Raw genomic sequence first — 72,089 nt, 5'->3', positions numbered from 1 at the left:
TTCATTTCTCTCTATTGACTTTGTATGTAAATATTCCTCCACTGTGTTAACTTACAATGCTTAAACTATTTGCCAACAGAGAGACTAGTCAATTAATGTCTTTTTTGTCTGACAGGAAACATGTTTCTCCACCTTGTTGTGATACAGAATCGAAGAACATATTTTCAATGTACATACATAGTATCTGTACATACATTTCACAACAATGTTGATGACCAGTGTAACCCTGGTTTTCATTTAAGACCTCATATGACATTGTTTGGTGAACCAGAATGTACATAACAAAATCAGGATATCCTTGTAATTCACTTGCCAGTTGGTACTGAGGGGTTTTTGGGTTATGTTCTCTCACTTAATATGGAGCAGCTGACAAAGACAACGAAAAGCAGAAATGTCAATCCACCACTTTTCAGCCTTCCCCTGTGCTCACGTTTCACTGCCATATAATAAAGGTGGTAAAACCATGATTCTATGGATCTGCAACTTTTGTAGCAAGCTTGATGTATCTGTGGCACCAATATTCTATGGTGCCTGGAAAACCTTTTCTCTCTCCTACTGAGGCTACCCAAGGAGCCAAAAATAAAGGACAACCCAACTCTCTCTCCTGCTTTCTTCCATGATGGGATGGGGCATTTGCTTACCTTCTCCATCTGTTGAGCCAACTCCTTTTAAAGCTGACACTCAGCTGCTCAGAGCCTCATAGAGGACATGCAACAGTATAAGAATGGTGCTGGCATCCAGTAGGGTTAGTCCCATAAGGGCCTAATATTGCCCCACCCCATAGGGACAGGTGGAACAGCACGGCATCCTTCCTGACCATCTCCCTCCCATCAGGGGAGCACTCTGTCTCAACCATCCCTGTCTTCTTTGACACAACTCTGTGGGTGTTAGTTTCTGCAGCTCTAGTGCTAGACTATCACCGGCCCTGCTCATGGAAGAGACCAGGGCAGAGTCCGTAATGGAATGATTGAGAGAAGACAGGGACCTCAATGTTAGGAGCAACTTCTTCCTTTAGCAGCTGCTTGGGTCCAGCCTGTGGAGCTGCCCCATGCTCCCTTCCACACCAGGATCAGTCAGGTGGATATAGAGCCAACAGGTTTGTTATTCCTGTGTATCAGAAGGTCACGCTATGGTCCATGATATGGTCTCAACTCTCTCTTTGTCTCATGGAAGGAGAACTAATAAAAATTAAGTTCTGTTTTTTAAAGTACTGTAAAATCAGTGATCAATCAAAACATGAATAAAAAGGATGAGGTCTCGGTAATAGCACTGCTGATTACAAACTTGTCTCATTTAATTTCAAATTTTACTCTGTGCTGTCTAAAAAAAATTTCATCTGAGCTAAAATTCTATTCGATGGTGACAGTAAATCAACATGCATTCAACCCCCAATCAGTAAAAGTGTCAGAAGCTCTTTTGTGTCTCACAACATTATATCAGAGTGACAGAAGACTTTTTGGTGAAGTTAGTATATATTAATAATAATAATGTCTTACATTGCACTATATCCTTTCATCACAAAGGATCTCAATGTGCTTAGTGAACAGAAATCCCCAGTGTTAGAAGCAACAATTCAAAATATTCTCAACACTTATTAAACTGGTTAGTTTTTATTTAGCAATGGGTGAAACTCAATGTTGGAGTTGGCTTCCAGTCATGGGACTTAAGCAAATGCTATCCTGAATTGGGCCTAAACTTGCTGAATAAATTAATCATTGGAAATTATTCCTTCAGCTCTAATGTAGTGCCTGGATCACAGATAAGACTGAACTTCCACACACAGTTCTTATTCTTAGTTTATAAAATGTTCCACATCTCCCTACCCAGCCAGTGGAATGATTTACAGAAAAAGCTGAACAGTAGCTGTGTTATGTGACTGAAATCTGTAATCCATGGCTCACTCTGATACAAATGCATTACAACCCACCCATCAGCGTAAAAGTCTGTAAACTATTATGCAGTTGATTGCATTGAAATTAATGTATTCATTTATTTGACATGTCTTCAGAAATGCCACATAAAGGACACGAATAGAACAACAATAGTCCTGATGCTTATTTATCATTGGTCTAAATGTAGCTTTGTTGTGATCACTGCCAAGTGCTTCATGCTGGTTATTAAAAATGTAATGGAAATAGTCCTGGAGGGAGACCTAAAATGTTTTGTTAAACTCTTACAAAGCACATCTGAGCTCTTTAATTTAACTTGCTTAGACTGTTTTGAATGTCAGCTGGTATCTGAGCAAGCCAGCTGATTTGACCACAAGCTGTATGTCACACTGAGTGAATTACCCATCCTTTCAATTCCTGCAAGGAAATTACTGCTGCTTAGAATTCTGCTTTCAACTCTCATGTTCACTTCCAGTTTGACTTCAGTGGGAGTTGAAGGTACTCATCACCATGTGGGATATGGCCCCCAAAGCTCAATCAGATTAGCCTTCCATGGCATGCAATTAAAAGAGCATCATGGCTGAACAGCCAGCAGCACCCTGTGTTGCTTGTCCTGGCAGCCTAGAGTTCTATCCTTGTTTGTCTTCAACTGGCCAACCTGGTTTGTTTAAATGTGTTATTTTATCAGGGTTGTTGCTGCTCACCTCTAGTCATCTATCTGCACCACTTTATTTCCCCTAAAGGACCTTGTGTCCTATTGTGTCTTTCTGCATAAATGTGCATCAAACCTCCACCTAGATGGGGGCACAGAAATTGTGCCATATGCTTCAGCTGTCTGAGATAGTAGCAGCAGGAGGCGCAATGCAAGAGGGATGTCCTCTTGACAGTGCAGATCCAAGGATCAACAGGGAATCCCAGTCCCAAATCCATGGATTTTGGCACAGTCACACAGAGGGCCTGCACTCCTGCAACCACCCTGTTTGCCTCTCCCAGAACTAAGCTGGCCATGGTAGCTGTGGAGCTGTTAGCTTCTACAGACAATGGGTGTAAATTACTGCCCACTCCAGAAGCAGGGAATGAAGAGAATAGAAGCCAGTCAAAACACAGCACCAACTTTATAGCAATTTGCCTTATAAGGTAATGACTGTTGCTGAAGCATTATGCCTTGCTGATTGCTGATCTCCATCTGCCTTGTTTCTGGCCAAGTCGTCCCACACAAATCCACATAATGTCACGTAGACAATAATGCTGTGGATGGGATGATGCTGGCTCTGCCGAGCTTGCTCGCTAGGAACATTGGAATTGCTATGGTCTATCTAGACCAGTATCCTTTGTCCAATAGTGCCAGGTTTGGAGGAAGGTATGAGAAACCCAACATGGACAATTATGGAATAACTAGCCTTCTGATGACGGATCACTGATTCAGAGAGATCTGGAGTTCTTGGTAAACTGAGCTCAAGCAAACAATATGCATTTTAATATGACCACACGGAAATGTATACATCTGAGAACAAAGAATGTAGGCCCTACTTACACAATGGGGGTTCTATCTTGGGAAGCCGTGACTGTGAAAAAGATTTGGTGGTCATGGTGGATAATCAGCAGAACATGAGCTACCAGTGTAACCCTGTGACCAAAAGAGCCAATGCAATCGTGGGATGCATAAACAGTGGAATCTTAAATAAGAGTAAAAAGATTATTTCACCTCTATATTTGCCACTGTTACAACCGTTACTGGAATACTGTGTCCGGTTCTGGTGCCCACAATGCAAGAAGGATGCTGATTCTCTGAGGGTTCAGAGAAGAGCCATGGAAATGATTAAAAGAATAGAAAACGTACCTTACGGTGACAGACTCAAAGAGTTCAGTCTATTTAGCTTAACAGAGAGGAGGTGAAGGAGTGACTTGATCATAGTCTATACGTATCTACACGGGGAACAAATATTTGATAATGGGCTCTTCAATCTAGCAGAGAAAGGTATAACACGTTCCAAAGGACTGAAGTTGAAGTTAGACAAATTCAGACTGGCACTAAGGTATAATTTTTTTAACAGTGAGAATAATTAACCATTGGAACAATTTACCAAAGGTTGTGGTGGATTCTGACCATTTTAAAACCAAGACTGGATGTTTTTCTAAAGGATCTGTCTTAGGCAAGTTCTAGGGCCTGTGTTACACAAGAGGTCAGACTAGATGATCACAGGCATTGGAATCTAGGAATGGAGTTGTGCCTTGAAGTTGAAGGTGAGGATGAAGAATTTGAACTAGACATGGAGGATGAGGAGCAGCCATCAAAGAGATTGGTAAAAGGAAATTACATGGTCAGAGTCTCATGGGAGAAAGGTATGTACAGGGCCTTCAAATCCTTAGTCATATACATAGCTCTTACTCATGGAATTAACTGAGGTGAATGAGTCTATTCATGTGAGTGGGAATGAGAGGTTGGTGCCAAGAGATTACTGAGACCTATCAACTGTTAGCAAACTATGTATCCTCAGACCGAAAACGAATAAGGGACAATGCATGGAAGCAGGGGCGGCTCTATGTTTTTTGCCACCCCAAGCACGGCAGTCAGGCAGCCTTTGGCAGCATGCCTGTGGGCGGTCTGCAGTCACGCGGATTCAGTGGCGTTTCTGTGGGTGATCTGCCGGCCCCGCGGCTTTGGCGTACCCACTGCCGAAACCGTGGGACCGGCGGACCTCCTGCAGGCATGCCGCCGAAGGCCACCTGACTGCCGCCCTCACAGCGACCGGTAGGCCGCCCCCCGTGGCTTGCTGCCCCAAGCATGCACTTGCTGCACTGGTGCCTGGAGCTGCCCCTGCATGAAAGTCTCCAATATACTGTTTAAAACAATAAGACTCCTGACTCCTTTTGTTTTAGTCTGTTTTGCTCATCTTTGTGTGGTATTATGTAGAGAGAAGATTTTTTTTATATGCACACACAGAGAGACTGTGGTCTCATCTGCATGTGCACTATCATTATTCTTATATTTGTATTACCATAGTGCCCATTTATTATTATTATTATTTATTTATTTATTTATTTATTTGTTTACGCATAATTCACCACAAAATGGACTGAAAAAAACAGCAACAGTGACAGCTGCAATGGAATCTGAAAAGTAAATAAATGAACATATGGGCAACATAATGTTCTTGTCTTCTCCAGAAAGCAAAACAAATCTAATGAGGAGTGGATCTGCATCAACACTGGATGTTCATTTAGAGGAAAACAATTATATAAGACTGAAAGAGGATCCCACATGTGGAGGTTAGAAAAAAACGTAGCTGCAGCCAGAACTAGCAAAATATTTTTTTTCTTTACACTTTGTCTGCCCCTCATCAAACATTATCTGTGAAGGCACCTGTAGTATTGTACTTTGATTTTAATTATCAAAAATTCCAACTCAGTGTTATATTTTAGAATACCTCTCTGCCATCCATATAAAGTGTTAAAGCTTTCCTAGTTAATAGGGCCTCCTTGTGGAAGCCATTCCTGCAAACTCTTTTTAAGCAGAACATCAAGAGGAGTTCCATGCCTGGAGCTTAATAAAGTAGGCCTCAGATCTCGAATTTATAGGAAGAAGTTCAAATAAGGTTTGGACTCAGGATGATCCTAAATAAAATAGGGCCAAATGCTGAGATGGAAACAGCTTTCAGTGTAACCTAAAATAGCCTTAATTGCTTTGGGACCCAATTACCTGAGTGACATTTCTCTCTGCGCTGTTACTGCAGTTGAGATTATGTGAGTTGCAAGAGTTTGTTATAAATGGAAGGGAACAGCTGGCAGGGCATTCTCTCTGTAGGCGTCTTGGCTTTGAAATTCTCTGCCTGCGAATTGGCCTACCAGAGCCTGGATTTGTAAACCTCTGAAGTTGAAGCTCTGCCTCCACAGGCATGTGGGGAATGGATGGATTAAAGAATTGGTATATATACTGAGAAAGGGGATTATTACCTGACGACTGATTGACAAGCTTGTAGTAAAGCAGCAATCGCAGTTCACTAATTATTGTCCTGAATATTGTCACTTTAATGTATCAGTGTATATATGTGAATGATGTGGACCCAGTTCCCCTGAGTTTCTTTATAATATATAGTTGAATGTCCAGCTTCAAAATCTATTATGATGGTGCACTGCTGTCCCTGGCAACTAATTGTGATTTCATAAGTACAGCTTCTGTAATGGTACAAGATGTAATGGAACTGAATATAGAAGCAGGTGATAAGGTGGTGAAGAATGATGGAAATGAAAAAAAACAGCCCAAACCTCTCTCTTAGTCATCTTTCTTCTAATACCATTTGCTGAGATTCTATATGTTGGATTCATTGGGAATTTATTTGGTGGGATTTTAAAGGAAAAAAAACCCTCTTCTCTCTGAGTTGCTTTCCCTTTCCCCCTACTTCTGTTCCAAATACTGTTTATCTGAGGTGTAGGGTAGGAAATGGCTAAGCACTAATGGCTGCTGTAATTATACTTGTTGGACCTGTTGGTTAATGTAGTATAAACAAAGCTGGCTTAATAACTGGGGAGAAATGTTCATTATTTTTCCCTATATTTGGTTGAAATATTTTACAATCACCTGGTCAGAAAATGAGAGGGGGAGATTTTGCACAAGTTTTCCAATTTTTCATTGAAAAATATGTTGTTGAATTTTTTTTACTATCTCTGATTATAAATGTCAAAATGATTTATTCTGACTCTGAGAGACATTCTTCTCTCATTTCACACATACAAATGATTAAAGAGGCAACTAGATGATCTGGTGGTCCCTTCTGGTCTTAAACTCTATGACTATGACTCTATGAAAGTCATTGGAGTTTTGTGCAAAAATCAGGGGTAGAGTATGACCCATTTGTTTGGAAGTATTTTCTCTCTCTTACAACCAGGCATTCAGTAATGGAAATTGCATGAACTCAGTTATGTGGCTGGCACGTATCTGTACAGTTCCCAGTAATTTTATTTGAAAATTCCTTCCATCCAACAAAGTAATAGTTACAGCACTTGTTCAATACAATGCACAAAATGCTTGAAATAAGTCTAATAAAAAGATTGTGGGTGGGTGGGTCACTATGCAAGAGGTAATAAGAGTACTTACGTCATGTTTAAAATAAATTGTTATCACAAAACTGACCCTTCAACTCTTTGTATGATGTTACACATTATCTGCTAACCATAAAATTGAACTTTCCAAAAACTAAATGCATGTCTGAGCTATCTGGGACTAATCAAAATGAGCAGTGAGCATCAATGACAAAATGCTAAGGAGCATTTTGATTCAAAACTTAGAAGCAACATTAAAGCAAAGAGGAGAATTACCTAATTTCCCAAATGGAGGAATTTTATTTCACTTTTCATCTGTTCCATCTCTAGTTTGCTCAAGGTTCATTTAATCTCATTGCACATTTGGTAGAAGAGGGGGCTTTCTTAGAATATTTCAAAATTTCTGTAGCAAAGGTAACATGGTGTTTGTGTATTCTCAGATTAGAAAGAAACATGAAATGCATCCGCTCTACACTTGACACCTGTTTCTAAAAAGAGCATTGTCGGGGATGTAACATGGGTCACAGTCATGGGCTAGGCCACAAAATAAACACAGACACATGACAGACCACATCTTTTATTAAATAGCCAGTTGAACTGGATCAACCAGATGTAAAGTAGGCAGGAAGCCCCTGCAGTGTGTGAATGAGTTCAGTGTATGTTGTAGTAGACAGTCAGCAAACAATGCAAAAATCAAATTAAAAAATCCACCCTGGAGTTTCTGAGCTCTGACACTAGGGCTATCATTTCATGTCATGTTAATTCCATTTTACTGTGATCCCACAGGAAGCAGAGGAAAAGTAAACACTGTGTTGCCCGTCTGCTGATCCAGAGCTCCTGCAAGCAGAGGGAGGCTTCTTTTCTAAAACCAGATGGTTTTTAAAAATTACCCATACAGAGTTCCTGCTCACCACTCCAGCCCTGCTTTAGTCCTCTGCAGGAGGGTGGGCTAGGTAGAGAAAATACCTGGGAAGCACCTCTAACCCCCTCTGCGCTGTGGGGGGTCCAGTGTTGACCCAATGAGAGCAGCTGTGGAGAGGTGTTTGAGGTATCCCAGGGAAGGGCCTATTTGATCTGCACTTAAAGCATCTAGTGGTCACACAACTCATTGCTGAGGATGTAGAGATTATTCCAGCCACAGGCTGAGATAACTGTTAGGGCTGGTCTACACTGGGGGTGGGGGGGGGGTGGGGGAATCGATCCAAGATACGCAACTTCAGCTCTGTGAATAGCGTAGCTGAAGTCGAAGTATCTTGGATCGAATTACCTGGGGTCCAGACAGCGCGGGATCGATGACCGCGGCTCCCCATCGACTGCGCTACCGCTGCTCGCTCTGGTGGCATTCCGGAGTCGACGGTGAGCGTGTTCAGGGATCGATATATCGCGTCTTAACGAGACACAATATTGATCCCGGATAAATCGATTGCTACCCGCCGATACGGCGGGTAGTGAAGGCGTACCCTTATAGAAGGGCCTTCAGGTTAGGAGTATGACTTTCATCTCTACTCCTACAAAATTCCCCATACAAAGCCTAATTTCTCAGTTGAATTTCAACCTATATCAGATCATTTAAGGTTAGATTGTGCAAGTTTTATGTAACAATACCCCTGATAGGGTGGTGAGTGGGGCCTGAACCCAGGACCTCTGGAACTAAAAGCATCAGCTTCTACTACTGGAATGAAAATAATCAGGCCTGGTAGCTTGAAGGCAGTAAAACTCTTTACACGGTTCAGCTAGTAGATGGAGACAAAGTCCCACTTGGGTAGTGTGTTTCATGCTGTCACACAGATGAGTGCCCAGTCCAAGCAGCCCCACTGTTTGCGCACATGAGTAAGTGCTTACCAACGTAAGGGTTGTGCAGTTGGACTCTTGATACTCAGAAATATCTGGCATTACTCTTAGTGTAACAGTCGTCCCGTCTGAGGTCTCTGAGCAGAATTTCTGAACAGCACCATCTGACAAAATACCCGAGTTTGCCTGATCCTGGCATGAGAATGAAACACAACAATGCTTCTTAAACGTGCTGACAATAGAAACTGGCTTTTCAAGTGTTGTTCTGGAAAGCTATGTTGTGCAATATGAATCTGCATCAATTTATTTAAATTAATAAGCCAATAATACTAAAGATAATATATTAGAGTTGGCAGAAATCAGTATTGTATAACCATTTTTAATTGTGTATTGTCATACATATAATCTTCTTTTCAGTTGACAGATCAAAACCAACCAGAGATCTTAAGTAGTATTCCATGTGCCTTCTATAATTTCATTTGTTATTTCTAATCATTCTTGGTGCCTAAAAATCTAAGTTTCTGCCTGTAGCTTCAGGGGGTTTCATGTATATCAGGTGGGAATTTCAAACGTGTTCAGTATTGGCTTAACTTTTCCCCCAGTGAAATCAATGGGACTTTTTTCTATTAGCCTTGGTAGGAACAGAGTTAGGCCACTGCTAAATGTCTTTGAAAATTATAATAGCCATGTACAACATATATAAACAAATCTGTGTCCTGAAACAATTTCTTATTATAGTGCTTTTGGCCAATTCTTGCAAAGAAACTAAAAGTACAATGGTACACCAGAGTAACTAACAAGACTAGAGGAAGCATTTAAACCACTTGCTTGCTCAGATAAATCAGGTTTAAATAGCATCCCCCAAATTAATACCTGCTTATCTTGTACTCCCTATTTACCTTCACAGGGGATTGCAGCTTCTCTTTATTTAAAAGTGATATGAAGTACATGGGCAAGATTCTCAGCTGGTGAATATCAGTGTAGTTCCGTCAACCCCTCCAGCCTACCCCTCTCAAACTGATTATTTTATTGATGTACATTTTTAAATGATTTCCTGTGCTCTAGGCACAAGTACAAATATTATAAAATTAAAACAAATCAGCCCACGATTTAAAATAAAAAAAAAACCCTTTGCCAAACCCTACTGGATCTCCCACAAAGCTCTCCCACTACCTTCTCAGAACCATACGGCCACTAAGTCTCCTCCCCTTCTGCCTAGAAAAAGCCTCTGGTATTTGATAAACCTTGCAACATGACTTCAAGAGGAAGCCAAGATAAACCAAGGTGGGAACAAATTTCACAGCTAAGATTAGAATTCCCCCTCACGATCAAACAAGTAGTGATGTTCACTGGAATGCCTTAGTGATCTAAGCTGCCATGGTATCGCACAGGGAGAGATGAGGACCCTGCTAGAAATTGTATTGTCTGTCTATACTACTCGGAGAGATGACCTTGAAAAATCGGGGAGGGGAAACTAGATTCATCACTAAAACATGGAGGACAGGAAGTAACCCACCTTCACTAAATTAGAACAGGAGCGAAGGACAGTATGCCTGTATTTCATACATTCATTTATATTGATGGAGTTTGTATGACCAGATGGCCTATTGACCCAAAAGAATGTATGTTTATTATTGCCCAGGTTTGTTATGAGGTACGATCAGAATGAATTCATTTTATTCATAGTAAATAATTAATAATGGTCCAAAATCCTGCTCACCTATCAGATCTTAATGGTGTAATTTTGCTCAGAGTCCTATATCTGTTCTAGGCTGCTCAAAACTGGGCAGTGGGAGACAGGGAGCATAGGTGCTGGAACTCCTGCAAACCCTGGCTTGAAGTGGTTTACACTTTGGTTCAATGGCTCTCAGCACCCCACTATACAAATTGTTCCAGCATTCCTGAGATACAGGCCCAATCCTGCAGGTCTTGCTCAAGTAAAACTATCATCTAAGTCTCTCCCTTGGCCTCGAAAAGGAGTTTTACTTGAGTAAGGAATGCGGGCTGAGGACAGAGGAGGAATAATTAAATGCAATACAAATTAAATTCAGTAAAATGTGTTTGCTTTTTGGAAAGTGCAGGATTTACACAAGTAACTTAGGGCCTGATCCAAAGTCAGTAGGTGTTAGATAAGTCCCTTAGTTCCTTCAGAGCCATTCTAGTGTCTTGGGTAAATATGTACTTAGGCTTACATGAATATGTTTTCACACTAGGTTAAAATATGTATTTAAGCATATGTAATGTCAAATTGCCAAGTTAAATATGTATTTTGATGCATGTATTATTTACCCCCAGACAATCAAGGCCTTTTTATGTATTTAGGCACTTAAAAATGTGAATTTGTGACATAAGATGCTTTAATGATGGCTATAAAGCTGTTATAATTTATGACAAATATTGTACTTTAGGGCCTGTTAGTCTGTACATGCAACTCATTTAAATCAATAGTAATTTTGAGTGTGGATCAATGGCAAAATTGGGTTTGTGGGTTTATTGACTTAAGTAACCATAATGGCATTTTTAGTTGTAACATGTCAATCGCGCTACCATGCATCCACTCCACACTGAGGTGTCTTCATGCTAAAAGTGATATTTTTGTACAAAGTAATGAATGACGATTTACAAGCAAACCATGCATCTAGAATAAACAGAAGGTTGTTTTTAATGCTCTTTCCCTTGATACCCAAAGGCACTCATCAACACTGTGGACTCATCGCCTACAAATTTGTGTGATTAGTACAAATTTTTAGTATTACAATATCTTTTCAACAACTTCAGATGGCACATTACATGAAATACTTCCTCACTGTAACAGTTTGGTTTCTGGATACTAATCTATTAGTAGAAAAACACACTGACCAAACAAGAAATCATCTGTAGAAATTCTGGTCGCATTGAACTGCCTAAACTGTTTTTGCTGTTCTTTTCCCAGGAATATTTCTAAATACAAATGTGCCTGATTCACCAATGTGTTACTCCAGTTATGTGTTGGTGTAACTCCATTCAGTGGGAGCAGAAGCTTCCTATAAATGGATGGTGTGTGTGTGGAGAACTAGGTGGGGGAGTGTGGGGAGGTACTGAGAATGGTGGGGGAGGGAAGCTTGGACCAGGCTGTGAATGATAATTCCATTCCAACCCCTCTGGGTCCCATTCCCTGCTCCCCAGCACAATCGCAGGCACAGTGGCAGCTGCTCCAGTCCCTCTGGGGTGCTGCTGTCACCTCTGCTCACCACCTCCCTGGGTAGGTATAAGTTTATGTGGGAGCTAGTCCCCTTTCCCCCTGGTTCTGCCACCCCGTCTGCATTGATGTCAGTAGAATTACACAGGTGTGAACTTGGAATAATTCAGTGGCAAATCAGGCCTATTAGTTTTACTTTTTACACATTTGTAGGATCAGTGTAACACAACAGACAACATAACATCATAACAGAGAACAATTTCACACCTTTTTATCCATCACAAAAAACCTTGTAATGTGTTGAGTATAAAGCTCACAAATTACAATTTAAACAAAATACCAGAACAGATATGCTTCAAAAGGACCTTTTACAATTTAACACAAAATTCAAATGACACCTTTTTTAAGAAAGCACTTAAAACCTTTACACTTATGTGCTGACATTAGGTTACTTTAAGCTGTAAACTTTGAGAAGTTTTTAGTATGTTTAAATAAAATCAGCATTACAATTTCCAGTCATTATTATAATTATTAAACAGATTGCAACATTGTAACAAGAAATGTAAACATGTAGCTCAGGATACTGGTACTGAAAAAAGTCTCCTAGAATTAACTCTGTAGAGATTTTTATGTGCACATTGTAAAATAGATAAGAACTGGAGAAGAGGTTACAGAATAGTATCTTTCAGGTTGATGTCAATGTTTTGCAAGCAGCAGTCTAAAAATATCACATCCCTGCTTTAATATTAATTTACAGAATCAGTACTACTTTTACAAAAATCTCCAGGTTCATACTGCTGCTAAATATCAATGTAATTTATTCAACGAAATGTTTAAAAAGTTACATTTCGTAATTGTGTGCATGTGTGTATATCAAATTATTACCCTCCAATAACCTCCAAAATTGAAAGACTACCTCTAGGTAAGAAATACAAGACCTTTTCAATAAATTAAAAGGGTTTAATTATACCTGAGACATTTTTGCATATTGGTGTCTTTGTACATTTACCTGTATGTACTATAGTATGTCCTTTATGTTCTCTTGGAGTCTGAAACAAAGCCCATTGAAGTAAATTGAACTAATTCCATTAACTTCAATAGGCTTTGGTTCAGGAACTCACCGTATAATCTGGATGAATTTATAAACAGAAATGTGTCAGAATTAAAAAAAAAATCAATCTGAGCCGTTGTTATATGATTGCTTTATCCATACCCTCAGCTATTTCATTATAGGCTGTACTTTTCACAGAGATCTTCACTACTCAAATAAGTATCATAATCCTACTAGACATAGACATCACATTTAAGATGTGTCTGCTTGTTAGTAAAAACTGCTAATATTCTGAAATGTCTCTCCAGTTAATGGTGGTTGGGTATGCACGGGCTGTAAGAAACCTCTCCTTCTTGGCAGACCTGTTTTCTGGTTCTTCAGAAGGTCACAACATTTCTCCACAAAATTCTAGGAATAGCCAAGGAGGTTTGGGGGTTTCTTGGTAAGTTAATGTAACATTAGCATGTTAAGACCCCCAGTCCTGCAAACACCTACACATGTGGACCGATATTTTCAGAAGAACCCAAGGAAAGGGGTCCAACTCCCATTGAAACTCCATGGCTAACTTCTTTAGACTTCTTTGAAAATCCCAGCTGTGCCTAACTTTACCCTTGTGAGTAGTCACATTGAAGTCAATGACACTATACATGTGCTGAAAGTTAAAGCATGAGCATAAGTATTATCAAGGTCATGTCTAAATGACTTTCCATGGGATTATATGGTGCTTTTTATTTTCGTGAAAAGTAAAATAAAATTACAGATTCAATTTTTTATCTAGAGGACTCAATAAAAATTTACTACACCAGGTATGTGGATTATCTGGTGTTTTACTAGGGGAAATTTTCTGGAAGAGCTTAAGTGCCATATAGCCTTACCAAATACAATAAGATATAAATGTAAGGTGCCAGTTTTATTAAGTACAATTTACACAAGTGACAGGGTAAGAAATCCATGAGCATGGTGGGGGAAGTGGAATGAAATGCGCCCTGAGACAAGCAATTGGGCATATTTGATAAATCAAGAAAAGAAACAGATAATAAATAATGTATTCATGATGGACATCACATGATTCATTTGCCGCTAAGTGTATTATTGCACCCTTCTTCCTTTGCACAATCATTTCACATGCATCATTTCATATTATTGAGTAGTTTTTATATTGCTCTACATTATACAGAAAAGGGATAGCCCAAGTGCTGAGATTCAACATAATCTTCTTTAAAACACAGCTGTTTATGTTCTACTCGACAGACACTTTAGTGTCGGTAAGCAGAGTTACATTTCATTGGCAAGCAAATGATCATAGATCTTCGAAAATATAAACTTGGAAATGTTTGAGTTAACATACCAATACGCAGCATATTTCTAAGTAAAATAAATCAAACATTTTGCAAACAGGAGATATTTTTCTAAGAGCTGGGAGTTGTCTGTATGCTGGTAAAATATAGTCAACACTTTATAATATAATGGTCAGCCAACGTGGCATGATGTGAAATGATGCTACATCCTGTAACATCATGAGCTCTTTATACGGCAGAGTGACATATGAAGCATCAGAAATAAGAGAACCTGATGTTGACTAACAGCTTTAACTTTGTAACAGTATCCACTCTAAATGTTTTTGTCATTAGTGATTTTTTTTTTTCAGTCCCTGCTCCTGCTTCCACTTGAGTCATTGGCAAAACTCAGTTGGTTTCACTGGGAACAGGATCAGGTTAATTGGCCCCAATCCTGCGCACAATGAAGTGAATGGCAAAACTCCCATTTACCTCACTGGTGCAGGATCAGACCCTTGAAAGTACAGGATACATTAGAGTTCCAACAGCATATGTTTCAGCTTTCCATATATCCAGCATGACCAATTCTAGAATGCATTACAGCTTTCATGGAACAATTGGCACTAGGAGGCACTTAAGTGACATGTTTAAAAACTTATCTTTGGTAAACACACACAAAAAAACTTGCAACTAATGTTTTATTTCCTGATCATGAGCAAGATTTTAATTTGCTATTAGTATATGTGCACACACATCTAAATGTATACAGGACATTTCTAGTATAAAATGTCATATCAAATGCAACTAAGAACATTTTTTTAAAATCACTTCAAAATGACACAGTACTGTTCTGGTGGGGTTTTGTTTGTTTGTTTGTTTTCATTATTACCATATGCTCTACCTTTTAGCTTACTTTTTCCCCCCTGGTCAGTATCAAATATGTATAGAAAGAAAGTTTTCACATGCTGAATGTTCACTTTCTCCCTCATACTTTTAATATACTTTTCATAAATAATTGTGCAGAATAATTAAATCACCTGCTTATACAATCTTCAGTATCAGTAGTTCAGACTCAGGGCCCAATGCTGCATTCCATGCACACTCAAATTTCCTACTGAAATCAATGGGTGCACAAGAAATACAGGATAGGGCCCCAATATGGATTGATCCTGCAAGATGATGAGCACTCTGGTGAATGACCTCAACTGCTAATGTCCTTAATGAATGGTGACAAGTGTTTGACATTTTGCAGGATGGAGTCCATAGTGAAACGCTTAACCTATGAGGGTATTTCATAATTTCAGTCAATCAATGCACATTCCAAAAATGATTTTACAGTCTGCATTGCAAAATGGACTTTTTAGCAGAGTTATATGAGTGAAACTGAGGAACAAATTTGGCCCCGTAGGTTCAGTGTATCCATAATATCAATGTTTTCTAAATCTATCATCTTTAAATCAGGTGTTTCTACTGAACAACTTCAAGTATCTTAGTGGCATATTTTTTCCAGCTGCACTATTATAATGAATGGTTTAGAACCTAGAACAACTGTGTATGGCCCTTTGTACAATTAGAATTGTTCATATCTTTCTCTTTTTGGCCAAAAAGGATGGAAAGCTCAGTCACAGAGTATGTCTGCTTTAAGAACATATGACGGTCATCATGGACTTGTTGAATAATGGCCAGTGATTTTACATAAACATAAAATATTTCATGATGTGCTTACTGATGTTTTCAGCCCTGACTGATCAAAGACCATTGGCAATCTGCACAAAAAATGAAATTGAGTGATGTAACACTTGCTGTAATGAGGCCTTTATTTTGGACAACTGGGGTAGCGGGTGGGCAGTGAGGAGGCTAACTTTTACTAAACCATTCCACTTTGCATTTGTATATGAAATGGATATGGCTGGTAGATGACAGGTGGCTGTCCATGAGCAACATAGTAATTGTTGAAGTTCCTGTCACTGATATATGGAGCGGGCTGATAGTAGCATGTTACGTTGGCTGCATTTGGGATGATGTTTTGTTCTCCAAGTACTTTTAAAGCGAGAATTGTAATCATGTTCAGAGTTTGTCGTCGTTCATGTCCCATGAGACAGACTGTGCTCTCATTTACAACTCCGCGCAGAGTCATCAGGTAGTCATACTTGCTCTTTTCTTCCCCAATGAAATGGTTGCGCAAATATGACTCAATTTTCCTTTGCTGCTCAGCGACATCAGGAAAATCAATGAAGAATCTGGAACACATATAACGTTCTAAAGATTTAATTTCAGCCTCATCTGCTGGCTTAAAGTCACGAACCAGAAGGTTGCTGTATTTCAGAAGGCCTCCACCTCTGATTTCTTCAGGGTTCCTTGTGGAAATAAGTTTGTATTTTAAATGGTCCATTGCCTCATTGAAGTCTCCATACATGCTCTCTGCAATAATGGTGGGATGTAAGTCTTCTGTCAATTCACATTCTGTATCACTGTAAACATTTAACATGGAGTCCAGTATTATTTGAAAGGAGTCAACGCTAAATTCAAACTGTCGTCTGAGTGAGTTTACAAATTTTAGTTCTACATTCTTTCCACTGTTGTTTGACAATGAGATGAGGCTCCAGCGGTCGTGATCAGTGGAGACTTTGACCATCTTTTGCACATATGCATCTTTCATAGTCTGAGCAGTGATCTTTTCTTTATTGACACATTTTGGTAAAAAGTCCAGTAGGCAATTCAGCACTGCCTCCTTAACAACCTGAAATTCTTGTTCACTTGGTAATTCAACACCAAAAATGATGTCCAGGTCTTTGTAGCTAGTTCCATTCTGTTTCACAAGGATGTGACTAGCTGTTGAACCATTCAGGCGGATGTCTCTAACAGTGATTTGCTTCTCAATAAGCTGCTCCTTTACAACATGAATGATATCCTTTGGCTTTACTTCCAGTGTTGGAAAATTTCCTCTTCCATGAATGGGTATTACCTCAGTTAATACTTGATCCAGTATTTTTATCTGATCCCAAGTGAGACTACTGAATCTGTGATCTAAATCCTCAGTCATTGTGAAGTTAGTTGGTTAACTAGGAAAAAACAACACAAATATTAAGAGGGAAACATTAGGTTCCACTCAAACATACAAAAGCCTGAAATATGCCATGACAAACACACATCCTACCTGTAGAAGGCACTGTTAGGCACAGTGAGAAAGTAATACATTTTACATTGAGCTATATCATGAGTTGGATGTCTGACTAAACCATTGCATTTTCATTGGCCATAGTTGAATTTGGATTTTCTCAAGGTTTAACCCTATCAAATAACATTACATTAGCGTTTAGTCCAGTGACTAAAATACTCTGAAGTAAATTTAGGAAACAGTATATGATTCAGTGCAAAACCACTCACAGATTAACGATCTGAGCTTCCTGGTTGTTACAATTAAATTCAGTATAGTTTTCAACCTCCAGAATTAAATGGGCAAGTTCAGTTCTGTAGTCCTGAATGAAAAGCATCTATTTGTTTTCAATGGTTGTTACACACATGGAACTACTGAAATGAATTATTTAACAAAAACAGAAATAATGCAAAATATTGACCTTCATGTATCTACCTCAGTATTTCTAATGCATTTGTCGCTGGAGGCTTCTAAATGCAGGGGTGCACAGCATCTCATATTTTTTCATTTCTTTCATTATGGTTTAAGAGCTAGATGCTGAGGACCCTGTAAAATTGTTCTCATAGAATCTCTGGGCAAGTCGATCTGACCTATCTAATTAACTGTCTGGCAGTACTGTGCAGACCTTGCAAGTTCTGGTTCGCAGATAATGAACCCACCTCTGGTTTGCATTGAGGTTTGGGTTCCATTAAGTAGAACCTTTCTGGAAGCCTCTCACCTCACTCTACAATATTTGTGACTGGAAATCAGTATAAAAGGCACTGGGTGAAATCATGGCTTTAGCAAACTTAATTTTATTTTTTGCTTTTATATCATTATATTAAGATAAGCAGGCAGTTAGACCAGTGTGTGGATTAATTGGTTTAGGATTATAATTAGAAAAAGTTGAAAAAAAAAACAAAACAAAATATTATGCTTAAGATATTGCTAACTGAACATGTCCACAACATTATTTTCATGAAGTTTCATAATGAGTTTTATGTAATTAAATACTCTCATTTTGAGATTATAAGTATGTACACTACAAACGTAATTAAACACAGTTATACAATTAGATAATTAGATGTAATTATAGTAATTACATAAGTAGTGAAGAACTGCATTCAAGAAACTACAAAGTGAAGAAAATTCACAGTTGAGTGTTAGACCTCCAATATGTAAGGAGAGAGGCACTATCTTAACATTACCAATTACTAACCTAAATATTATTATTATTATTGAGTGGAAAATACTCTCCACATTTCTAACCTTTCCCCCCAGAATCTATTACTCCATTACTAAATAAATAACGAATGCCATTTTGTGATGATTCCCCCGTTGCCTGCCTAACCCTCCTCAACTCCTCTGCAGCAGTTAACCACCAAATACGTACTTAGTGAAGGAGTTTTATTGCTGAAATGCTATCAAGCTTCTCCCTTAAAGGTCATACCATTTTTCATCACTCTTCCATAAGTCCCATCATAACTCATGGATTGATACTGTGATTTGTTGATAACTTTTCAATTAAACTCAATGTTTGGTTGCCCTGACTCAGAGTGTTGAGTTTGACGCTGCATTGTGAGGCTGTGTTTGCTCTGACTCACTGGGTGATGGAAAGAGTGATTATGAAAATGGTTGGACCCTCCTGCACAGCCCAAGAGAGGATGCAATCTTTAGTTAATATGCTCACTCCTGAGACTATCCAAATATTCAGGAGTGAGCACCCACCATGTGAGAGCTTGTTGCTCGGACATTTTATGGACATAGGTTTAGATAAGTGCTAAAAATTGGCTTTAGTTAATGGAAGCTATTGTATTTTCCTGTACATGCTATATAATTTTTACTCCTATATTGCACAAGTAGTTGAAGTGTTGTTTTTAGAATACACTGCCCTTGGTTTTGTGAATGATTAGCTTGTAGAGGTTTATGTTGAACTGAAGATATTCATATTTTGAAATTTGTTCCTTAAATTATGTCTGCTGTTTATAATTATAAACAGTAATAAATGAGTTTAATGTGACTACTTTCAAAACACATTACTATAACACAATAGAAGGATAAGGAAGACAACCCTTACAACATACCTGAGCACTGTATGTAAACAAAATTGGTGTTTCTTGGCGGCAGTGTAATTAATCGAATTTCTTCTAAAAGTAAAATATCGAATTCCTTCATTACAATGACTTTTGGATTAGTAGGAGTTCATTGTAACATGGATATTTTATTAAGTTGATACATTAAATTGTTGGAGACTTAGAACCAAAAGGTCACTATTAAATAACAGACAGGAAGACTTTAAAGCATAACTATAAAGATTTTGTAAAAGAAAAAGAATGTTTTACCATTATACTGGTAAGAACAACATATTAATTTTTTTTAACATACAGTATTCCAGCTCATCCAGGTATAACGGCTGCCCAGGAGTGGTGCCAGGATTTTTGCCGCCCTGGGTAGCAGCGCTCCTCCTCTGAGCATTCGGCGGCGGGGATCCTTCCGCTCCGCATCTTCGGGGCACTTCGGTGGCGGGTCCCAGAGTGAGTGAAGGACCCACCGCCGAATTTCCGCCGAAGACCCGGAGGGGAAGGACCCCCCCCCGCCACCGAATTTCTACTGAGGACGGCAAAATGCTGCCCCCCCAAATCCTGCCGTCCTAGGCAATCGCCTAGGGTCGCCTAGTGGAAGCGCCGGCCCTGCAACTGCCAATGTTCTGTGGGTAACAATTAACCTCCAAACCTTCCCCCAAAGAGGAAAACTTAACTTACATGTAAGCAGTGAGTAATCCCATTGACTTCAGTGGGGCTACGCACATATTTAAAGTTAAGCATGTGTGTAAATGTTTGCCTGATTAGGTCCTTATAGAAGAAAGCACATAGCACTTTTGCTTAGAGAACTTTGTTTCTTAAATTCCATTTAAGGTGAGGAAAAGGACTTGACTGACTTTAAAAAATGGACTGGTTATTTGAAGCTCATCATGTGGGTGCATATTAAATATGAGCTGTTTGACTAGCTGGGAAGCAGTACCTTTATTGAGGATGTCTGATAATTGAATAAGCACATCACTGATGGGTCAAGAGATAAGCTCCTCAAGTGATAAGGAAAATCCTCCCATTTTCTTTTGGCAAAACAAAGTATCAGCAAATTGTAATGATGTTATTGTAACATTTCCGGGCTTCATTTTATTTTCTAATCCACAGTGACAGCACTTGTATACTGATGTATATTTTCTTCCCTTCGCTCTTCAGTTATATACACTCTATATATTTGAAAAAAATCCAGGTAACTTGTGAACTTATGGACAGTTTTGGGTGGTTGCTAAACCATTTTATATTTATTTTTAATATTGCTTGTAAGGGGCCCCAATTCAGCAAGCTATTTAAGCACATACATAACTTTAAATATGTGATCAGTCCTACTTAAATCAATGGAACTAGTCATATGTTTGATGTTTTAAGCATTTGCTTAAATACCTTGCTGAATCAGGGCCTAAATAGGTTAGTATTTTGTTTGTTTTTCTTAAACTGCTGCTGAAAAGACTTTTTCATGTGTTAGACTCAATCCCATAGTCCTCACACAGCCCGAACTTCCCCTTATTTTAGTGTGACATATATAGATTCGTAGATGCCAAGGCCAGAAGGGATCATTCTGATCATCTTGTCTTACCTCCTATGTAGATAAACATTGTACACCTGTATGAGTTTAGGGTAGACAGTATTCAACATGAAAACTAAAGAAATTGCCTATTCATTCCCTATGTGGCTATCATTGCACATTTATAAGATTTACTAAAATCTGTTATAATGAAAACTCTGATCCTCCCTCCACAATCCTTCTCAAATCCCAGTACCCTGGGCTGGATTTAAATTGGATGACACCATAATTTCTTACATTCCCATGGGAAATATTTTAGATAGAAAATCTTATTTCAGTGGAGGAATATAAAAGGTCTTGTGAAATACTGTCATGGATGAAAATTTCCAATTCTAATAATATTTTTTACCCAGTTTGTAACTTTGAGGGAAGAGAGATACTTAGCCATCAGATTTCCACAGTCCTACATCTCTAGCTATGCCTTCCTGCACCATGACAAAGAATGTAACTTTGCAAAAATTTTCTGAATGTGAAAGTATCTCATATGTTTTACATTCAATATATTCCCCTTTTAAAAACTCTAGGTGAACAATGGAGGGCTACATGCTGACTAGAAGCATTACAGTGAAAGAATAGAGTAGTCTTTGAATATTTGTTTTTGAGAGGTTTAATTTTTCTCCCAAGTAACTGATACTACAACTCGTTAAAAATAATTTCCTAGTGAGATTTCTTAGAGTTCATTTGTGCCTCTTCTTGTAACTCCTGCATTTTTATGGGATTTATGATGTTATAATATCATAGAAATGTAGGGCTGGAAGGGACCTAGAGAGGATATCATATCCAGCCTTATCTGCTGAAGCAGAATTCCCTCATCCTGCAGCAGGTTATTAGACACTGCAGTGGACACAGATTCCTGAACTTCTCATTATCAGATAAATGAGAGAAGAACTGGTTTTCAGGGTTTTCTTTTAAATGTACTTGCTAGAGCAGCAAAGCATAGGTGGACAGGATATGTTAAAGTTATACCACATATTGAACTTCTTACAATGTAACAAATTACCTCCCTGATTATTCATGTTCTGGGCTATCTTTGAGTAGACAGCATAAATCATGCCAAGTGGTAAATGGTTTGTGCTGTGGAAAAAATATTTACAGGGGTGAGTATGAGACCTTCAAACACATTTCCACTAAGTGTATATGAAAGGCCTGATCTAAAGTCCATTGACGTGAATGGATAAACTTCCATTGATTTCAATGAGCTTTGAATCAGGCTCCTGTTACAGAATTTAAATATAGTTCTACAGTGGCAAATGGTTAGTTCACCAACTCTGTGCACTATGTAGTCTTCAGGTACAGGCAAGTTCCACCAAAAAAATAGGTATGGGATTTTATATCTGGAAAAAGAAAACCTTGCTGACAAGCGGTGTCTACTTCATAAACTTCCAAAGAAATCTAGATAGTTAAGATCTGGAGGACATTCTCTTCCGATTTCGGTCATGTTTTGACTATAAACTTTTTAACATCCTCTTTTTATATGCTCTATCTTACTGTTTCAAAGTATTTTCAGGCAGAGCCGGCTTTAGGAAGTGCGGGGCCCAATTCGAACAGTTTTGAAGGGGCCCCGGCAGGGATGACTTAAAAAAAAAAATGTAAAAAAACATGTGGGGCTTGTTCTCACTGGGCAGCACTCGTAGTCTTCGGCGGTTTGTCCTTCACTCGCTCCGGGTCTTTGGTGGCAGTGAAGGACCTGCTGCCGAAGTGCTGCCGAAGACCCAGAGCGAGTGAAGGACCCGCCGCTGAAGTGCCGCCGAAGACCCGGAGCACTGCCAGGTGAGTAAAAATTAAAAAGGAGCCTCTAGCCAGGGAAGGGATTCTCGGCCACTTGCCCCCACCCCGGCAGCCCTGCCACTGGGCGCGGGGCCCTCTTAGGCGCGGGGCCCGATTCGGGGGAATTGGTGGAATTGGCCTAAAGCCGGCCCTGTTTTCAGGAGGTTTATAATATGCTAACATTTTCAAACAGAACAAATTTTTATAAAGATATACTTGCTCTATTCTGATCTGATAGCTTTTATCAACACTAAGTATACAAACAAGCACATTGAATATTTTGATGCTCCATTTATCTTTACTTTTTGTCTGTACTTGACACAAGTCACAGTGAGACCTGTCAGAGATTACATTAAAATGTCTCATCAGCTTCATTAATTAGCCTTGCTCTATTCTATAATATTGTGGTTTTGTTCTAGTTCTGTGTTTTGGTTCACTATACACTGGTTATCTGTATAGCTAATTAAAAGACACGTTTCTCCATTAGGTAGGACCCTTTCTTGAAGTAAACTGCGTTGACTTCAGGAACTACAGCCAGCATTGGCAAGTATGCATTTCTATTCACAGCACAAGTGTGCATGAGCAAAGTTTAAGCAGTAGTGGAGATGAGGTACTCCAAGTAGGGAAATCTTCTGATCGGCCCCAATTTAATCTTAGTTTTCAAGATCTTTTCCAGTAAACTAATGTTAGTGGATGCAGTGAGGAGATTATTTGCCCTGTTGTTCTGAGATTATGCACGAGTTGCAATAAATCAGTACAGTTACCATCTAGTTACTCTGAAATAACCAATAGTAACTCAAGGCCACCTGCTCTTTCCCTGTGAGAAAAGGTTGCATGGCACTGCAAGTAAACCTGAACAGGAACCAAGCACTTCAGGCTGTACTGCAGCATATCACCTTCAAGGATAGAACAAGTGAGTATTCAAAAGAGAAGCAGGAGCATAACCAAATAAAATGTGCCTCATCTTTCTCCCAACCAGATCAAAGCTATTGGAAAAGCAGCACTGTCATGCACACATGCACGTGCCCAAGTACATCAGTTTGCAGAACTGTGAATCATAGGAGCAGTGATAATATACCCTGGCACAAAGCTGTGGATTTGGGAAAGGGAATCCCACAGCATAAGGTGAACAAAATCGTACAAAATGCAGTCCAAAGGGCTGAACTGGTGGTTGGCAGGAGGGGTTAACAAATGAGTAATGAGGAGCTTGCTTTGTGCATGCAGCACTAACTTGCAATTCATGTTGCTGGTTTCACACAGATTATTTCTTTTCCCCCCTGAATCTTTCTATCATGTCTCAGAGCAGCCTTTTTAGCTGCATGTGGATCCACTTTCAGGTTAGATATTGTATGCCATTATACCTAAGTAATCCCTTTCATGTAGTATAGTCGTTTTTTCATTTATCTTCTTCCCTACATAGCATGCAAGGTACACCAAAATCTATGACTCCTGATAAATAATGTGGCTTATAGCACAACTTTCTCTTGCAATGTAACATCTACTACTAAGTTAAAAACTAAGGTAGAATGCACAACATTACATCTACTTTTGTCTATGATCGTTTCTATTAACTTATAATGACACTTACTACATTATGTAAAGAAAAATACTTTTACTCTTCAATGCATACTACAGTCTCACTAAATTATGGAACCATGTTTCCAGGAGAATGGAAACAAATAGAGACTTACACTGTGGTAGGAATGTTGCCAATCATGTACTTCAGTAGAGTTAATAAGATGACTCACTGGGTCCTTTGGTAAAAATATGAATCGTCATCTTGTCACCAATAAAAACATGAACCACCCAGGGAAAGCTGCAGGAAAAAACAAACAATAACAGTCTTTTTGAGATTAAATGTTAACTACTAGTCACCTGCTGTACATAATAAATCATGCATTATAGCTTGACAGTGCTGCAATCATGACAATAGCCTTTTAAGTCATAAATGATAAGGTAAGAGCTATGAATGGGAAAACAGAGCAGTACTTAGAAAGAATTTGAGCTTCAGGTCATTCTTAAGCCTCTGCCAGTGTATTTACTCAGGCAGTAACTTGCAAGGCATTAATATTTTACTATTTCTCCAAGGGATTAAAGAATTATTACTTATAAGCAAATTAACAGAGACACTGTGGAATTATACAAGCGAAGAATTAGAACCAATAACAACCCCAGCAAAATTAAATATTTTCCTTTCACAAATGCAGAGCAAGTCTTGCACATTTTCCAAAGATGTCTGTAAATCACAGAGGGCTCTCATTCCCTTGGCAAGCCAGGCAGCAACCAATTCATTTAAGACAAGCATAAATGGCAGAAGTGGGAACTCCATGCAACTGAGTGTGTTGCATGGACTTATGACCAGCTCTACATAAATTATAAGGAATTTTTATTAACACTAGATAAGTGTGATCACAAAAATCCCTTTTATATGCATTAGTCATTTATTATTATGTAACATTTGTATTACTGCAGCACTTAGGAGCACTAGTCACAGACCAAGACCTTAGTGTCCTAGGTGGTGTGAGTACACAGAACAAAACGATGGTCCATGCCCCCAAAGAGCTTATTTCAAGAAACAGACAATCTGCTCATTTTTAATCTTTCCTCCAACATTCAGTTATTCCAGCTATATATGCCCCAATGTGTATAAACTCTAAGAAACAGCAAGGACCCACAATCCATCACAAGAAAGGCTCTAGGGATTCTGTGATCCTTCAACCACAAAATGTATTTCTTGCCACCAAAGTATGCGCCACAATCTCCGCTTTTATTTAAAAAATATTTGTTTCTAATCTTTATGATTGCAGAGAGAACCTTGGAAACATGAACTGAGTGTAAACTGAGGCAGCGATGTCTACCTGAGTTTGCACAGAGCCCAAAATAATCGCTCTGTGAGGTGTGAGCTGCCTTATTAATTTCAATTAGATGCCAAATTTCAAAAAGATGCCACAGAACTCAGATTTTGGCTGCAGAGTATGCCAGTTAGCTGCAGTCAGGAGCCTGACATTTTGTTTTCTGCCTCCTTACCCTGGATCTGTCTGCAGCTACCTTTTGCTCTCCAGCTCTTGACAATGGTCAGCTAATTAAAGTGCACGCTCTCTGCATTATTCCACGGAGCCTGGCAGCACAGAAAAGGAGCCAGAGCAGGAATCCAGTTTGCAGGCAGAGAGTGAAAGGAGGCAGAAGTGTACGCTGGCAGCTGCAGAACAACACAGCAGCTGAGGCCCAGGGAGCCTAGGAGATGAACTGCTGGTTACAAGCTCTCGCTATCCTTGGGAAACATTGTCCAGGAGTCCTGCTCAGAACCTCCTTTCCCTGCCAACTTTGAGAGAGCAGATTCGGTCAGGCCAACTGGAGAGCATAGCAAAATACCCATCCTCAAAAATAATCACTGTAAAAAATAAATGGAGAAATTTCACATCAATGAGTATTTTCAACAGTGAGGTATGGATGTGTGTTTGTGCGGGGATGAGAGATGATGGATATTTCATGATGATAGAACTGATATTGCACTAGAACTTAGGGGTTGCTATTGTGGCATTTAGGGAATATTCACAAGGAAGGACAGAGTTTTGCTATGAAACATACAAAATTTCTTATTCTGTAGTATGCTCATAAAAGCAACATCTGCAGCTAAATGCATAAACTGTTCTTTGGATATTAATCTCAGTAGTGGCCTATTGCTGATTCATATGCTGCAGAGAAAGATAGTGTATCCCTTCATTATTCTACACTCAGATTGTTCCCAATATTTTTCAAAATGAATAAATATTCAAAAGCTGCCATAGGCAAAGTTCGGTTTTGTTATCTCAAAAAGAACACTTTTGATTCTTGAATACAAAATGTGGGCTGTGATTATGATGAAGTAGAGACAGATGCATTTTAGACCTAATTCCAAACTCATGTATACATAATGATGGATAGAACATAGTGACAATGAGAATGGCCCAGAACGTAAAACATGGGATTGGATTTCTAGTGTTCTGTTCCCTGATCTACAACTGACTCACTGCGGGGCAGGTCACATGCAGTCAGTTTGTTAAACTGCTTATTCTCTATGCCTGGATATCCACTTTGAGACACTGAGGCACTGATTTTTAGAACTGTTAAGCACCTGCAGCTCCTATTAACTTCAGCTGGAGTCATAGCTGTTCATTCCTTCTGTCTCAAACTGAGTACCTAGAAATTGAGGCATTCAAAATCAGTGGCCTGTTTCAAAAATTCTGGCCTTTATCTTTCTGTATCCCAGTTTCTACGTGCAACAATTGTATTTATTTCTTTAGATTAATACAAAATAAAACCTATCCTTTCTCTCTAGCACCATGACTCAACTTAAAATTCACGTACCAAAAATGCCCATCAATATGACTAACCTCCAGCAAAAGCAGGCAAGTTACAGACTGAAACAATCCTCCTTTTCCATCTATTAACCATCCTCATAATTATCTCTCCTTTTCAAGTGATTGAGGGGCGGGGGGAAACGTGAGCTTTGCAGAGTGCCCTAAATGTTATCAAATTTGGACTACTGAAGACAAAGGAGGGAGGAGGGTACAAAGCCAAGGGGCTTTGTAGGAGATGTAAAACTAAGGACACAGCCACTTGGGGTCCATAAGGATCTCCTAGTTGTGTTAAATATGTTGTTCTGTCTAAATTCTAATTTAGGCAGGTGCATTCTGCCTATCTAATTTCTCTTCACTTCCTATTCTAAAATCCACCCCAGAATTAGCTGCATTTCATGACAGAAGAAATAATCCCTGTGTATACTGTATGTATAGTCTGTGTATCAGTTTATTAAGCATTCTGCGATCCTTTGTGATGAAAGACGTAGTTTTTTCAAAAGTTAGTTCATTATCATTATTGCAACAACAAAACCACTGCTGTACAAAAGCATAACAACAACTGTTGTGTCTGATAAGCAGAAACTTATTTTATTCACTTTTAAAATATCTGTTCACATTGTGATGATTTCTCCTAGTGATAAAAATTATTTTACAAACTGTTGATGCTATTTAACTATATAAGAAAAGCATCTGAATGCTAAAGTAAGACCACTTCAGACCACAGTGGGACATCAACATATCTTTATTAAACAGAGCTTTTTTAATGTGGCCATTACTGCTGTAACAAGCTTTTAATTTAAGTATTTTTGAAGATAATTTCAGAGCCCTAGAATAATGTAGTCCTGGTACCTACAACAGGGTACATCTTGCATAACTGATTACACATAAAATTAGTTTCCTGTTCGTGGGTGAATTTGCCTTCAATTGTTTTGGATTTTTTATATAATACTATAATTACATATATATATTTATATATAATTCATACATAATTACTAGAGCTACTAATAAATTATGAATTCATGTTTATATTTTCCAAATTACAAACACTATTCCATGACTACAAAATGTAATACTGGACTTTCCTTTTAATGCTACATTTACTTTATAAGCTACATTTTTGAAATGGAGCTAATACATGAAATATTTTACTAATTTAAGTACCTGCTCTACAAGAGTTTATTCTTAATTTTGCATCAGTAAGACTTGGGGTTCCCCTACAGCACTTCACATAACATAGCTCTTTTATAATTAAATAAGTCTCATTCAGAAATAGAACAAGGTTTTTCTACAATTATATAATAAAGTAAACTGCATCATTTAACTCAAATCACATCAGGAAGAAGGAACAATGCCGCAACCACAAGATCATAGTAATGCTATTTTTCCATGCTGAAAGAAGGATGAAATGTCACTGATGACGTTATTGCCACACTGCTGAAAGACAGTAAAACTGATGAACCAAGGAAAAGTGTGAAGCCTAGCACAGATGTGTGTGTTCATCGGTTTCATGCTGCCATCAACAATGGATGTTGAATGCCATGCAGTTGACGACATCAACTTCTAAGATAGCTTGAATAACACTATCACCCAAATTTGTAAAAAGAGGAATCACCATGGCATTTAGATGTCCAAAAGCCAGGCCCTGTATGCCAGGTACAGATGTAGAGAAAGAGAACAATGTAGAAAAAGAGTGACAATGTTAGCTGATAACACACACCTTTTCTGGGGCTCTGTAGTATTATATAGAAAAATCACAGCCTTTTGTTGATATTCAAAAGAAGAAACCGTGTCTGCTGCCAGATAAATACTTCGAATAAAAGCAACAATAATACTACTAAATTCTATTTTATCAGTGGAATTCTATTTATTGATATTCAATATTTATAAATGCTAGTTTTACAGATATTTTATATGCTACATTCTAGTTTTGTAGATCAGTGGGCTGTGATTAAACTGCTGATATCCTGTGATAACTGATGTAAATAAACCTGTTTTTTCTTGAAAGGTCCCTGAATTTTTGTCTCCTATCCCTGCACTGATGCTTGTAATAGACCTTTGTGTAGTTACAAACCCATTCTGGTTAATGGAAAGGAGTCAGATTAAATACTGAGTAAAATATATGAAACATGAGAAAAAATAATAGACACAGCGAGACGGGGGACAAACTCTGTTCTAACACCCATGCTGCTCCTTGGAAATCAGTGGGATTACATGGGTCCTAAGAGCAGAATTTGGCCCAAATGTGTTCATGACCAAACATTTTACCATAATGCGACAAATTTTGCTGTCCCCTAGGTTCAACACCACAGAACCATGCATACATTTAGTTTGCCCAGGGTGTAAGAGCCAAATTTGGCCCAATATTTGGTTCCAAATTCTATAAAGGCTCCATGGGCTTGATCCTGCACCATTAATCCAATGGAAGGTATATCATTGACTTCAATGGGAGCAGCAGCAAATCCCATATGCAGAACTCCTACCGAAGTCAATGGGAGTTCCACACACAGAAAGATAAAGCAAATCAAATGAGAGAGTGTGTTTTGTTTTTGTTTTCCTTATATACTGCCTTTCATTTACCGTTAGCCAAATTGTACATTCCCAATACAGGCAACACTTGTACAGGAGTTTTATTCTGAGTAAGAACAGATCCTCTTTCTTTTTTGTTTTCTTTATAATGTATTGTGATAACATGCTTGAAATTCATGTTTTCCGTAGAAGTTGTAGATGATGAACTGTTTGGTTTCCATATGCAATATATTTAAATGGCAAACTCTTAATCAACACTGGACATACAACAGATCATGTCACCTTTACACATGCTGACTATTGCTTCTCTCCACAAGTAGTCCCAATGGATTCAGTGGGATCCGCAGAATAAAGTAGTACTCAGCATGAGTGAGGGTGGCAGGGTATTACACAACGGGTCTATTGATAACTTTCACTCTACATCACCCCATTATGCCCAAGGACTGAAAAACCTATGGGCTCAAATTCATTCTATTGCTACATCCAGGCAACTTCACTTATTTCAAAGGAGTTCCATGAGTATAGCTGAGAGCAGAATATGACCATCTTTCTGCCCTACTGAAAATCTGAAGTAATGTCTTTGAAACCAACAGAGCTATTCTGGATTTACACCAGTGTAACTGAGGGCAGAATTTGCCCCCAGAACACAGCTGAAGGAGGAAAGTAAGCACAGAAAATACTGAGTGTCACTGTTGTTGTGTGTAGGAACTAGAATTTTAATATCTTTTGAATATATTGGTACAAATCCTGCTTACCTTACACACAAATAAGTAAACTTTAATGTAACTTTAATATAATTAATCATGTGATTTGCTCCATTTTTGAAGTCTGTAACACTACTTGGTATGTTACTTGTCCCACTCTAATGGTTGGTCAATAGTGGACCTGAGTCTACACTAGGTACTAACTATAGGAGTTCCTTCTTAACTAAAGTAGTAGTCCTACTTTTAGCTTTGGACGTTCTAGGTTCATTCCTCTGCCCATGAGGACAGTCATTACATTACTTTCATTTGTATCATTTGAATAATTGCTCTTCATACAATATATAATATAACACTATATAATTTATGCCACTATGAGGCAACAAAACACAATGCCCAGAAAAAAATTGCCTTTAGACCCAGACCAGAGCAAGGATGGTGTGTAAGCTGCACCTGTGAGGCTTCATGCCTCAAAGGCACCCCTTTGAGACACAATTCCGTCTCTGTGTCAAGGGTTAGTAATTTGATGCTGATATAGACCAACAGGAAATTACAGAACTCCCCCACCATCACTCATGCTGTTTCAGCTGTGCTGGTCAGAAAATTGTGGGAAAGTGTTGCCCAGGCTCCATCCATTCATCCCTCCATACTGCTCAGCATCCACTTAAGGCTTGGCTTGGTTTAGTTCAAAATGCCCTGAATTCAATGGAAAGACTCCCAGTGACTTCAATGGGCTTTGTATCAGGCCCTAACTTCTGTGTGCTAGCTAGGTGCATAGTTTGGACAGCGATGCAAGAGTGTAAGAGGTGGGGTTCTTACCCATCTGTGTGGCATGTAGCCCAAATCACAATATGGCTCTAAAGTTCAAGAACGCATAGTTTAAATCTTAGTCAGGGAGTCTGCACCATCAATTCACTTTGATTTCACATTCATTTTCTGAGTTAACAGTGATCCATGTCACTACTGACAACTACATTGTGTTTTTTTAATCAGTCCTGAAAAACCTGTTCTTTGGAATAAAGCACAGAATACAAAGCATATGCCTGTTTAATAAACCATCTTCCTTATGATGGAATAATAAGCATGTTTAGTTTTAAGAGTTACAAATGTACCATAAAGAGATGTATTGGCAGGGCTGGGCAGAAGGAGATAAGGAGTCCCAGTTCATTTTTTTTTTTAGAAGAAATTATGTAACAAATCTATAGCCCCCTTTTTTTTCTCATCACAGGTTGTTTGTGAGCCAATCTTGATTTCTGCAAATGCATTCCTTATTTGGAAGTCATCACCAAATAGTTTCTGTAAACAAATTGCAACCCATTGTCTCTGTCCAACGACAGACCCTGAGCTCCTTGGGGTAGGGACTGTCCCTTTCTGAAATGGCTTAACACATCATAAATGCTAAATAATTAATAACAACATTGGTTGCTATTTAAACTATTTGCAATTTATTTGTGCTGTGTGATTTATCACTTAAGTCACATGATATGATTTCTGCTTCCTAGTTGGATGGATAATGAATAGTGAACATCACACATCCAGTAGGATTTTTGGGGGGAAATTATCATTTATGCCAAAATTCATAAAACTTTTGGTATTCATCCAAATGTCCAGAAATAAGCCACTACTAATGTGCAGTGAATGATAAATCCCAACAAATTATAGCAGAACAAATCTGCCACATTCATTCAGAAAAATATTCATAATTCACTTTTTGTATTATTTAATCTGCTCTAGTGACAAACACTAGACCCCAAAGTCATGTAGTTACTCTGGATTTTACACCAATGTAACTGAGATCTGAATCTGGTTCATAATTTATAAGCTAATTTATCAGTTAAATTCACATCTACTACAGGATTATTTTTAAGTCTGAGTTCTTAAATGTTACTATGAACTCAACTAGTATTCTATTCCTATTTAGAGGCACTGAGATAATAGATAGACAAGGTGGGTGAGGTAATATCTTTGATTACACCAACTTCTGTTAGTAGAATGGATAAGTTTTGGAACTCCACAGAGCTCTTCACAAGTAGCTTTTGTCTCTTAAACTAACTGAAGTTGTTCCAATCAAAGATATTACCTCACCCACCTTGTCTCTCTCTCCTATCCTGGGACCAACACTAGATTACAGATGAATGAGTTCTGGGGAAGTGATGATTCCTCCGGGCAAGCAGATGGATCTAGTTTTCAATTAAAAACCAAAACCAGGAGACTGTACCCACCATGACCAGGTAAGATCTAAATACAGTGTAAATATCTGGGAGGATGTTTGCACACTCCTATCCAAAGGGGGTATCATTTCCTAAATTTCTATCTGCCGGTCTCCTATTGTTTATGCCAGGTGCCAGCTTCAATTGGTTATGATTATAAAAAAAAATCAACAGATCAATAGATCCCTTGCTTTCCAGTGAGGAAAATCATTTTAACCAGTGATTTATTTGTGAAATCCTTAGTACAGGAGGATTAGGAGAGAAGTTACACAATGGTCATGAAAGCAGAGACCAAAGCGAATAGCCTGTTGTAATATTTAAGCAAATGATAATATACATCACTACAATACAGAGCACGGAGGAAACATACTTCCTTGGTGCAGTGAAGTTATTGAACAATTAGAGCTACAGAACAGTTTATATTGGGGGGGGGGGGAGTGAGGGAAGAAATTTCACTTAGTGCTTCACTCCAAATAAACCAGTGGGCTCCCCATCGATCCCTATTTCTAACCCTCCCTTACCCCCAAAATGGAGAGTAAAGAGCAATGAACCCAAACCAGCGGTGCAGACTATGTCTCCAGCTTGTGCAGGCAGGGGCTGGGGTGAGCTGCAGCCGGCAAGAAGAACCGCTCTGCTGTCCTGCGTGCGATCTGCCCACAACCCCGCCCACTCTTGCAATAGAAGTAACAGCCCAAGGGTCCCTATGGCCCCAGAAGGCACCTGTAGCACAAAGTACGACTCGGGAATGCCAGGTGCAAGGGAACCTATAACATCAAAGGTAAAGGGGCCCTACAGCAGCCAGGAAGCCTAGTGCACCATAGGGAGCCTATAGAGCTCAGTATCTCTTAGCACCCAGAGATCCTAGAGCTCCCAGGGACGCTATAGCACCAGAGAGAGCGTATAGAGCTCAGGATCCCTTAACACCCAGGGACCCTATAGCACCAGAGAGCGTATAGAGCTCAGGATCCTTTAGCACTCAGGGACCCTATAGCGCCAGAGGGAGCCTATAGAGCTCAGGATCCCTTAGCATCCAGGGACCCTATAGCACCAGAGAGCGTATAGAGCTCAGGATCCTTTAGCACTCAGGGACCCTATAGCGCCAGAGGGAGCCTATAGAGCTCAGGATCCCTTAGCATCCAGGGACCCTATAGCACCAGAGAGCGTATAGAGCTCAGGATCCTTTAGCACTCAGGGACCCTATAGCGCCAGAGGGAGCCTATAGAGCTCAGGATCCCTTAGCATCCAGGGACCCTATAGCACCAGAGAGCGTATAGAGCTCAGGATCCTTTAGCACTCAGGGACCCTATAGCGCCAGAGAGAGCCTATAGAGCTCAGGATCCCTTAGCATCCAGGGACCCTATAGCACCAGAGAGCGTATAGAGCTCAGGATCCTTTAGCACTCAGGGACCCTATAGCGCCAGAGAGAGCCTATAGAGCGCTCAGGATCCCGCAGCACCCAAGGACCCCACGAGCACACCGTGACCGGGACCCTGTGAGATCAGCGTCCCCGCAGCGCTCAGGGGCCCTACGGCACCGACACGCACGCGGCGTGCAGCCGGGACTCACCGGGGTGGAAGCTGCGCCCCCTTCTCGCTCCGTCCTCTCTCCCCCTTCCTCCCCTCAGTCTCCGGGCGAGGGAGGCGCGCCCCTCACCGCCCCGTCCGCGCCGCTCGGGGCTGGCTCAGTCTGCGCCGCGAAGGGAGCCCGGGGGGGAGAGACACGCACAGGGGCAGGGACCCGCCGGCCCCCCAGCGCCGAAGCGGAGCCCGCAGGGGGAGAAGCGGAGAGTCGCTGAGCCTGAGCCGCCGCCGCTGCTGCTGTCCGCGGCCAGCCTGGTGCTGAAATGAGCCACCGCCCCCCTCTCCCGAGTCAGCCCTTGTAGCGTAAACCCGTGGCCATGGCAACCCGGCGTCACACAATTTAAGGTGGCGGGGACCTGCGCGTGCCAGGGCAGCCCCGCTCGGCGGCCGCGCCCCGCCCCGCCCCCTGGCACCGCCCAGCGCGAGCCCTCCGCCCGGCTCGGGGAGCCCGGCGCGCCCGGCTCTCGCGCCCCAGGACGGGGGCTGAGCTCCCACGGGCTGCAGCGCCGAGCCCCTCCCGACCCCGCAGTCCCTTCTCCCCAGCGCTGCTATGGCTAGCTCCGCGGGGGGAGGGGAGGGGGCGGCTATCGCGGGCATACTACGCGGCTGTTATTCCTGCAAGAGGCTGAGTTCCCGCCTGTTGGGGGTTGTGTCTCCTACCGAGAATAAACAGCAGCAGAACTGTCCCCCCGCCCCCCAAGTTCTCCTCCCCACCGTTATAATCTCTCTATTACCAATATTGGCTATCGTGTGCAAAGGCTCCCGTGTGCCTTATGCATTCACGTTGCCCCGAGTCAGGATCTGGCCTAAGGGAAAACCGAGCAAGGCTTAAGGCGGAAGCAGCTTGGAAAATAATGAATGAAAAATACGAATCGTGCAGTCCTGCCTCAGCCCACACTTCCTTGTCAAGCAACGTGAGTAAAGGAGGACTGCAGGAGTTACAGTGCTTTGTGACCCTCAGGGGGACACAGATGTTTACCAGTTCGTGGTCATAAATTTCTTAATAGAGAATGATTTGTAACTATTTAGCTTCTGTTCTGGTCCAGAAAGGGTTCTGGGTTGATTGGAGAAAGCTGTGAATAGCAAAGACAAGTCTGCTTGGTGTGAGTGCTCATTTTATCTAAAACCAGGACCCAGCACAGTTTCCAAAAAAGATCAATAGAGAGATGAGAAAGGAACTTCAGACTGGGCAAGTATCAAAGGGGTAGCCGTGTTAGTCTGGATCTGTAAAAGCAGCAAAGAAATCCTGTGGCACCTTATAGACTAACAGACGTATTGGAGCATGAGCTTTCGTGGGTGAATACCCACTTCTTCAGACTGGGCAAGTTTCCATTGACAGATCTTGTTGCATTGATAACCACAAAACTTTCTTAAGCCCCTATCTATCCTTGGCTAATGTATCTCTTGTAAACTTAATTTTAAAATGTAAACATTTGTTTTCCTTGGCTGCCAAGGGTGAAATTCCTCACGGGGCAGAGAGCCTTTATAAGAATCATAGATGTGTAGGACTGGAAGGGATCTCAATAGGTCCTCTAGCCCATTGCGCTAGTCATTGTACACACAAGAGACAATCCCTGTCCCAAAGAATTTACAATCTAAACAGACAAGACAGAGAGAGAGCAGGAGAAAGGCAATATCATTATCTCAATTTTACAGACAGGGGATTGAGGCCTAGAGAGACCCAGTGACTTGAGTAAACTCACACAGGAAATCTGTGTCAGAGTCAGGAGCTGAACACGGGTATCCTAAGTCCCTTGCACCCTATGTCCTAGTGGATCTTGCCCCACATTGACTTTGCTGTAGGAGGGCCCCTCTATACATGCAGGATATGCCCCCTTTTGGTGTAATATGAAATTTGACTTGTTTGGTTTCAATTGCAAATGGCAGATTATAAAAATCAGTCTTCCAGCAGTGAGCTTTTATATTTTATTATCTTTGATCAATTACTTAATTGACTGGAATAAAATCTATACCGAATGAGATTACAGTGTTTGTGATTTTTTTTAATCATCTGTATCTTTTATTGTAATATTAAATGTCTTCATTTTATTGTTGTACGTCTCCTTAGTTGAACCACAGACAAGTAAAATGGCTAAGACTTATATCGTGATTGATTTTGAAAAAAAGATTCAGTACTGCAATGACTCATACCAATGGACATACTTGGGAAAAGGTTTCAACAATATATTAAACCATATTTTATTATAACTACTTAAATAATATATAGGAGTACTACTCATTGGTAGACACTTTATCTACTCTTTGGCTGGCTCTTGGGCATAGTACAGACTCATCATTTTCATCTTATATCTCAGGAGCTGTACAGTCCTTTGCAATGAAATCTGGCACATTTAAACATAAAACCTCCAGATCAGCTGCTACTTTTTAGAGCCCTTAACAAACAAAATCAGTAGCTCCTTCCCTTTCAAAAACACTTTTGCTCATCCAGTGACAAGTGCTGTTACAGTAAAACTGCATAATTGTACAGGAATTTTAAAATATTTCTTGGGAATGGCCTTTAAATCTTTAAGCTGTCGCAAATAAACAATAATTTAGTACTCTCATTACTTTATGCTTTGCAGTTTTCCCCATGAAAATAAATTAAAATTAGATGTTTTATTGCTCCCAGATGCTCTTAAAACTGAAATTTAAAGCAATTCTTTCTTTTAACAGCTCTGTTTGCCAGCAAATTGGCTCTGCAGTAGCTGGCCTGTTGAAGCCTTGCTAGAAGCTAAGTAGCCCTAAATAAACAAAATATTGTCACAGCAGTTATTCTACATGCCCCCTTAAACCAACCCCCTCATCAGAAGGAAGCCTGTAGCTCTGCAAAACCCAATTATCTTCCATAGCAATCAAGTGATTAATCAGTCAGATTAATTAGTTAGTGGTTTTACTGCATTTTGAAAATAAGAAAGTGTTAAATAAGAACTAAATATTATTCACTTATGTATTTATTTATTATTTAAATATCATTAGGCAGTTGCTAGAAATGTCAGGTGGCTGGAAGGGAGGACTCCACTAAAGATACAGAGCTGGGCTTTCTCTGAATGACTGACAGGTCTAATTATGATGTCAGCCAGGCAGAGCTGTATATCTTGGCAATGTGCCTTTACCTCCTTAAGCATTGTAGGGGAGGTAAATATACAGCCCCACAGCTCATCCTTGATGTCACCATGAACAGACCTGTCAGGCAGGCCTGGGAGATATTCAAAGGAATAGCAGCTATCCACGTTTTTGAAACAATACAAACATGAGAGGGGGCATTAAATCATGGGGAAATATACCCACAGGATGAAATCCTGGCTCTACTGAAGTCATTGGAGTTTTGCCATTCACTTCACTGGAGCCAGGATTTCACCCATAATTGCTTTATGTTTGTTTTGGAAATGAGGATTCTAAAGACAAGCCCCCAAGCTTGAGTTCTCCACTGCAACAGTGTTTAGCACACCACTGCAGAATGTAAAAGAAATGTCACTTTAAAATCTGGGTTTCTGTCCTCTCCCTTCACTGTGGCTCTGATTTAGGAAAGCACATGCTTAAATCTATCCCAAAATAGCAAAACATTTAAGCACATGCTTAGTTTTAAGAATGTGCTTAACTTCCATTGATTCAGTGGGACTACTTATGGAGTAAGTTACTCCTCACTGTGACTTAGAATGCAAGAATATAGCTCTGAATCTTTATTGTTTATACCAATTATTATAACCTCAGCTTAGTTGTCATTTGGCAAAGTGACACAGGATCATTGATTTCTTGCTTAATAAAATTTTGGATGTGCAGCCAGTTTCCCACAAAAGCCTGAAATTATATTTTCAGACTGTTTTTATGAATACACAGCTCAAAGCCCATAATAATGTATCTGCACTGAGGATAACTTAATGTAGAGTAATATCTTTGTTGACATAAAAACACTTACATTGTGTTAAACATCGTCCCTAGTTGCAAAGCTTTGGACCCAGTCCAAGTTTCAAATTTTGCCAAATTTCTTGAGGATTTAGATGTGGGGATTCTGTATTGTAGAGAGAGGGCCGAAATGTAAAGGTCAGATCCTGATCAGAATTTCCATAGTGCTCAAGTGTGTTTAGATCTTGGTTATATAACAGGACCCCCTCTCTATATCATGCATAACTATAGTGGAAGAAAATAGTTTATCTTGTTACCTTTTAAAATTCCACCACCGAAGTACATTTTACTTCAAAAGCTCCAAGATTCTATGTAATATGATGTATTCTCTGTTCCAAAAGTTGTTGTAAGAGGAAATAAACCTATAACCTGACCGCTAAGTTAATACAAGAAAAAAGAAATGCAGCTTCCTTATTGCAACTTTAGACATCCACTTTGCTGCTCCACAAAATGCTTCCAAACACAAATCAAAGAGCCAGTCCTTTCCAGACCACCACAATGATGTCACCAGATTCCACACAGTGCTGTCATCCCATTCTATGCTTTCCCTGTTGCTATAGAAGACCCTCTATTGCTGAGGGCCCTAAACTCAAATTCCAAAGGACAATTTTCACTTTTCTTTCCTGCTCAATATCTGGGTTTATATATATATGAGGCACTGTGTGATAATCAGCTCTCACTGAGTCAGAGTGAGTAGCAGGGGACCATTTAATGTGTACATCTCTCTTAATGAGAATGGAAGAAGTGCTGTCCCCTAGGTTTAGAGTTTCTACAACTCCTATTGCCTGATTGGACTTCTGTAAAGTTTTGCTTTTCAGGGTGAAGAGAAAAGGATGGGTTTTCCACCTTCCCTTTTATGTTTATTTATTTTTTGTATAGACCTCAGGTGGGAATAGGGAAGGGCTAGGGCTATCTTTCAGTTCATTTTAAATGTATGTGCTTTTAAAATTCAGGTTGTTTTTTTCCGCTACTGCTGCTTAGAGCAATAGCAAGAATGAGAGTGGCATGATGAGAGATTAAAAAGAGTGGGACTATTCAGCTTGGAAAGAGCTGAATGAAGGGGGATATGATAGAAGTCTATACAATCATGAATGGAGTAGAGAAAGTGAATAAGGAAGGGTTAGTTGCCCCTTCACATCATAAGAACCAGGGGTCACCCAATGAAATAAGTAGGCATAGGGTTTGAAACAAACAAAAGGAAGTACTTCACACAATGCACAGTCAACCCGTGGAACTCGTTGCCAGGGGATATTGTGAAGGCCAAAACTATAACTGGATTCAAAAAAAGAATTAGATAAAGTCATGGACGATAGGTTGATCACTGGCTATTAGCCAAGATGGTCAGGGACACAACCCCATGCTCGGGTGTCCCTAAGCTTCTGACTGCCAGCTGCAGCAATTGGACAACAGGGGATGGATAATTGCCTTGTTCTGTTCATTCCCTCTGAAGCATCTGGCATTGGCCACTCTCAGAAGACAGTATATTAGGCTAGATGGACCATTGGTCTGACCAATATGGTCATTCATATGTTCTCATGGTAACAGTTAGATCTTTTGTCTCAAGTCTTTTCCTGCCCAGAGGCTCAACTTTGCATTGTAAGTAGCTAGAGAGTTTTGTCACTGCTGAAGGGAAAAAGTTCAAAACTCCCAAATTTAAAAAAACAATATTTTAAACTTTTGCTCAGAAAATTGTGTGTGTGTGGGTGTGTGTGTATTCTAAAGCAATTTTCTATTGTAATTATTTTAGTTTGAAATAGCTTCTAAATTGTAAGAAAGGGGGAAAGACGCATTCAGAGCCCTATACAGAGCAGGATTTGCAGATGCAATAGGCAACGCACTATAAGGCAGTTTAAAGTGGCATATGTGTAAGGTTTAATTTTAAAGGGAATTTTAATTGGTAGGTTAATTGGTAGGAAAAATACGAATACAATAGATGTCTATTCAAAGATGTGCTGTCTTCAGTCTAGTCCAGTTTGAACAGAATTGAGTTTGGGATGAATAAAGGAAACCCAAAATAGTGCTGTTTGAAAGGGAGTGGGGGAATCCCCTGACTGTAACTAGAAGAGATATCTTATTATTCAGAAAGGGGATGAAAGATGTGACAGAAGATGTGGTTCCCTGTACTATGATTCAAGTGAGGAGCCAAGATGGAGAAATGGCTCTGGGACATTTACCTCTCTCTGATCCATCTCTTGGATTTCACAGAGGCACACATAATTACAGTTTTTAAACTTAACTTTAACAATACCCCTTGTTGTCAGGCTATATGCTGTTGAGAATGAGCTGGGTATCATGACTGTGTAGACTTTAGTAAAGTGGGGAAGAAGCTGATAATTCAAAGAATAAAGCACAGTGAGTTCAGTTCTGCTGTCTTGAGAAACAGGAAAGAATCTGGGGTCATAAACCTGATTATCCTTCTAAATACAGCCCATACCAACATTAGTCAGTATTGGAAACACACATAGTCCAGTGCAATGTGCACAACACAGCATATAAACTTAATTACGTGGTTACATGAAAGAAGAAGATCCTGCATCATGTTTTGATTTAAATAATAGAGTATTATGATGAATCAACAAAGTGCTATTGCTTACCTCCTCAAACGTCGACAGTGCTGAAGTCTGGAGCAATTTAAACTAATTTGACTGCATATGTAAATAGAATACGTCCTCACCAGTTGAATTCGAGTTCAGTGTAAACTATTATCCACCTGTGATGAGACAATTGGAAAGCTGTTCTATCAGAGGCAAAGTATAGAATTGCTTGGACCTCTAACCTCCTCTTGACTTCAAAATGTTATTTCCAGAGAAAAACATTCATACTCAAGAAATCTGAGAGAGAGATTTCCATACATTTTTTGCTAAAACATTCCCAGTCAAATTTTGGTCTGATTTAGAACTGTGCAGCCCCATGGCAGGAAATGGGACTGCACAGACATAAATGTTTTGCCCTGGTGTTTTAGCTATTAGGGGTCAAATTGTCCTCCTTGTGCAAAGCTCAAGGAATTTGGTTTTGTGCAAAGCTCAAGGAATTTGGTTTTGTGCAAAGGAGGTCCTGTAACAGCTGGGGGAAGAGATGAAATCCTGCCCTGCATGCTTGACTGAGGAGTCACTCTGATGTCACTGCTAGCTCCCTGCATAGCTATTGGAGCTACAGAGTTAGGTTTCCATCAGTCACTCCTAAACCCAAATACAATCCCACACCTTTCCAATATTCCCTCCAAAGTTATCATGCATGGAGCTCTCTTGGAGCATAGCTCTGTGGCACAGAGGGGATGTGGAGCTTTCTGTTGGTTGTCCTTGTCTGCTTCACACAATATTTCTGCACTCTGGACCACACAAAGCCACTGACAGGAAGCATAAATGTTTGTTAATGAGTAAACAGCTTGTTGCAGACTCTGGGCTAGATTTACTAGTATGCTCTAGTTGTTTTTGTGCTGCTATAGCAATGTCAAGCGGCTATAAACTCAGATTAACCAGCCACTGGATGATTTCCCCTTGCACAGGAGAATCCTTGGGCAGCATAGAGTTGTCTTGCCTTCTCTTGGCCCCTGGCACAGGAGGCATACCTGAGGAAGTAAGAGTCGTGTGTGGGATATTTCTGCACCCACCTGATCCCTAGTTGCTGTAGCTGCCTCTGGGGGGCTATTGGCAGATGCTGCAAGACAGAGCAGCCTACAGGCTGCTCTAACATGCTAGGAAGTGGATTGGAAGTAGGATGGCCACAGGATTAGATTCTCCTGCCCTCTAATCATGTACTGATTATAGCTCAGCCAAACTGGAGGATCAGTGTTTGTACAGTAATTAAGTGAATGCCTCTATCTTTTGCCATATTAAGTAGCTCCAACTCAATCAAATATACTACATGTCATCTTTAAAATAATAATAAAATATTAGGGGAAAACAATTCTGTTATTTCTCATAGGCACAGATAATAAAGTATCCCTTATTTTTGGAGGACAGACCTCACTTATGATGCAATGTTTATTAATGACTTTGATTTGCTTTTACTGATTATTTTGGCCATATATATATTTTAAGCAGATATTGACGTCTGTGGAAGAGAGCATCAATATTTATTGATTTGAGGTGTAAATATTGACCAAGGTGAAACTGAAGTCAGGGTTTACCTTGAGAAACAATAAATCTGGAAGTTCACTGATACACAAAGTCAGTACACAGTATGTATTAGCATGTGTATGTGTGCATATTCTGAGGGCCAAATCCTCCTCTTAGTTATATACATGAAAACTTGTAAAAACCCAGTGAAGTCAATCAATTTGGCTGGGTGTTAATGAGGGCAAAATCTGGCCACAAAACTCTAATTCTGCATTCATCCTATTTGCCAAAATGTATCAGAGCCTCATGGTGAGGTGTCAAATGGTGGCTGGCCCCTTTAAGAGGAGATGGGCCCAGCCCCATCTGTCACATAACCAACTTTCCTCCCCAAGTAGGGAAAATGAGGAGGGTCAAGTGGCCAAATCAGGCCTAGCATAGATAAGGAATGGGCTTTGAGAGAGAAGGTGCCTGAAGAGAAGGGGGTGGGTGCCTGCTGTCCCCTCTCAGTTTGGAGAGGAATAAAACAAAGAGGAAGGCAATCAGCTAAGTGAGGGCTGCAGCTGATTGGGATTAAAACAGCCTTGATGAAACTGTGGGGCTCCTTTGTGAGGAAGAGAAGATAGCAGAGAACCAGAGAGGACAGTTCTGCAGGTAGGAGGAACTAGGCCTTGCTGGGGACTGGGCAAAAGAGACTTTCCTTTGGACTTAAAGTAGACCCCAAGAAAGGGAACTTTCTTATACTTTTGAACTCTCTATAGTCTTATTAAGGTTCCCTGAGAGGAGGTGACCCTATTTACAAGGGTTTTGAAGAGTTTCTTAAGAAAACTACTGAACAACTGGCAGAGCAGGTAATGACAATTCCTGCTTTTTGAATTCATCACCTTTTTCAGCTGAAGGTACTGTATTAACATCCAAAATTATAGTCAGCATGAAGCCTTGTATGTGTGCTAAGTAACTTAGATTTACTCACCTAAGGCTAAATCCTTAAACGCCTCTTGCAGTCAGCCAAGGTCAAAATGCAATTGAAAATAAACAATTATTGGGAAATGGTGGTGGGGGAACCTCCCCCATCTGTAGGGAATCTATCTGTGAAGGAGAATTCCCCGGCCCTCTGTGTGCTAAATAAGTGATTTTTATGTCACAGGTGTGTACAAGGAGACATGAGGGGGATGAAAAGTGGGTGTGTTTTTCCTGCACATTGGAAAGCAAGCAGTGCTTCCAAGTATAGTGCAAATCTTCACAGCACAAACTACACACAGTAAGAAGCAGCAGGCGTTTCCAGTACCCTGGCCCCAGTGCTTCATTTGTAATGAAAGAGGTGCCTGGGCTCAAGAAAATTTTTTTTTTTAACTTCCGTAACTGACACAGCAAGCCCAGAGGTGCTGGGGCTGTGAAGTGTCAAGCCTAGAGGAAGCCCTGCAAGAAATTAAGCACTGTCTGGCCCCCAATATCCAGCAAGATCTGTCTGCAAGCCAAATACCTGAGTATTCTAGATCGCATCACATGTAGGGTCTGAAGATTATTTTCCTGAGCTCCATTAAGCTGCAGCAGAATTTCAAGTAGACAAAGCTTTTCTGTTTAGGATTGGGTCCCCATTGAATAAGTATAACTAGACTGTCAGTATGATTTCATTCCTCCAAGATAATATGAGTTAAATATGAAGTGGCTGTGATGTGTTTACTGTAAAATAATGTATATATTCTGAATCCAGTGTCATTGCAAAGTGACTAAGTGCTCCTGTAACCATGACTTGACTTAAGTGTGCACAAAGTTAAACACAGATGCAGAATATTTTATACAAGTAAAATGTTTAAAAGAATATTGATCTGTATGAATGATCATTATATACAATGGTATTGGTTGGTTAAATCACATACATTTTGTCTTATCAGTGTAGAAATTAGAACTGGTAAATAGTAATAATAATACTCAGAACTTCTATAGTACTTTTCATCGATAGTCCTCAAAGCATGCTATAGAGGTGGGTAAGTTTCACTCTCCCCATTTTAGAGAGGGAAATTGAGCACCAGGAGTCTTTGCTTTGCTTACAGTCACACAACAAACTAATGATTCCCAATTCCTAATCTTTTGTCCTATTCACTGACCACACTGAGATCAATTAGTCAGTCTAATCCATGCTCTTCTTTCTAGTGCTATGTCCAACCTACTCTTAACCACGCATTGAAATAAAAATAAAAGTTTTACTTAGAAACACAAGTTGTTCAGCTTTAACTATACTGGATAGTTAGTGTGATGGGTTGATGTGGGATGCCACCTGATGTGCTGGGGTTCCACTGAGCCTGTCCATTCCACCAGCCTGGGCTTCCTCACCCTGTCCTTACTGGGCCAGGTCCTCAAGCCTTCTCTAGTCCACACACAGGTAAGGCCACACCCAGCTGCAGACACAAACTGTAATCATCTTTATGAGGGAGGATTCAGCTTGGGAATTTACCCAGAACTCACGTGCACACCTCCCTGGGGGTGTAAACCCAAAATAATATTGTCTTGTGCTGTATAGCAAGATCTGCACAGCGCAAGCTCATAACAATTCGCCCCCTCCCTCAATGTGGAGAGCTTCCCCTCCTCTCTTCCCCCCCCCCCCACCCCAGATATGAATTACACAAACTGGGTTTTTAAATAAACAAGAAATAAGTTTATTAACTACAAAAGGTAAATTTTAAGTGATTATAAGGGATAGCAAACAGAACAAAGCAGATTACTAAGCAAATAAAACAAAACATGCAAACTAAGCTTAATACACTCATGAAATAGGTTACAAAATATGAATTCTCACCTTAAATGTTGTTTTAGGGAGATTGCAGAGTTTCTGTAGCATAGAGTGCCAGTTATTTCTCTTCTATCTCAGCCTGGACTCAGTCCCTGCCTTTCCCTTCAGGTGTTGTGTGTTTTTTTTTTTTGTTTTTTTTTTTTTTTAGCAATCTTTCTTCTTGGACAGGGAGGCAATGGAGAAAAGTCCTGGTTACCTTACTCCCCAGCCTTAAATCAAATTTACATAAGGCAGGAACCCTTTGTTTCCAGTGGAAAAATACCAGCAGTGTCCAAGGTTGTACTATGTGCCAGGTGACATCATCAGATGACCCTGAAGTGTCAAAGCAACATCCCAGGAAGCTCCTCAGGATGGTGGGAAATTAGTATTTTCAAAGTTCTATTGTCCTTCTTAAATGGCTCATTCAGGCTGATTGCCTATTTTCTGGTGGGCGTTCCCCCAAATACACACAGTTGTAATTGTTACAAAGTCAATATTCCTAACCTCAGATACAGAAATAATACATGCAGACAAATTGGATAAACACATTCAGTAGATCATAACCTTTTCAATGATACCTCACATGACCCATCTTGCATGAAACATATCTTAGTATTGCCATATATCATATCAATGTTTCTATGAAGAATATGGGGTGTAATATCACAGTTAGCATAATACAACTTCCCTGGTGTGGACAAAGTTGTACCAATATAAAGGTGCTTTATACTGGTATAGCTTATTCTTATAAGGGAAGGACAATAAGCTACATGGGTATAATATACCTTTATACCAATATAACACCATCCATACTAGGGGTTGTATTGGTATAACTGAAAATTATTCTGGTACAAAAACTGTATGTAGACTGTCTTATTTACTTATTATGGGCAATATCCTGCATTCCTTACCCAGATGAAGTCAATGGAAGCTTTGCTGGAGTAAAAGGTTAAGAATTTGGCTCCTACAGTAAATGGAATAAATACTGATGCTTTTGGGAGCTGTTTTAACACTGACAGATATGAGTGCAAAGCGAGCAGCTCCCTTCCTGTGTCTGCATACCCACAGTCCCCAACAGATTCCTGCCTGCAACACCCTCCTATACTCTGGCAACTCTCTTTCAGGGTCTCTGGTCTTCTAGTAGACTCTCTAGATGCACAATAAATGGATGCCCCCAGAGGACATAGGAAGATAAGAATTCCCATAATGGATCAGGTGTGAGGTCCAACTAGTCCAGTATTCTGTCTCTGAGAGTGGCCAGCACCACATGCTTCAGAGGAAGGTGTCAGAAGCCTGGATCTCATCCTGCTCTGTAATGAGAGAGCTGCGGCAGGTGAATGAATTCAAAGAATTGGACCAGTAAATAAAAGGAAGATTGGCAGCTACGTGGAATGAGCCCAGGACAAGAAAGCAACAGAGATAAGGGAGATCTGTTAGGGAACCTGTGGCTGATTTCCTGGATAGAGTATTGTATGTGAGATTCCATCTTGAAGCAGATCATAAAGTGTTTTGCTTAAATAAAATATAACCTGTAATTCTTCTGCAAGGCTGTATGTTTGACTGCAGGAATACAACAAGAATTGCTAAGAAAACTTGTGAAATATCATCTAAGTTCAGTCCATACTCCTAGTACAAATCAAGCCTTGCAGGACAAGGAGAAGAAGAAACAAGTCTTGATAGCTGAAGTTCAGCATGACCGGCTCTAGAGTATGTGAAGTAATTGGCAATGTCCTGTACTCTAAATCCTTTATTGGAGGCACACTCAAATGTGACACTTGTATCTCCTTCATGCAACGTCCAGTACAATGTGAGTACTCATAAAATCAAGGAGTTGCAAAACCGCATTTAAAGTCAGGTTAAATCTTCATCGCTCAGTTTCCAAATTTTCCTCTAAATCAAATGATTTTGGTTCCCCAGCGTGGGTATGTGAAGATGCCACGCAGTGACGTTACCCATTAATCTTGTTGCCTTCGGATCAAGGTATAGGAATTGTTGTTGTGGCCAGATGTTACTGCCCTGAAAGGGTAGGTTAAATTGGGGTGTTGTCGGGGTCTGAGCTGACTAAGGCGGAGATGAGGAAGAGTGCATACTGCGTCTCCAAAAGAAGATGTAAGAGTCACTTCTAGCATTACTGCCTCCAACATCCTCAGAAACATTGTGCCTGCCATATCACCCCACAGGCAGAATGGCTCTGGCCACTCTGTCTCTGGTGCAGTGTATCTTTGTATCTGCACTGCTAGCATTGCTCCTTGTTTGCAAGGAGCAATCTAGCACTTAGCAAAGTCTTCGAGATTAATTTAAATTTGTTCCTGGCACAGGGTGTTTCAATAACTGTTCTCATGTTTAGTGTTAGAAATATGTAAACATTTATTTGATCAGGTAGGATATCATGATCAGACCTGAGCAAATAATACATATACATTGATTTGACCAGCTTAGTTTCTTTTTGTCCTTTCTGCTTCTCCACAAGCAGCTTACAATATTCTTGATGATATTTGTTGAAAAAAGTCTGCAAACAACTTTCAGTATGTTGGTTATTTGCAAGCAATTAATTGATTAATTGAAGATATTCCATAGTTGCTTCCAACTAGAGTTGTGCAATATTTTTGTTATGAAACCCAACTACATGAAACTCTCAATGTCTGATTTAGAAAAAAATTAAAAACTCAGTTTGGGTTAGTTGAAAGGTTTGCTAAGTTTCTTGAGCATCCGTGTGAACCTTATAGTGATATTAATTTCACACTAAAACTAGAAGAATGTTGGTGTTTCAGCTGAGTTTTACTTTGTGTTTGGGGGTTTGTTTGAATCTGAAACTCAAAGTAAAACTCAATATTATAATATGTGCAGATGAGAACTCAGTAAAAAATCACACAGCCCCAATAAGCCAAAATAACCCCATCTTGAATTTTCGCCTTATTTCCATATAATTGACAAAGTACCTGATCTTGTGGCTCTAACAATCAATGGTATTTGCACTGGTTCTGAATCAGACGATGTTGCGTCTTACACAAGCAAAGCTATCATTTTCCTAAAACTTCAAAATATGGTCTTACCAATTTTTTTTTTTTTTTTTTTTTTTTTTTTTTAAGAAAATTAAGTCAAGAGTATCAGAGGGGTAGCCGTGTTAGTCTGAATCTGTAAAAAGCAACAGAGGGTCCTGTGGCATCTTTAAGACTAACAGAAGTATTGGGAGCATAAGATTTCATGGGTAAGAACCTCACTTCTTCTTGTTCTTACCCATGAAAGCTTATGCTCCCAATACTTCTGTTAGTCTTAAAGGTGCCACAGGACCCTCTGTTGCTTTTTAAGTGAAGAGTAAACTGCATTCGGCGTTATCACTTGATGTTTGGTGTAAATTTACTTGATGTAAATACTGACAGAGCACTGCACTGTTCTCTCATTTCTTATGAGAGTAGATGAGGCTATTTTTGTCAACAGGTAGAAATGTTTCACAGTACAGAACTTGGATACCTTATTAGCTCTGAGTGTTTGGCAGTCTCAAATAGGCAGAGTGAGAAAATCGGGTGTTCATTGTATAATCTGTCATGTTCATCAGAGGCTTGTCTGGATTTTCATGAACAGATTCTCTTCTATCTGTATGTGTGTCTATCAACCCCTTCTTCTCACCCCATCCAAAAATCTCAAACCCCATGTTCAAAGAACTTTAAGGTCTCGCACTCAGAAGTTTGGAAATGCCAGTATTAAGGCTGTGTATGGAACCTTAATTTGGCCTGCTTCTATAAGTGCATGTAACTAAAGACGGTATCCTAATGCAAATGCTTAAGGGGGCTGAATGAACGTTGTACAGGCAGCTTTAATTCTGGCTTTGCCAAACTTTTGAGTGCTTGACTTTGCAACCTCAGTGTTCTTTTAACATTATTTTTTAAGTGTAATTTCCTATTAAAAATTAATATTTAAATTTTGCATCGTGAAACTATATTGACCCCAACATGGGTAATCAACAGAGTTGGGTTCTTAATGTTCACAGCCTTGTCCTGTACCACTTGGGCTAACAGTAGCTGGTAGCAAGAGAAGGCTCTTGTCTTCTAGGTGGAGATGTCACTAGAGGGGTATGGAAACACAGCACTGGTAGTCACATCTATTTGCTAGACAGCAAAGGAATGTTAAGTCTCATAAATAATTGGTTTAGCTCCAGGTTTGGGAGTGGAGCGTGCTATAGTGGCTACAGACCCTTCTGCCCATGTTCCTCCAATCTCTCCCTGTCCCCTGCTTCTATTCCCAACTCCCCTGTCACCATCCCCTCTCAGCTCCTGCCTGTCCATATCATCCACCCAACTCCTGACCCTGTCCCCCTGCTCCTATCCTTCTGCCCCATGACTTCTGCCTTCCCCTCCACTCTATACTTCCCCCATGTTTCTATTTTCTCCTGTACCTGTCCTCACCTCTTAGCCCCCACTTGTAACCCTCTTTGCCCTGGTTCTTTTCCCCCTCCTTTACCCCCATTCTTCACCCATTGACATTCAAATCAAGCTGTTTCCACAGTGTCTGAGCACCAGCAGGGGAAGCATGGAGAGCACAAGAAAGTCTCCCTGCTCTCAGTTCCAGTGCCCAATACCACAGTGGCACCCTGGCAGCCCAGAGGAACAATTGTGAGCAGGACTTTCTCTACCTCCATCTCTAGGAGGGGGCATTGTCCATTGGTTTGGGGGTGGCGCATTTGCAGTCTGGACGCAGCTGAGTGCTACAGCATGCTCAATCTTCAAAGAACTGAGCTGCCAAATTCTAATGAAAGTACCAAGCATGTGTGAACTGAGTGTTTTGTTCTTTTTTAACTTGGCCAAATTCAGATGAATTTTCACAGGGATGACAAATCATGTCCATGACATGAGGGCAACCCCTCTGCCAAATTTCAAGTCCCTGCTCCAGAGTTTTGAGGCACTAAAGCTTCTCACTGAAATAGTAAGGTTTATTGGGCAAAATATGTTTTTCTCTAATCACCCTGTTGGAAACAACTAAATCATTTTAGCTGAAACTTTTCAAAAGAATTTGGCCTGAGGCAGACTCCCAGCATAGGAAACTGTATCCCAAAAAGTATAGGTTTGGCAAAGTTATAAGCAACTGAAAACAGGATTATTATAATAAGTGTCAGGAAACCTTAACTGTAAACTGTGCTGTGTGGGATTTTCAAATGCCCTGGGGTGGGATATTTAGAGCTGCCAATCTGTGTAACTTCACAACTACCAGTGGAACATCCTGTCAGAAGTAGAATAACCAAAATATATCCATTGCTGAGGGGCTTTCTTTAATATGTATCCATATTTGTCTTAATAGGATAGTATCTCTAGAATCTTCTGTTACAGCAATATGAGTAGTCCCACTTGAATCCTTTCAAACTTTTTCTGTCTTGAACAATCTTTGACCGGTGATATAAGCCCCTCTTTAAAGATCTCCAAAATATTTTCATAGTACAAGGCACCATTTTCATCACTACCATGCCAATTGTTCCTTTCCTGCTATTGTTCAGAGTAAACATTGTGGTGGTTTAATGCATGAACCAATAGCAATTGTGCATACACAGTGCTTTCCTGAGTGCCAAACGGTCACATAAATTCATTGGATATCAGAATTAAATGAAACAGGGAGAAAGACACATTTAAAAACTGTTCTAAAAGGCTGTGGAGAGCAGATTGGTGGCTATAATGAAGTCATGTGAGAAAAGGCTCATGCCCCTCCCCTTAATGATCAAAGTTCTAACGTGTGTAACAAGATTCTAATTCAGGAACACTATAAAAACACTGCAGGGAGTATAACCTTTGGAACACTATGGATAACTACACCTATCCATAGCACTTTTCACCCCATAGATTGCTTGATTCCTGTCAATCCTCCGCCTTCTTCTCTCCTTCAGAAGGAAAAGGAATGAGATCAATTGATATTGGTAGGGAGAGGTAACAGTCACAGAAGAGGAGGGGTATAAGAAGAAAGTAGGAAGAGTAGAGGAAAAGATATTTGAAGGATTGACTAACTGTTGACTCTTAGTGTTTATTTGGAACAAGTACCTATGATTAAAAACTTCAGCTTTTCCCATCTGAATAATCCATGTGCCAGCTACCATTTTGTAAGGAGAAGAAAAGAATGAAGACAGTCCTTTACAAAGTTCTCCATATGAGCAGCATATGTGCTAGTAGCTGGGGGACAGACTCGGCTCTGAGTCACATCCAGTGTAGCCCTCCTAGAGACACTGAGTTCCATCAGATGTAAGTAAGGGTAGGACTTGGCCCTGGGTGACTCTATTTGTAATCAAATGGGAGATCAATATAACTTGACAGGTATGCAGCTGTGATGCTCACACTGACTTCAGAGCCCATTTCCCTCTCCTATGCATGACATCAGCAACTCATGAGTCATTCTGAGTAGACAGGAACATTAGTGGTTTCCACATTTACAAATTGGAAAATCTTGGACCAGATTATATAGTATCTCTACTAGAGAAATGGCCCAGAAAAACAGCAAAGCATATACAGTAGGTTGTCTCTTCAGGGCTATCCATGTATTTAAAAATATTTCATGCATTTTGTGACAATTTACTGTTATATGAACTACTGTAGCAATAACAACTGAAAAGAATAGTCAAGAGTGACAAACAGAGCAAAAGACAATCTTTTACTGAAGAAACCACCCTGACAAACTCTGATGTACTTTGGTCAATTTTGAAATAGCATTTAAAATATGGAAAAATGTTAAGTGAATTAACTTGTGAAAGGTATTGGATTGACGGCCCTGATGATGCACATCCTCTGTTGATTCACCGAGCTGGCAGAGCATGAATAACAGTACTGCAGGCTTCCCTGCACTACTGTCAGGTGGTTGTTTGTTTGTTTGTTTTGGAATTCCAAACAACAAAAGTGCCAACCAATGACAACTGTGATGGTAATTTTTAGAGGTTGAAACCACCAGCTCATGTCTAGAGCTGAGCAAAATTCAGTTCTGATTTGCAGAGGTTCCTGCTCAGAGCTCTCAACTTTAAGGCATCTTACATTGCTGTTTTTCTCTGCTGCACAGAATTCTCTCCTGTGTTCTCCAGCCAGCCAGCATCCCTTCCTGGCGAGGGAGGCTGGGGAAAATGTTCCTCTTGTTGCAGCTCTACAAGGCTTCCTGTCTCTATCTTCCCCATCTCTCCATCAGACAAGAGAGCTGCCCAGGAACTAGGGTGACCAGACAGCAAGTGTGAAAAATCAGGGCAGGGAGTGAGGGGTAATAGGAGCCAATAGAAGAAAAAGACCCACAAATCGGGACTGTCCCTATAAAATCGGGACATCTGGTCACCCTACCAGGAACTGATATTACCAGTTGTCACGGAGTATTGGGGACTCAGGGCCCTGCACTCCCGGCTTCCTGCGATTCACCATGACTCTCAGCCAGCCAGTAAAGCAGAAGGTTTATTTAGACTACAGGAATACAGTCCAAGACAGGTCTTGCAGGCACAGACAACAGGACCCCCCCCAGTTAGGTCCATCTTGGGGTCCCAGGGCACCCCAGCCCCCTTGCGAGGTCAGAGCCCCGTGTGCCTCCCAGCCATGTCACCAGCCAGCTCTGAACTCCCTCTTCAGTGACCCCTCCCACAGCCTTTGTTCAGTTTCCCGGGCAAAGGTGTCACCTGGCCTCTAACCCCTTCCTGGGTTCTCATGTTACATGCTCAGGTATTCTCTGTCGGTCAGTCTCCCATCCCCTGATGCAGACTATCCTAGCCACGCTCCCCTGTCAGCATTCAAAGACCACAGTAAGAACAGTCCCAGTTCGTCACATCTCTCCCCCCTTCGAGACCGAACTGAGCGGGGTCACTTTAACCAGTGACCCGGGGAAGTTCGAATCTACCCCCCTTCCCAGCATCCCTCCCATTCCTTGGTGAGAATTACACTAGGCCCCACCAGTTTCACGCCCACACCCTTAGGTCGGGGGTGCTCGATGGCACTCGTAGTTCGCATGTGGGAAGGTTTATGCTAGACTGACTCCCTATTAATGAGAGGGCAGGGAGTAGGGTTACCATATTTTGAGTATTTTGTCCAAAAAGAGGACACTCCATGGGGCCCCAGCCCCGCCCCAACTCCACCCTTTCCCCAAAGTCCCCGCCCCAACTATGCCCCCTCCCCTGCTTCCCGCGAACATTTGATTCGCGGGAAGCCTGAAGCAGGCAGCAGGTAAGCTGTGGGGGGAGGAGGCGCAGCCCAGTCTGGCCCCCCCAACCGAGCGGCTCCCTCCGGCGGCCGGCCCCGGCGTCTCCAGCCTGGCTCGGCTCGGGCGCTGGCCCCCAGGCCAGCCCCTGGCCGAGCACCCCCAGGCCAGCACCGCTGGCCCCCGGCCCAGTTCCCCCGGCCCCGCACCCCCGGCCCGGCCCCGCACCGCCAGGCCCCGGGCCAACCCTCGGCCAAGCATCCCCGGCCCAGCACCGCCGGCCCTGGCCCGGCCCCCGGCCCAGCACCCAGCGGTGCCGGCCCCTCCCTATTTTCCCGGACATGTTTGGCTTTTTGGGATTTCTCCCCGGACGGGGATTTGACCCAAAGTGAAACAAGTGTATTTCTTTGTGGATCACACCATAAACAGTACTTTTTGTTTGAAATATGTTTTAAGACTGCTTTCTCACCTTGAATCAAGTCAACCAGCTCTACAGTCTGTAAACAGCTGTCCCCCACAACCTGTTGCCATTAACTTGGTACAGACTGCAAAACTGCCTTACTTGTTTTAAGGCTGTTTTCTCACTGTGTAAATCAAGTTTTAATGTAATCTTTCAATTATGGTGCAACATGAAATGCATGCCCACATTTTGGTCACTTTACACATTTCAGTGCACGTGTCTCACACTGGCAGTTCTAAGGACTGAGAAGCATTGTTCATACCAAGCTTTCAGTTCTGGTTCAGTTCAATGGATTCACACACTTGGAGTTTCAACTTGACTTTCAGGTTTAATCAATCCCACAGATTGAAAACTAAACAGGCCCAGTTTCATGTGAAAACCCATGTAAACTAAGCTTCAAACAAAAGCGTAAACTAGGTCTGTGTTCATGCAATTTTTAGCAAACTGGGCTCAGATTTGTAACATAAACAGGCCAGATGGCCATGATTTTAAATGAAAAGTTTGTACAGTTCTGTTCATCTCATATCTTTCACCAAAGAGAATAACTTTAATTCATTTCTGAATGGGGCTGGATTTGGACTGGTAACATATAGATGAAAGTCTCATTCACTGACCCATCTGCATAGTCTCTGTCACATAATTTAATGGCCCAGATCTGTCTTTTTCACTGCTCAGGCAATGCAAAGTGGCCAGATTCTGGCCAATTTCCCTTTCAGAGGCAAGCTCCCTTCTGCAATAATGCTGGTGGAGCCTGCTCAACCAGCAGGCTCGCCACCCCAACCCTGATGTAGGGAGCATGGTGCGAGAGACAGATGCGGGAGCGCTACATTACACTGATTCTCCACTAGCCTTAGCTTCTCTAATTAATACTGGGACAGGGCTGGCACTGAATCGGTGAGAACTGAACCCAATATGTAACTCACCCTAAGGATGCAAAGGAGAGCTGAGCTGTGCAGCTCTCTTCTGTGACACATTGTCAATACAAAAATAAATACTGAATTGAAATAGTACAACCCAAATGCTCCATTATTTCACTGAAAGCGGTCCTACAGATTGTCAGATATTGTTCATGTGGTGATTATTTTATGGGGATCTAAGATATTGTCTGACTGAGTCATAAAGATTCTCACTTGTCAAAAATCCCAGCTACTGATTGTATGTACATCATCACAAATCTGTAGTTTCCTTTAGTAGAAACATTCAATTGCCAAAATAGATCTTTAGGAGTGAGTGTATGTGTGTGTCGTCCTTTTGTTTGTTGTTTTTTAAATGCAAAGGATTAACTCCTTTGAAGTAGTAAGTAATAAGATTATAAACATTCATCCTAAGTGTCAAGATGTCAATTTTAATACACCGTACCAGAGGGAGGCAATAGTGTGCATGCACAGAGGCAGGAATATAGGTGCCTAGTGAACTTTTACTGCAAAAATATAAGAGCTGAATGCGTTTAGGTGCCTACAGGGTTAGGCAGTAGCCAAGCGGGAGTTTTGTGGATCGCAGTGGTGGTGCCTAAAAATGGGATTTAGGTGCCTAAGTGCCTTTGTGGATCTTATCCCTAGGGCTTGGTTTTCCAGAGGCTCTGAGTACTCACCACTCTAACTGAAGTCAAGAGGAGCTGAGGGAACCCAGCATTTCTGGAAATCAGGTCCTGAGAATTCTGGGAATAGAACATAGATCATTTGACTCTGTCCTGCACCTTAACTACAGGAATACTCCATTTCTGTGAAGAAACCAGTTTAAACTGTCTTCAAATGTATTTTAGAAATACACACCACTTTTTCTTTTCTTTTTTTTTTTTAAAAAGAAATGTTAAATAAATGATTAGAAATTAACATTTACTGACACTTTAAAATTGGCTAATTTTAGTCAGCTTAGATTTACAGTGTCTTTCACTTACCATTAACAGAGGAGACAGCAGGCTGGGAAATGGTAACAGTAGCTCTGAAGAAGGGAGACAAAAGTAACTGCTGCACCTGGTTCATTAGCACTGTAATTACTTCTCAAAACTCTTCAGCTGTTAACTGGCCATCAATAATTAATTTGTATAATAAAGGACATGAAACAATAGCTTATTCCTGTTTAAAATAGTGATTTATTAATCACTTGACCAACTGATAGCTAATGGATAATTTGCATTTTACTGACATCATTATAGTTTATTTACAGGGCCAAACCCTCTGCCCAGCACTCAGTGCAAGTCACTGGTCTAGCCACTGCGGAGAAATCCTCCCTGAAGTCCTTGAAGTAGCAATGGAGTTGTTCCATGGAGGCTAGTGATAGCTCAGCCTAATAGATGAAGTAACTTTTTTTGTAGGCCATTACATGATCCCCTGAATGGAGAAAATATGGTGGGAGCAGGTCTGCCAACCTCGCCTATCCCCCTAACCTACCCAGCCCCCAACCCCTCCTGCTCCATGCGTCCAGCCTCACTCCTGCACTGCAGTAGTGTACTAGTTCCACTGCTCTGGGAGCTTCTGCACTCAAGGAGGATGGAGCTGGATTCGTCTCAATTTTGCTTTGGTTATGGCTGGATTAAGCTTGCCTTGGTTTCCAACAGAGAGATCTGTGGAAGTAATATGATGAATACAGAGGAGTCGCTGTTGGGGAAGTTCCAGGGAGCACTATGTTCATCCAAGGTGCAATGCCTTAGAGTGCAGCCTGTGTGCCACCCTTTGGAAAAGGTCATCACCCCTTCTCTGCTGTACAGGGCCAGCACTATTGACTATGATGGACGGGACTGAGGCCAAAGTCGTCCTCCTTCCTCTAATTCAAGAGAGAGCCAGCAAGTGGAGATTAGACTTCTGAAGTGGTTGCACAGCACTCCCTGAGGGCAAGGACTAGGATTTAGGATGCAGACCTTGCATGGGGTATGTGGAGGTAGTGGGCAGGGCCAACGAGAGGGGGGGAAGCCAGTACAAATTACCGGGTCCCGGCGGCCCGGAAGGGGCCCCCCACTCTTGTCGGCCCTGTTTAGCCAGTCCGTCCTTGCTGGGGGGCCAGAACATTTTTTTTTCACCGGGGCCCGAACCCGCTCTCGGCAGCCCTGGTGGTGGGAGAGGTTCCTTGTGCTTTCTTGGCCTTGCCAAGCCGGGCACAGTGGGGCTCAGAATTTAACATTCATGGGCATTTTAGTCCATCCATTTTTCTCTCACTCACTCACACACTCTACAATTATGTAACCTCTTACATATATTCATTCCTGGTCATACAAGTCACCAGCTACTCTGTCAGTGAGGGGGAATAAATCTCTAGACCAGTGGTCTGCAAAGTGGCGTGCGCAAGAGGATCCTTGGGGATGCGCGGCAGGAGGAGCGCTTCGGCAGTTTGGGCGGGAGTCCGAGCGGCTCTTTTTTTTTTTTTTTTTTTTTTTTTTTTTGCCTCAGCATGGCGGCGGGGGGGTGTGCTCAAAAATTTTTTACTGATCAAAAAAGTTTGGAGACCGCTGCTTTAGACAGCATATTTTCTTTTTTAAAAGAATCTTTTTGCATTTTTTTCCATGTTGGTCTTTCTAACAAGCCACATCAACTCTGGTCTTTCTTTTAATGTAATATAACTATGTAGAAAAATCATTTCCCCTCTCAATTAATGAAGTTTTATATTATTATTTGTCATAAGCGTTAAAGTTGTTCAGTTGTCCATAGAGTCTTCTAAGGTTCTGGAGTATTAATGTTTTTTTTAAAAGAGTCTTTCAGTCACCCCCTTCTAAAAAAGAAAAAATAGAGGTGACTTCAAAGGAGGAAAAAAAATGAGTCAGGGAACTACGTGATTGTTTTATTCCCAGACTGGTGCTCTAGCTCACAGTTTCATTTTAAACTGTCCATACACGCCTGGTTGTAATGTGGGATAATAAATGAGCTATAGTTTTACTGGGAGTGATTCCGTTTTTGACATAGTAGGCTCGGAATGATGATCGGTAGGCTTGCACTAATAAATCTAAGGTAAATTTTTCAAACATCCCTAAGTGACTTAAGAGCCTAAGGGCCATTGACTTTCAATAGCTTTTGAAAATGTTACACAAGTGTTTGATTTGTAAACCCCAAATTTATTTCATTGTCCTTAATATTTAAAATCAAATACAGAACTCCCTTGGACTCAGTGGGGCAGGATCAGACTGTTAATCTTTAAGGGCCCAATCCTTTAAAGCGCTCAAAGTTCACCAGTTGATTAATTTTATTTTTTAAATTGTTACAATATAAAGTAACTTAAATTTCAAAATGAAAAGATGTTTTGACCTGAAAAAAATGGAACTTTTTCATTTAGAAAATGGCAGAGTGGGATGTTTTGACAATTTTTTTTCAAAGCCAACCCTTTCCCAGGAACAGTTTCGGTTTTGATGAATCGGCATTTTCTAATGGAAAAAACTCTTAAATTGGCAAATAACTCTAATAAGTATCCTGTAGACACTTTTGCCTGTGAGTGGCTTCACTCATGTGAGAAGCCCTATTGCTCTCAATTAGTCACGTTTGCAGGACTGGACCCATTAACACTGATGTGATTACCCCATTAGCAAGAACTGTCAGGGTAATTTGGCCCTGCAGGTGCATTAGGACTGGTAGCGGGATAGACGGAGGTGGGGATGTATTTCTCCTATTCTGAGACTGCTGTGAATGAACTGACTTTGGCTTGGGAAGTTCTGAAGGTTGCTCTAACTTGTATCCCTACTGCAGCGGCCCTTAAGAGCTGTTGCAGTGGAACAGAATTGCTAAGAAATGTTACCCTGTGCACTCGCTTTTTGCCCTCTCCAGATCACCCTGGAATGCTCTCTGCACTGGGTCCTTGTGTGAGAAGAGGGCAGAGGGGGTGCAGAGCTCGCTCTGTGCCGTTCATAGAGGGCATCTTGTGATGATTGTGTTCTCTGGGGGAAAGTGCCACAGGATAACCTTGAATCAAGAAGTCCTCTCTCTAGTAGTATTTGCAGGATTGGGTTCTAAGGATCAAGTTCTGCCCTCAGTTACACCCATGAGGTCATATTAAAGGCAATGGAGTCCCGTGGCTGACAACTGTTGGGCAACAAAGTGATTCATGTTTGTGTTAGGATTATGGATCAGAATGTAAAGGTATTTATAGTACTTCATTTATAAGAAAAACTATTCATTGTTTGTCAAGAGGGCTGTCGTCAGTGTTCTGGCTGGCTACATGAACTGTTAAATGGAAATCTATAGGACTAGTTTTTTTTGTTTTTGTTTTTTTAAAGGAACACAGTTTAGTGCTGGTGTAGGCACCTTGGGATTTTTGATAATTATGATGCTTGTTATTAAATTACTACCATCTGTGCCAAAATACACTTCACCTGCATGATCAATTTGCCTCATAAAGCACATGATCAGATTTTTCCTGTTCCCTAATTTATTTTTCCAGTTCTGCATCTTTGCTCTCACAGTTGCTTTTTCCAAGACTTAACAAACATTAGCAAGCAACTCTGTAAAACTCCAACATGTACTCTTCCCAGTATCATCCCTTGCAGATCCATGCAGAGAAAAGGCCCTATAGGCATAGAGCTACCCCTGCACATGGGAAAGGGAAGCGAATCTCCTCTCCTCCTCCCCCCCCCCCCCCCCCCCAGTCCCTGGACACCTTAGTGCCTCTTCCACTTGAGCTAAGGGAGTATTTTAGCTGTGAGTAAAGAACAGGCTGTCAGTTACTGGGGTAACATTAGAAGACAGCATGGTCAAGTGCTAAAACAGTGTATTACATCAACATCTGGGTCTGTAATGAGCATAGATTAATGGGGCCTCAATCCTGATTGGAGCAAAATGCCAATTAAATCATCATCCTTGTCCACCATCCCACACTGATGGTGATTGAATCTATGGGGGTTCCTTGACTCAATTTGAGATTAGGGAATTCCTGGTGCAGAAATTAACTTGGAACTACAGGCCATTGAAAATTTAGGGCTTAGGTGGGCCTATATAGTTAGGCCTCGACATATTAGGACAGTCAATGTATCTTCATACAAAAAGTGGATTGCTATCATCTCCCCACTTTCAGCCCGGACCAGTTGCACTTAGCTACTAACTTTATTAAACAGAACTGAATGCTCTGTGGCCTGTAGCCATTTTTGGTACATCTCTGGTGTGTCCTCATTGTTTCCTACCATAAGCAATTTTCAGGTATAACTGCATTTGTTTCAGAGACCATCTGCTGTAATGAATATTGCAGCAAGTAGGAAGTGGGCAAAGATTGAAATTTCTTGTGCCAGTGTTCCCTATTAGAGAAGACTGAGGAGGCTAAACTGTCTGACTAACTTAAATATCCAAAATAATTCAGCTTTATGTAGCCAATTCTTTGCCTCTGAGACGCTATAATGCGCTGATTAAAAAAAAAAAAACATTATTCCAAATGTTTGTATTATTTAAATTTCTTGTTATTTATGGATGTTCAATACAACTTGACATGAAGCCTTATATTACTTTTATTCAGCATCTGGCAGGAAAATGGTATGTCTTAATCATCACAATGATTTCCACAATGTTCCCCTTGAGTTTTTAGGGGTGTCTATATTATATGTATGCTTATTCCATCTAGTCTGCTGGTTTGAATCCATCCAGTTTTCTTTTTCCACATTCACCTTCTTTAGTTCTTCATGCATGACTGATATGAACGACAATTTAATTGTATTGATTAATTATTGTAATTCAAATCAGTCCTCTCCTCTTTGCAATCTGCTGTTAGATTCACAGTAGACAAACCAATGCATGTGTGCTCTCGTCCTGATAATGCAACCTTTATGCATTAAGGAAAAAACATTGAATACAGTGAAATTTTTGCTGGAGTAGAAACTGCAATATTGGACCCATCAATAGGAAATAGTGCACATATATCAGGGTTTCTCAAACAGGGTCCGGCCAATTGCGGCTCCCACTGGCCGCGGATCACTGCTCTGGGCCAATGGGAGCTGTTGGAAGCGGCACGGGCCGAGGGACTTACTGGCTGCCGCTTCCAGCAGCTCCCATTGGACCGGAGCAGCGAACCGCGGCCAGTGGGAGCCACGATCGGCTGGACCTGCAGGAGGGGCAGGTAAACAAACTGGCCTGATCCGGCTGCCAGGGCTTTCCCTACACAAGCGGTGACCCCGTTTGAGAAACCCTGACATATATGGTTTGTTTGCTGTGAGTCTAACAAACTGCATATCTGTTTCTATACATACATAGTACAGAAATATACCATTTTTTATGGCTAGTCTCAGTACTCTGGGATTTTATTCCCAGTTCTTTCTCTTGCTTAGCGTGTGACCTCTGCCAACTTGTTTAACAGATCTGTGCCTCAGTTTCTCTTTATATAAAATGAGGATAACACCACCTATTAGGGTGACCAGACAGCAAGTGTGAAAAATCGGGACGGGGGTGGGGTAATAGGAGGCTTTATAAGAAAAAGACCCCAAAATCGGGACTTTCCCTATAAAATCAGGACATCTGGTCACCCTATCACCTATGCAGCATGATGAGACCACTCATTGCATCCTCTCAGCATCCCCAAGGGTGCCTCCGCAGTTTCCCAGTCCTGTCTTCTCTTTCACAGGGCTCCTTAAACTCCACACAATCCAAAGGAAGATTAAAACATTCCTCATCTCGGGTTATGCAGTCCACACTGACACTCCAGGCCCTAATCCCATTTCAGTGTCTCTCCCCTTAGTTGGGAGGGGGGTTCCCAGTCCTCTTTCCCAGAGCTGGGTTACAGTTCAATCTCTTTGCAGGAGCCAATCTTGCTTCCTGCAACAACTTCTTCAGCCAACTACAGCATCTCTGGCGTCTGAGCATTCCCTTCTTGCCTCTGGCAGTTTCAAGAACCCTTTTTCAACCACACCTTTTCTATGCAGCTTCCTGTTGCCTTTTATACTTGAATTACCTGATTCCCCTCAGGTGATGAGACTCATCTTGTAATCAGAGCTAGCTTAGCCCCAGGCTCTCCCACCCAAAGGTAAGCTCCTTGTTACAATCCATCTATGTAGTGTGTTTTGAAATCCTCAAATGAAAGGCACCAGGTAAACACTAATTATTTTTCATACTCTGCTTTGTATGGTTCAGCTTGCCAAAAAACAAGCAACACTGAACATTATTATATTATTGTGCCCACAAGGGGGGCCGTGATACCGGCAGAAGAATGATACTCAGGCCTGAGAGTAAAAAAAGCAAGGCTTTACTGAAGGAAGAACTTACACTCCAAGCTGCGCAGGGAGTCCCAGGGCGAGCAGAGGGGCTGCAGGGAACTCTAGCCATTCGGGACAGCTGTCCAGGCAGGACTCCACTGAAGGGAGTCCACTGCAATGCTATATCCCTCTGTGCTTATCTCAAGGTTACATGGGGTCAACAGCTGGCTACATGCATTGCATTCATAAATCATACATATTATATAAGCTGACTTGTTTACAGACAAAAACATGCTGAACTATACTAAACTACATTGGCAAGATCTGCTGGACAAGGTTCATTGCACGGCCTTCAACTGCACAGCCTGCATCTTCTACTCACATTCAGTCACATACTCGGTCCGCCACTTAGCTCCTCGCCAATCTTCCGCACCCTTTCCCCCTACAATTATGAATTTATAGCAGGTTAGAGCCTGTGGGGTAGAGAATACAGATGAAGAAAGGAAAGAAGAGCGTCAAAGAGAAAGTATGAGATGAGAGACAGAGAGAAAGGGGGAATGAACAGGAGAAAGTAGGAGAGGGAGAGCAAACAAAGCTGGAGAAAACCATCTGGTCAAACTGTTTTCTTTATAAGAAAACAAAGAAAAACATAATAGTTGAGGTCTAGGTCAGCTGATCTAAACAATAATAATACTTATTTTATGTAAAGAATAAGAAGAAAAGGGGAAACATGTTTCACATCTGTTTTTCAGATACCTTACAGGTAAGGACTCGTAGACCTCCTGCCAAGTATGTGATTCAAATCCAACTCCTTGCCTTCACATCTTTTGTATTAATAGTATTCTTGAGGGTTGAATGATAGCTTAAAAGTATGGTGGTTACTTTCCTGGAACATAATATGGACAGCTAGTTGCTATCTGGGAGTTTTTAAAAGCTGCCACTTTTATAACTGAATTAAAACTGGAGTTTTCATACCTGAAGTTTAATATTTTTGTTGCTTTATTTTCATACCTCAGCACTTTAAATAAAACTAGTTGTGTTTATTCTAGGGACATTTTAACTCTTGCTACCTTAGTTTATATCCTGAAAACCACCACCATTTCAGAGCATGTGGGGTAAAATGACAGACCTGGCTAAGCTTTTATCACTTTAGGAAACTGAATTCTTCTACTCTAGTTGTCCAATGTGGTTGTTCAGGAATTATTTATTCTAATTCATCCTCTAATACAGCCTAGTTTGTCAATTTTGTTTCTCAAAATTACCAAGCAGATAACATCCAAATTGTACTTTTATTGTATTTATTTATTTGTTCGTAGCACCCATAACAACACAAAAGAAGTCACAATTCATATGTACACAAAATAAATTGTATTGTCAATAAAAACTGAAAATTGAGAGAAGGGATAGAGGAATATCCGAATTACTTCCATTTTTTTTTTAAGTTTCCCAAATAGAAAGCACTGTATATGCTAAAATGTCCATAGCACTTAAACATTTTTTGACTGAAAGATATAACTTCAGAAGACCCTGAATCACCCCATCTTGAAATTCTGAAAGACAACTCAAGAAAATAACTCCATTTTGTCATAATTTACCAAAATAGTTTTTTGTGATTTTTACAAAGTAGTACCTGTAATAACTAGTGAGTGAGCATAAGAACTCCCATTGGTTCTTCAAATTTCAAGCAACCCCATAAAATGTTTACACGTGTTAGCAATATATTTTTATCCAGCATTTCTGCCGCCCCAAGCAAAAAAAAAAAAAAAGCCGCAATCGCAATTGCTATCGGCAGCGGCAATTGGGGAAAAAAAAAAAAAAAAAAAAGCCGTGATCAGCGGCAGCAGTTCAGCGGCAGGTCCTTCGCTCCTAGAGGGAGTGAGGGACCTGCCGCCCCCGAATTGCCGCAGGTGCCGCTCCTCTCCCTTGGCCATCCCAAGCACCTGCTTGTTAAGCTGGTGCGGGCCCTGATGTTTGATTAGCTATACTTCTGAAGAAACAATCAAACCTGCAAAACTTGAATTAACTTTTTGACTAACCTGATGGATATAGTTTTTGTGTCAGATGCCCTTGTAACGATACCATTTGACTCATGGCCCTGCTCCTGCTCCACTAGAGTTAATAGCTTTTCCATTTACTTTAGTGAGTGTCAGATCAAACCCCATGTACGGAAAGTTAATCATGTGGTGTGCCTGTTCATCCTAAGCATAGCCCTTGATTTCCCTCTTCTTGGTGCAGTAAAATCCTGAAACTACTATCTAGCTTGAAAGAGAACGTAACATTTTAAAGTAAAGGTCTTTCATACAAGTCTGGTGCCAGATACTCAATTTATGTAAATTATCATAGCTCAACTGCCATATATGGATAAGTAGACTGCACTCAACTGCATATAAATAGCTCTAGTCCCCCCCCCCCCCCAAAATACACTAATGGTGTAGGCCCCAATTTAGCAAAGTACTTAAGTACATGCTTAATTTTAAATTTGTGAGTAATCCCATTGATTTCAGTGGGATTGTTCACATGTTTAAAGTTAAGTATGTGCTAAAAAGCTTTGCTTAATAGAAGCCTAAATGAATTAGAGTTTAGAAAACCTTTTCTTTTGCAGAGAGAAACAGTTATTTTATGCTCACCAAGGAATAAAAAAAATATTGGTTTATCATGCGTGCATGCTCTCTGAATAGTCAGTCATATTTACATTACTGTTACACATAACTCAACACTTTCACGAGACAAATTAATATTCAACACTTCAACATCACCAATCAAAACTGTTCTGAGCTGAAACTTAGAGGTTCTCTATCTAGAAATTAGTTAGCTGAACAAATTTTGACTAAATTATGCAAATTCTTTGCTGGCAGTTCTGTATAATAAAAAAAGTTTTGGGTCAACCTGAAATAAACATACTAAGCAAACTCAAAAGTTGAAAAAAATAATGGCAGGTCAAACAAAACATTGGATTAGACCTGAAATTTAACATTTTAATTTTGAGCTTTTAAAACATTTTTAATAAAATTGAAGGAAATTTTAAAATGAAGTCATTTTGACTGAAACAAATGAAATCTGTCAAAACTAAACTTTAGAGGCACTGATTGACTACAATCAATTTGGTGAAAGTAACATGAATTCACAAAATGTTTGTCAACCCAAATCTGCATTTTTCTGTGGAAAAGGTTTGGATGGAAGTTTTCACCCACCTCTAAGCCTGAATGTTCAGCACTTTGCAGGATCAAGCCCCAAGAGCTTAGCATGGAACCTGTTTGGAGTCCTACATTAGGTAACAATATGAGAAATGGAAGAGGCCCATTACATCAGTGAGTTGATTTCCACTGTCAGGCACCTTGATGCCCCAGCGAGAGGACTTGCCAGATAAAGTGGGACTACAATTAGTATTAGGTGAAAGGCTGACTAGAGGCAATCCCTTCCCTAATTCAAGCTATAGTCGAGGAGGAAGAGACCTTCAGTCAGGGAAAGAAGAATGGGGAGGGGGTTTAGGGTGTGTGGGTGTTCAGTCCTTAAAGTGGCCTGAAAAAAAGGGATCTAGCATGAGGTGGGAGCTGCACCTCTGCAACCTCGCTCTACTTAGTTATTCAGGGTGTCTGTGTGGCCCCCTCCCTATGTGTGAGCTGGGATAGATGGGAAGGGTACAGCATGTGGGTGTGGGGGTGTGTGCTGAAGCTTCATCATATGCTGTAGTCTTTAACTCCTCCAGAGACTGGACCTTAGCATCTGACAGTCAGGAATGGGGGTGGGTGGGTGGGTAGGTAGATAGGTAGGCAGGTGTGGGGACAGAGCCGAGAGATGTAGAGTGGGGTGGGGGTGTGTCAAGGATGCTTCCCCACTCTGAACTTTAGGGTACAAATGTGGGGGCCTGCATGAAACTTCTAAGCTTAACTACCAGCTTAGATCTGGTCCGCTGCCACCACTCCCAAAGGGCTAATTCCCTTTCCTGGATAGCCTTGAGAGACTCTTCACCAATTCCCTTGTGAATACAGATCCAATCCCCTTGGATCTTAAAACAAGAAGAAATTAACCATCCCCCTCCTTTCTCCCACCAACTCCTGGTGGATCAGGATCCAACCCCCTTGGATCTAAAAACAAGGAAAAATCAATCAGGTTCTTAAAAAGAAGGTTTTAATTAAAGAAAAAGGTAAAAATCATCTCTGTAAAATCAGGCTGGAAAACAACTTTACAGGGTAATCAAACTTAAAGAGCTCAGAGGACCCCCTTCTAGCCTTAGGTTCAAAGTTACAGCGAACAGAGATAAACACTCTAGCAAAAAGGTACATTTACAAGTTGAGAAAACAAAGACAAAACTAACATGCCTTGCCTGGCTGTTACTTACAAGTTTGAAATATGAGAGACTTGTTCAGAAAGATTTGGAGAGCCTGGATTGATGTCTGGTCCCTCTTAGTCCCATGAGCGAACAACCCCCAAAACAAAGAGCACAAACAAAAACCTTGCCCCCACCAAGATTTGAAAGTATCTTGTCCCTTTATTGGTCCTTTGGGTCAGGTGGCAGCCAGGTTACCTGAGCTTCTTAACCCTTTACAGGTAAAAAGATTTTGGCGTCTCTGGCCAGGAGGGATTTTATAGTACTGTACACAGGAGGGTGTTACACCCTGTCATAACTATAAAGGGAAGGGTATCAGGACGGAGGGCACCCAGGGGTTGGAATGGGGGGGGGGGTTGCTCCCTCACTCCTGGCTTGGTTTCTATCACATACAGGGTTTCCAGTTTGGTTCAAGGGCTCTCAGCACCCCCATTATACAAATTGTTCCAGCACCCTAGGGGCACCCGAGTGTGTCAGCTAGACCACTAGGGATGTGTGTGTGGGGGGGGGTCCGGATAGAGCGGGGGGGGGCAGCGTCTGTGTCGCGACAGCCCAGGTAGTGTGGGGGGGTGTCGGGATAGAGCAGGGCGGGGACAGCCGCACCAGCGAGGCGCTCCCGGAACCCATTTCCACACACCGCGAGGGGGGTGCGGTGTCGCGCGCACCCAACCCCAGCACGGCAGCTTCAGCTGAGTCTCATCCGGGGATCGCCGCTCCGTCTCCTCCCCCCGCGGTGGCGCGCACGTTCCCTCCACCCCACTGCTCGGGCGCCGTCGCGGGAGCGCCAGGCCCCGCCCTCCCTGCGCGAGACGCAGCTCGGGGCGGGGAAGGCGGAAGTCGGCTCCCAACAACACCCGAGAGCCGGGTAGCGCTGAGTTCCGATCCAGAGCGTCCGCCTTCGCCGGCCGGGTCGGGCCTGAGGAGCCGCCGCCATGTCCAGCATGGAGAGTATCCTTTGGGCTGAAGGGCAACGCGCCCGGGCAGGGCGAGACGTGGCGGGGAGAGTCCCCCGAGTGTCTGCAGCCCCGCCCCTGGAGACACCCACCCTCTGAGAGCTGGGAGAGCCCCCTGAGGGGGGGCAGGGCCCATCCCATCGAGAGCTGGGAGAATCCCCTCGGGGGGGGGTAGGACCCCCCCCCCCCAGAGGTGGGAGAATCCCCTCGGGGGGGGGGTAGGACCCACCCCCCCCAGAGCTGGGAGAATCCCCTCGGGGGGAAGGACCCCCCCCAGAGCTGGGAGAATCGGGGGGGGGGAAGGACCCCTCCCCAGAGCTGGGAGAATCCCCTGGGGGGGGGTAGGAACCACCTCCCCGGTGAGCTGGGAAAAAGAACAGGAGTACTTGTGGCACCTTAGAGACTAACAAATTTATTAGAGCATAAGCTTTCGTGGACTACAGCCCACTTCTTCGGATGCATACAGAGTGGAATATCTGGGAGTATGGGGGGGGGAAGGGCTCCCTTTCCCCGCCCCCCCCCTCCCCAGACCTGGGAGAACCCCTTCGGGGGTAAGGGCTGCCCACTCCTCCCTGGCACTGTTGTTGAATGTAAGGATCTATTGAGTGACAGACACACCAAACCCTTTCCTCACCAGACAGGGGATGGGCTGGCACTGAGAACTGCCATTGGCTAGACTGTCAACTTCTCCCACCCCGAAGAGGGACTGGCTGCATTGCAGGGAGCGGCCTGAACCCTGTGACTATTTCTGGGTTCCTAGAGCCCAGTGTTTTATTTCAGCATGAAAGCAAAATATTCATTCAAGCCTTGACATGGGCTCAGACTATCTCCTTTTACCACACAAGGCTTCCTGGAGGCATGTGATACAGGGTGGATGTCATAGCAAGTGCTTAGAGTGCAGTGTTTCGTTTTGATCTTTGATTATGTGGGAAACTGGAAGAACCTTGAAATGATCCATAGTAGAAACTGGTAATTTCCTTGATTGTAAGACATGATGAAGGCAATGGTTTAATTATAAACTGCTCATTTTCTATTAGTACCACACCAGAAATTGTATTGTTCTAGTCTTGGATACCAATTTGGGCTGTCAAGCGATTACAAAAATTAATTGTGATTAATTATGCGATTAAAAAATTAATCACACTGTTTAAACAATAATAGAATACCATTTATTTAAATATTTTTGATGTTTTCTACATTTTCAAATATATTTCAGTTATAACACAGAATACAAAGTACAGTGCTCATTTTATATTATTTTTATTACCCAATATTTGCACTGTAAAAAAAAAAAGAAATAGTATTTTTCAGTTCACCTAATACTGTACTGTAGTGCAGTCTCTTTATCATGAAAGTTGAACTTACAAATGTAGAATTATGTATAAAAATAACTGTATTCAAAAATAAAACAATGTAAAACTTTAGAGCCTACAGGTCTACTCAGTCCTATTTCTTGTTCAGCCAATCACTCAGACAAACAAGTTTGTTTACATTTGCAGGAGATGATGCTGCCCACCTCTTGTTCACAATGTCACCTGAAAGTGAGAACAGGTGTTCTCATGGCACGGTTATAGCTGGCATCGCAAGATATTTACCTGCCAGATGCACTAAAGATTCATATGTCCCTTCATGCTTCAGCCACCGTTCCAGAGGACGTATGCATGCTGATGACTGGTTCTGCTCAATAACAATTCAAAGCAGTGCCGACCGACAGATGTTCATGTTCATCATCTGGGTCAGATGCCACCAGCAGAAGGTTGACTTTATTTTTTGTGATTCAGGTTCTGTAGTTTCCTCATTGGAGTGTTGCTCTTTTAAGACTTCTGAAAGCGTGCTCCGCACCTCATCCCTTTCAGATTTTGGAAGGCACTTCAGGTTCTTAAACCTTGGATTGAGTGCTGTAGCTATCTTTAGAAACCTCACACTGGTATCTTCTTTGTGTTTTGCCAAATCTGCAGTGAAAGTGTTCTTAAAATGAACATCATGTGCTGAGTCATCATCCGAGATTGCTATAACATGAAATATATGGCAGAATGTGGGTAAAATAGTGCCGGAGACATACAATTCTCTCGCAAGGAGTTCAATCACAAATTTAATTAATGCATTTTTTTAACAAGCGTCATCAGCGTGGAAGCATGTCCTCTGGAATGGTGGCCAGAACATGTAGGGGCATATGAATGTTTAGCACAGGGGTTCTCAAACTGGGGGCCGTGACCCCTCAGGGGGTTCTGGGGTTATTACGGGGGGGGGAGGTCGTGAGCTGTCAGCCTCCACCCTAAACCCCGCTTTGCCTCCAGCATTTATAATGTTAAATATATAAAAAAGTGTTTTTAATTTATAAGGGGGGGTCGCACTCAGAGTCTTGCTATGTGAAAGGGGTCACCAGTACAAAAGTTTGAGAACTACTGGTTTAGCATATCTGGCATGTAAATACCTTGCAGTGCTGGCTACAAAAATCCCATGCAAATGCCTGTTCTCATTTTCTGGTGCCATTATAAACAAGAAGTGAGCAGCATTATCTCCCATAAATGTAAACAAACTTGTTTGTCTTAGAGATTGGCTGAAGGAGAAGTAGGACTGAGTGGACTTGTAGGCTCTGAAATTTTGCATTGTTTTGTTTTTGAGCATAGTTATGTAACAAAAAAGAGAAATCTACATTTGTAAGTTGCACTTTCATGATAAAGAGATTGCACTATAGTACTTATATGAGGTGAATTGAAAAACTGTTTCTTTTGTTTATCATTTTTACAGTGCAAATATTTGTAATAAAAATAATATAAAGGGAGCAGTGTACACTTTGTATTCTGTGGTGTAATTGAAATCAATGTATCTGAAAATGTAGAACATCCAAAAATATTTAATACATTTCAACTGGTATTCTATTGTTTATGATTAAAACTACAATTAATTTTTTTAATCACAATTAATTTTTTTGAGTGAATCGCGTGAGTTAACTGTGATTAATTGACAGCCCTAATACAGATTATAGGTGGAAATAAGTGAATAATTCCATTTTTGCAAGGAAAATAAACTTGCTAGATGGGAGAAGGAAGGACTTCTTTTGCCAAAGGAATGTGAAATTCCTTGGAATTTTTCCTGTATTCATGAATGACACAAGTGTCTTTGCCAAAATTTAGCGTCCCAGATGGGGGTAACATCAAGTTACTGCTACAGGGCTAATAGAAAACTTTTTTTTTCTAGCAGTATATGTTCTCCCCTCCCCTCCCCTCCCCTCCCCACCCTACAGCAGTGGGATATGAAGAGAGTGAAAGTTATTTTGTTTACAAGAATATATTTTATCTTCATGTTTTATAATGTGTTTGTAGTGAGAGATTTCTTATATCTAAAGTGTCTCTTCCATTCGATCTTGCCACTCTTCAGACTCCCTTTCCATTTCAAGTCTGACTTGTTTTATGTAATGGGTCTGATCAATATCCACTTGGATCTTAGTATCTTAGTGGAGGGACAGGGAGAGCAGCAAAGGTGGCTTTACATCACGCTTTCATTCCCCCAATCCTGGTTGGGCTGGGGGATGCCAGTTCAGTCCCTGGTGCAAACTTGCACCTGACTGCCAGCAGCTCCAAAGGGCTGTTCTACCAGCCAGGAATAGCTGAAATGCCATAGCACTCTGGTCTTGCCCCTGTGCCAGAGTCTCTGACGGGGTGACATTGAGCCACTTACTCTAGCTTTAGGTCAATTGGGGTTTTCCCCACACAATAGAAATTGTTAGCTGGATGGATCATCTGGCTTTGAGGCCATAGCAGGAGCCAGGAATTTTTTTCTGGTAATGATAAGAAATCATACTTAACGTCCTTTATAAACAAAAATAGAATAAACTTTTCCCTGGTATATAAAATGATCTTACCTTTAATGCTTTTTTTCTATACGTTTGGCTCAGCAGTATCCTTGTCAGTAGTTCTAAGGATGGCAATAAGGTGAAATGTTTGAACAGGTTTCTAAATAAATTATGGTGAATATAAGAAGAAGTTTGGTTTCATCTGAGTTATCCTATATTGAGACAGGTACATTTAAAGGTTGGAGCAAGTGTGCCATGGCATGAAAGATCTGTGAGGCAACAGATGATGTATTGTGCTATCTAACGTAGAAACATTGTGAGTAATTGAGGAAGTTTAAAAATAAAATCCTGGTGTGTGTCACAATGACTCAAAGCCATTGATTTAAGGAAGTGATGTCATACTTTACATGGTCATTCTGATCATTGACCTGAGCTGGATTGCAGTTGGCAACCTGTAGCTGAAATACTTCATAGCCTATTATCAGTCCCTAGGCCAAAGCAGTCTAACTTACGTTACATTGGCCTGATTAAATCTCCCTTCTCTTTTTGTTCCCACTATTTTCATTCTCTTGTGGTGTCTGTTTTCCAGCCTGGTCAGGACCTAAAATGCTAGTGTAAAAACAAACAGAATGCTTTTTTTGGTGGAGAAATTTTTCAGGCCTTTTTTACACATTAGAAACAAACAAAAAAGTACAGCTATCTTTTTCCTTTGCAGCTCACCTTTAATTGGATTTATGATTTAATCAATATTCCCAGAATGTTCAAACTTTAAATGTGCGATGGTACAGTGACACTATATGGCCTTGCACACCAAACTTATATACCTCTCTGTTACAAAAATGAGGCATCATGATGAAGTCGGTTGTTAAATGTTTTCTTCATATTCACCTTCAAGCCAGGGTCAGCTATGCAACTTTGATGCACAAGCCAGAGACTAGAGTGTGTGATTTTTTTAGGGGAAAAAATCCTGCAATTCTGCAGAAGATTATCATTGCATTAATGTTTAGTTCAGTTAACATTTCTTATTAACAAAGAAAAGATTGTTCACTCGTGGTCAGTGTGCCAACTGATGAGTGGATGTTAGGGTGAAGAATTATATAGAAATAATACACACATTATTTCAGCAAAATAATTCTTTGCCTCCTAAAAGGAAAATATTCATCCTTCCAGGGACTTATATAAACATTTATTTATGACAGAGAACAATTTGTTATTTACATGTGGTGAATTTTTGATATTTGGTTAGTAGGGTACTTAAGGGCAATGCTATTCCATTAAACAGCACGTGTGACAAAATGATCCATTGTCATCTAGTAAGAGTAAAGAATTTATAACTGAAGGATGTTGTAAAGCCTCACCTTGTCATGGCCAGGTGTTATAGCACACATGGTGGGTAAGATTTCTCATTTTTCTCCCTATCTGATAGGGAGATGGGTGAGCTGAAAAAGAATGTCACCGTAGCTTTGTTTTTC

The 72,089-nt window shown here is 41.0% G+C and overlaps 2 protein-coding genes across 3 annotated transcripts in view; one reads left to right on the top strand and one right to left on the bottom strand.

Moving 5' to 3' along the window:
• Window positions 1-14,815: 14,815 nt before the first annotated feature.
• Window positions 14,816-40,706, bottom strand: TENT5D (terminal nucleotidyltransferase 5D). Of its 2 annotated transcripts, none has more exons than XM_054040266.1 (3): window positions 40,632-40,706; window positions 24,469-24,593; window positions 14,816-17,288 (listed from the first exon to the last, which is right to left on the bottom strand). In XM_054040266.1, exon 3 carries the CDS (start codon window positions 17,267-17,269, stop codon window positions 16,094-16,096), a length of 1,176 nt encoding a protein of 391 aa, XP_053896241.1. In that variant the 5' UTR covers window positions 17,270-17,288; window positions 24,469-24,593; window positions 40,632-40,706; the 3' UTR covers window positions 14,816-16,093. The 2 variants fall into 2 exon arrangements, with proteins under 2 accessions (XP_053896241.1, XP_053896240.1); XM_054040265.1 differs by lacking the exon at window positions 40,632-40,706 and adding an exon at window positions 34,121-34,190.
• Window positions 40,707-66,665: 25,959 nt separating this feature from the next.
• CHMP1B (charged multivesicular body protein 1B) overlaps window positions 66,666-72,089 on the top strand; it is an 18,423-nt gene continuing 12,999 nt past the window's right edge. The window contains exon 1 of the mRNA XM_054039806.1: window positions 66,666-66,816. Within this exon, the coding sequence (XP_053895781.1) occupies window positions 66,801-66,816 (16 nt within the window). The 5' untranslated portion in view covers window positions 66,666-66,800. The remainder of the gene's footprint in view (window positions 66,817-72,089) is intronic.

The sequence above is a fragment of the Malaclemys terrapin genome, chromosome 9, assembly GCF_027887155.1.
Source record: "Malaclemys terrapin pileata isolate rMalTer1 chromosome 9, rMalTer1.hap1, whole genome shotgun sequence".
NCBI classification, from domain to species: Eukaryota; Metazoa; Chordata; order Testudines; family Emydidae; genus Malaclemys; species Malaclemys terrapin.
Note: the sequence above shows the minus strand (reverse complement) of the source record. Positions and strands in the feature narration are given on the sequence as shown.

Coding starts and splice junctions, on each gene's coding strand:
- TENT5D (XM_054040266.1), bottom strand. CDS start 17,269: ATGACTGAGGATTTAGATCACAGATTCAGTAGTCTCACTTGGGATCAG.